Source organism: Phocoena sinus, chromosome 16 (assembly GCF_008692025.1).
Source record: "Phocoena sinus isolate mPhoSin1 chromosome 16, mPhoSin1.pri, whole genome shotgun sequence".
Taxonomy (NCBI): Eukaryota; Metazoa; Chordata; class Mammalia; order Artiodactyla; family Phocoenidae; genus Phocoena; species Phocoena sinus.
This window is the reverse complement of record NC_045778.1, coordinates 13,908,447-13,969,394: the sequence shown is the minus strand read 5'-3', so window position 1 is coordinate 13,969,394 and position 60,948 is coordinate 13,908,447. Positions and strand designations below refer to the sequence as shown.

Sequence of the window (60,948 nt, the reverse complement as noted above, 5' to 3'; positions counted from 1 at the left end):
ACTAATTTGTCCTTGGGACACAGTATGGTGCAGTGGTTGTGAGTCTTATGACAGCACGCTGTGTGAGCGCTGCAATGGTGAAATAGGCACTTTGGTACATAGCTGGTGGGGATGGTAAAGGATCCAGGTCTCTTGGAAGGTAATTTGGCACTAGCTATCAAAATTACAAATGCATATAGCCTTCAATTCAGTAATTCCATTTCTGGGAATGTATCCCACAGACAGACCTGCACACAGAGGAAATGAATGGGAGCTTCATCCTTATTGTAGCATTTACACTATTATTATGTTATTTATTATAATTATATATTATAGTACAATAGTATAATTGTATATTACAATATAATAATATAAGTATACATTATACCCTATATTCTATTGATACTATTATTGATATTATTGATATTTATTGTAGCATTCATATTATTATTATATTACTTTGTTATAATCATACATGATAATGGTATATTATATTATGGTATGTTGTATATAAGTGTATATTATTCTATTCTATATTATTATTATTACTATAGCAAAAGATTTAGAAACAACCCAAATATCCATCAGTAAAAGATGGATGGTTAAATAATTACAGTACATCAGCATAATGGAATACTATATAGATGTTTAAAAAGTGAGAAAGTGGGAGTTCCCCGGTGGTCTAGTGGTTGGGTTATGGCGCTTTCACTGCCATGACCTGGGCTCAGTCCCTGGTCGAGGAACTCAGATCTCGCAAGCTGCATGGCACAGCCAAAAAAACCAAAAACAGACAAACAGAAAAGTCTGAAAGCCCTCTATGTACTGATATAGTATATATTTAATTCTATATACAGAAGATACATGATTCATATTATATGAAAGTGAATAGATTTTTTATAATATGTGATCTATATTATATATTCATGATGTATAATACCATATATATGTGTGTACCATATATATATATATATACTGAGAAAGGCAGCTTGGAGAGAGGTTAAGAGCACAGAGTCTGGAGCCAGAATACCTAAGTCAGAAGCCTGACCCCACCTCTTCCCATCTGTGTGATCTTGGGCAACTCACTTAACCTCTCTGTGTCTTGATATAATCATCTATGAAATGGAGATAATAATAGCACTTCTCTCATAGGGTTGATGAGAGTATTAAGGGAGTTAATATGCATCAAATGCTTAGAACTGGGTGTGGCACATAGCAGAGAAGAGCCATATAAGTGTTAGTTACTTTTATATTCCATGAAGTGAAAAGAGCAAAGTTTGGAGGTGTATAATATGCTACGTTTTGTGTAAGAAATGGGAGAAAATAAGAACCCCTATTTGTATTTGCTTTTCTTTGCACAGAACAGCATTAGAAAAATACTTACAGGAGGAGGGGGTGTGGTGCCAGACATAGATAGGAGAAACTTTTTAAGTGCATTTCTTTGAATGTCCTTTCAACTTTTTGAGCCACATGGATTTAATGCCTTTTCAAAAATATATATATATTGTTAGTTTTTTTTTTTTAAAGAAGTATGAACCTCAGATTCATGAGAGTCTGAACTCTGGCTCTACCACTCACTAGCTCCAAAGCCTGGCACAAAATTACAAAATTTATGACTTCTCCGAGGCTGAGATTTCTTTCTGCATAAAAATCATATCCACCAGTAATTGAGATGCACCAGTAACATGTCTGGTGTAGGGCAGGCCCATGACACGTGCTCAGGAAGTGTTAAAGGCCCCTGACTCCACTTGCTCTTCACGTCGCTTTCTTCCAGGTGCCCCCAAAGACACTGGTTCTCCTCCTCCAGCTGCTGGCATTCCAGAACCTGAGACCAGATTACCTGGGGATGGGAGAGGAAGGCCAGACTCTGGGATGAAATCAGAGCAGGGTTCAAATCCCAGCCAAGTGGATTATTACCAACAGCATGGACTTGAGCAAGTGGGCTCAGTTCCCTCATTTGTAAAATGAAGACGGTGAAAATGTCTCCATCTCATAGGGTGATGGTAAGAACTAAACATGGTGTTTGTGACGCACAGCTTAGCACAGAGGAGGCGCTGTGTCCGTGGAAGTGACTGTGACACGGAGGGCAGGAGGGGCTGGGAGAGACGGGGAATGGCGTTTGTTCCCAGCTCCCGCTCTCCCAGTGTTGTCAGTGCCTTAACTGCTGAAGGCCGGGTGCTAAGCCTTGCCCTCTTTAGCCTCCTGGGGGAGAGAGAGCGTCTGGGTTAAGAGGACACGTAATCATTCTCAATATGCAAACAAGGCAGATGAGGCCCCAGCTCTCCAAGCATCTACACTCCTGTGGACCGTAAACAAGCGAGCACGGAGAATTAGGATCATGTTTGTGGGCTGCTGCCTGAGTGAGATAGTTATGAAGGTAAATTGGAGAGCTCCAGTGGTTGGTTTAGGGTTTGACTATGCTTTTTTCAGATTGAAGATGTCCTGGTCTCCAGTTTTTTGAAAGATTGAGGACTTCAGACATGATATTCATCTAAGGAGAAGGAGGGGAGACTTCAAAATAGGAGGCAGTTTAAATCCTGTTTCCACCATTCACCTGGGCCTGTTCTCTCAATTGATGGAGTAGCAGTTGGGCTGGAAGGTAGCTAATTCTCCAGGTCCTGACACCAGGATCCGCTGCTTGATTTGGCATCAACCATAATATCTATGTGATGTCATTGCATAATATGATTTTTATGTCTCTGCAGACTTTATTGTTTTACTTTTCCTCTTGCTGAGAGCCATGTGCAGCTGTAAGTGTCATGGAGTCAGGTTTTTACTATCCTGAATGTGAAAGGCCACATTTCTGGCAAGATGTGGATAAGCAAAACCCCATGTGTGTCTATAAAACTAAATAGTAATTCCAAAGTATCTCCTAGTATGAGCCTGGGATGTTACCCAGGTTTTAAAATATATAATTTAAAATCCATGATCCTCTTGAGAAAAAATTCAGGATAGTAAAATAAATCTGCTCTTTTATATACACATGCCTCAGGGAAAACAGAATTTTATGTAAATAGCTGCAGGTGGTGATGTAACAGTATTACAATAGCCCCTATCAATTCTTGGAGTTTTCCAAGTGTGCTCTGAACAAAGGCTCTGAGTCTTTGCAAATTCTGTTCCTTCTCCCTGGAGTACCCTCTCCCTTCCTCCCTACCTGTACCTAATTCGCCTGAAAATTTTCTAATTTTCTTTCAGTTACAACCAAGACAACCCTTTCTCTGGGAAGAGATCTTCCTGTGCTCTCCCCAAAAGTGGGTTAGTTGCCCCTCCTCTGTGCTCTTTCAGCAACCTGAGTCTTTAGCAAATGATTTAAATAATCTTTACCACACTGTTTAAATAAAGTTCTTTTTTTGCCCTTGACTTCGTAGGCACAGAATTGGTTGAAAACTAATCCTTGGTTTGTAATGCATTATCATTGCTGGCCTACGCTTGGCCCTGTTTTATAGTTAAGTGTTTTATTTTACCTCTGTATTTATTTGTAACCATATTGCCCAGTAGAAATATAATGGAAGACTCATATGTAGCTTTAAATTTTCTAGTAGACCCATTTTGAAAAGTATAAAGTAATGTATGGAATTAATTTTAACAATATATTTTATTTAACCCAATATAGCCAAAAGATTATTATGTCAATAAATAATATAAACATTATTAATGAGATATTTACATTCATTTTTTTCCATATGAAGCCTTCAAAATCTGGTAATATATTTTACATTTAGAGCATATATTGATTGGGTCTAGTCACATTTCAGATGATCAATAGTCTTATGTGGCCAGTGGCTACCATACTGGACAGCACAGATTTATAATATAGCCAAACTCCATGCACACATGACCAAAAACAAGAACTAAAATACTACCAATAACTTATGTCTACCTATAGATGCTTCCCTCATCCTGCTTCTTGACATCTGCTCTGTTGGCCCAACTAGAGGTCAAGTTCATGGAGGACAGAAGATGTATATTATATAGATGTTTATGTTTCATTATCTTCTCAAAGTGTGGTCCCTAGATGCTGCGAGTCCCTGAGACACTTTTATTTCAAAGTGTTTCTTACAATACTATGAAGCCGTCGTTTGCCTTTTTCATGGGCTGACATTTGCACAAATCACAAAAGCAATGGTGTGTAAAACCACTGGCACCTTACCACGAATCAAGGTAGTAGCCCCATACAGCACTGGTAGTCATTGTAATCGTCAATGCCATGCACTTTCGGTTTTTTTAAAAAAAGAAAGTTGCACTTAAAAAGTCCTTGATTGGGCTTCCCTGGTGGCGCAGTGGTTGAGAGTCCGCCTGCCGATGCAGGGGACGCGGGTTCGTGCCCCGGTCCGCGAAAATCCCACGTGCCACGGAGCGGCTGGGCCCGTGAGCCATGGCCGCTGAGCCTGCGTGTCCGGAGCCTGTGCTCTGCCAACGGGAGAGGCCACAACAGTGAGAGGCCCGCGTACCGCAAAAAAAAAAAAAAAAAAGTCCTTGATTAAGCATTAAGATGTATTAATTTTATTAAATCTTGACCCTTGAATGCTCATCTTTTTAATATTCTGCGTGATAAATGGGAACACACATAAAGCACTTCTGCTGCACATCGACGTGCAAGTGTTGTCCCAGAAAAGCATTTGTGCCATTGTTTGAGCTGTGAGCTGAGCCAGTGGCTTTTTTCATGTAACACTGTTTTTACTTGAAAGAACAACTGACAGACAAACCATGATTATTCAGAGTTGGGAATTTAGTGGACATTTTCTCAAAATAAACAAAGTAAACCTGTCGCTTCAAAGAAAACAACTCACAATATTTATTGACAATAATAAAAATTTGAGCTTTCAAGTGAAGACTCAAATTTTGGAAGATGTATATCTACCACTGTGAATTTCACAGCTTCTCAATATCTAAACAATTTTCCGGAGAAGTTGGTGGTGATATTAACAAATGTGAAAAGTGTTTTGGTTGTTACGTAAAGAAGTGGCAACATTTGGAAGATGTGTATAGCTCAGGGAGCCAGTATTTCCCAAATGACCAGTGTATAATGTTAACAAAATCACGCACTCAAAGTGCAGGAGGAAACAGTGGATTTTAACGTAAGAGAGAACAAAGTGTTCACTGATATGGTTTCAAATTTTATGCTGCAACTAACTTTTAGGAAGTTATACTTACTGAGTTTTTGGTATAGTATCAAAGATTATCCACAATCATTTGAAAACGCTACCAAGATATCCCTCCCTTTCCCAAATGCGTACGTGTTTTCTTTCTTTTCCTTCATATACTTTAAGCAAAAAACATATTGCAATAGATTGAATCCATATTGCAAGCAGATATGAGGATTCAGCTACTCTCTATTAAGCCAAAATTAAAGAGGTTTGCAAAAATGTAAAACAATGACATTCTATTCACTTTTGTTTGGGAAAATATAGTTATTTTTCATAAAACGTATATTATTCATGTTTCTATGTAACAAGTTCAGTATTGTTATTGTTTCTTGTTTTTTTAATAAGTTTGTTTATTTATTTATGGCTGCTTTGGGTCTTCGTTACTGTGCGCAGGCTTTCTCTAGCTGTGGAGAGCGGGGGCCACTCTTCGTTGCAGTGCGCGGGCTTCTCATTGCGGTGGCTTCTCTTTTTGCGGAGCACAGGATCTAGGCATGTGGGCTTCAGTAGTTGTGGCTCGCAGGCTCTAGAGTATAGGCTTGGTAGGTATGGCACACGGGCTTAGTTGCTCCGCGGCATGTGGGATCTTCCCAGACCAGGGCTCAAACCCGTGTCCCCTGCATTGGCAGGAGGATTCTTGAGCACTGCGCCACCAGGGAAGCCCTGTTATTTTTAAATAAATTAATAAGTTAAAAATTTTTAATTTCTGTTTTAATTTCTAATACAGTAAGTATTGATAAATATAACTAAAATAAACAAAGCTCTGAGACCCTCAATCATTTTTAAGAGTGTAAAGTATTTCTGAGATGAGACCAGAAGTTAAAGAACCACCAGTCTAGCACATTTCCTATTCTATTCTATTCTATTCTATTTTGCTTACACATTGTATTTTGCTTACATATTATATTTTATTTGTATATTATATTTTGCTTACATATTATATGTGTTAATATATAATATATTTTATAGCTTTCATAATATTTTACTATTATCTTAAAAAGCGATCAAAGTCAACATCACCGGTGATGGGACAAATCAACGTCATGTGCTTCCCATATAATGTACTGAGATAGACACAACATCTTTTCTATGGTATTCTTAACAAAAATGCACATCCTGAATCTCATCGTAAAGTAACTTCAGATAAACCCAAACACTGACATCTACCAAATATTTTACTTGTACTTTTAAAAAATGTCAATATATGAAAAAAATACAGGGCTTCCCTGGCGGCGCAGTGGTTAAGAATCCGCCTGGTGCACTGCAACGAACAGTAGCCCCCACTCGCTGCAACTAGAGAAAGCCCGCGTGCAGCAACGAAGACCCAACACAGCCAGAAATAAATAGAAGTAAATAAATTTCAAAAAAAATTAAAAATATATATACAAACAGGGACTTCCCTGGTGGCCCAGTGGTAAAGAATTTGCCTTCCAATGCAGGGGACAAGGGTTCGATCCCTGGTCAAGAAACTAAGATCCCCATGCTGCGGGGCAACTAAGCCTGCGTGCCACAACTACTGAGCTCGCACGCCTCAAAGAGAGAGCCCGTGTGCTGAAAACTACAGAACCCATGCGCTCTGGAACCTGCGCGCCACAACGAGAGAGAAGCCTGCACACCACAATGAAGAGCCAGCGCACCACAACAAAAGATCCCACTTGCCTCAGCGAAGATCCCGAGTGTTGCAACTAAGACCCGATGTGGCCAAAAAATAAAGAAAATAAAAATAAATACTAAAAAAGAAGGCAATTAGACAATATCATTTTTTTAAAAATACAAATAAAAACAAAGCAAAACCAAGAAATGGTTTCAGTTTAAACTAGCCTAAAAAGATATGACAATGGAATGCCACCTATCATCTGGGGGTTTTTTACTATAAAATAATATTGGGCTTCCCTGGTGGCACAGTGGTTAAGAATCCGCCTGCCAATGCAGGGGACATGGGTTTGAGCCTTGGACCAGGAAGATTCCCACATGCCACAGAGCGACTAAGCCCGTGCACCACAACTACTGAGCCTGCGCTCTAGAGCCCGCGAGCCACAACTACTGAGCCCACGTGCCACAGCTACTGAAGCCTGCATGCCTAGAGCCCGTGCTCTGCAACAAGAGAAGCCACCGCAATGAGAAGCCCTCACACCCCAATGAAGAGCAGCCCACGCTCGCCACAACTAGAGAAAGCCTGCACGCAGCAACAAAGACCCAATGCAGCCATAAATAAATGATAATAAATAAAATAAATATAAAAAATATTAATGGCAATTGGAAAAATCTGAATAAAGTCTGTAGATTAGAAAATAATAGTCACTGTTAATTTCTTGATCTGGATCATTGTACAGCGGTTATGTCAGAATGTTCTTGTTTTTAGGGAATACACTGTGAATAGGGGAAAGGTATCATTTCTGTTATTGACTCGGATGTTTCAGAAAACAATATGAGAGAGAGGGGGTCGGAGAGAAAAGAGCAAACATGGTAAAATAATATTTGGAATTTGGGAAAAGGAAGTTCAGAAATTCCTCGCATTATTAGTGTAATTTTTCTTATTCCGAAATTGTCAAAATAAGGAGTTAAAAGGGAGAAAGTTTACTCAACAAATACACGAGTGAATCCTTTTCTAGATACTCCACTTTTTTCAGCTTCTGGATTTAGATGTAAGAAGGATTAAATGGAGGAAAACGAAAAGTCTCTTACAGACATAGAGAACAGACTTGTGGCTGCCAAGGGGGAGGGGAGGTGGGGGAGGAATGGATTGGGAGTTTGGGATTAGCAGATGCAAACTATTATATATAGGTTGGCTAAACAATAAGGTCCTACTGTATAGCACAGGGAACTATCGATATATTCAATACCCTGTGATAAGCCATATGGAAAATAAAATGAAAATGAATATATATATATGAGTCACTTTGCTGTATAGCAGAAATTAACACAACATTGCAAATCAATTATACTTCAATAAAATTTTTTTAAAAAACAAAACCAAAAAGTCTCTTAAGGTTATTATTATATCCTTACATTGCTTTAACAATATGTGTTAAAGCGCCTCCAAAATTTACCTCCCCCTGTCATTTTTCTTAAAAGGGCCTTTAAACCCCAGAAATTGAGGTTTTCATTACATGCACTGCAAATTATTTTGTTCCTACTTTGATGTGGCAGGAAAGAGGATCCTTTGCCAGTCTCTAAGGCAACATGAAGAGGAAAGAGTAATTAGAGAATTACTGTTGGAAGAATTTAGAAAGGCGCTTGCGTCCCATCTTAGCTTTGGCCATCAGGAATTAGGACAGCCGGCAGGGAAGCTTAACCTCAGCGGCTCTCAGTTCCAGGAGGCTCTGGACCGCAGGGCCAGGGGGTGGGACGCCGGATCCGTGAATCTTCGTTCCACTCCTCTGGTCTGGAAGTGCACCGCTTGTGGCTTGACTGCTTTGAGGGTAAAAAAGGAGCTTGGGGCATCTAGGATTGGCTGAAAACGTGTGTGGTTAGGAGTCTAGCCCTGCGGATAATTAGAAGCAGATCCTGGAGTGAGGGAAGGTTTTGTGTTTGTGTTTTTTTTTTTTTTTTTTAAAACAACACGCCCTCCGTCTTTTCTTAACAATTCAATTCTGCACAGGTCGCCTCGCCCGCCTCCCTCTAGCGGCCCCGAGGAGGATCGTCACAGCCGGAGGAGCCATTGTTTTGACCGTGGCTTCCTTGTTCGGACAAGGGTCGTGAGCATTGGTTTCTTGTTTTAAGAGCCAAAGCCGGGCTTCCCTGGTGGCGCAGTGGTTGAGAGGCCGCCTGCCGATGTAGTGGACACGGGTTCGTTCCCCGATCCGGGAGGATCCCACGTGCCGCGGAGCGGCTGGGCCCGTGAGCCTATGGCCGCTGAGCCTGCGCGTCCGGAGCCTGTGCTCCGCAACGGGAGCGGCCACAACAGTGAGAGGCACGCGTACCGCAAGCTACTCCACCCTGGGCTAAGGACGTTTAAATCTAGAGAGATTAACGAAATCTCCCGAGAGCACGGCAAATTATAGGGCTAACCCAGGACAGGCACATCAGTCAACTGACCCCAGTCCTGAGGCCGTCCCAGGAAAACTTGAAGAGGGACCCACTGGCACACACGGAGAATCCCCAAAGCCATACTTAGAAGAAAATACAAAGCCCATATCCCTTTATCACTCAGGGCCTGCAAGCCCTGCACACCCCGCCCAACTTCCTTTCTAACCTGCTCCCAAGCTCTATGGGCTTCCACCACCTGCTTTATTTTTACCGTGTAGCCAGCAACACTCTCTGGCATTAGACTGTGCATCCATGTATCTGTTCATCGTCTGTCTTCCACTCTACAATATAAGCTCCATGAAGGCTGCTTTTTCTTTCTTGCTCTCTCCTCAACACCGATCGCCTGATACGTGTATTGGATTCCCATGACTGACCTAACAAATCGCCACAAACCTGGTGGCTTAAAACAACGGAAAATTATTCTTTTACATTTTTGGAGGGAGAAATCTGAAATCAGTTTCACCGAGCCAGAATCAAGGTGTTAGGAAAGGCCACACTCCCTCCAGGGCCTGTAGGGGAGAATCGGTTCTTTGCTTCTTGCAGTTTCTGGTGGCTGCTGGCAATTCTGAGCTTGTGGCTGTATCACTCCAGTCTTCAAGGCCACCTTCAAATCTCTCTCTGCCTTTCTCATAAGAATACTTGTGATGGTGTTCACGGCCCACTCAGATAATCCAAGCGAGTCTCTTTGCATATCAGGAAATTGAGGTTCCTAAAGATTAAGTGACTGCCCATGGTCAGACAGGTAGGAGTCTCGTAGACACAGGTTTGAATCCAGGCAGTCTGACTCCAGGGCCCCTCCACTACCCTGTACAGGAGTCTGATGGGCACTTGTGCATTTATGGGTTTTGCTTTATAGATGAGCCCAACTATCTATTCTTTACTAAGTCCTATTCTAGACACCACAGGGATACAAGGAGGTCAAGGATCACGCCTTATCCTCCAGGATGTAGCCATTTATGTGGAAAGAAAAGGCATAAAGTTGGATAGTGGTTACCCGTGTGTGGTAAAGTGACTAAAAGAGCGTGAACGGGCTTCTGGGAGCCTGTAATGTCATTTGTTGACCTAGTGCTGGTTACAGTAGTGCATGAAACAGTTTGGAAAAATTCATCACTATACACTTGTGATTTATGCGCTTTTCTTTGTGTATATTTTGGAAAAGGCATAAAATTAAGGCATAAAGGCAGGATTCTGGGAATTGCAGGGGCTTCGAGAGAGGCCATAAGGCAGTCTCTCCCACAGCACTGGATGTCTAGCTTTCTAACTGCCTGACTAATAAAGGGTTGTGAAGTAGGAGGTGAGGGAGTGGAATTTTCCAGGGACTTTCCTATCAAAATTCCCAAGGTCAGCCCATCTCAGACTCAAGTTTGGCTGTAAAGCAGAGTTAAACAGACATTTTAAGTAACATTTAAAATGTTGCCAATAAGGATTAACTCCCCCCCCCCCAAAGAAATCTACTGTCACATAAATTTGGAAAATCCTAGGCTAAACAAATTTTGATCCCTTTCTTTGCTGCAGGACTTGTCAGAGCCTTTAATATATTAACATGACCTCTAAGTCTCCAAAAGAGAGATATATTTTGCATTTTTTCCCCCAAACTTATTTTACTATGGAATAACTTTATTTGTTTTCTTAACATTTTCAGGATTAATGTTCTAAGGAACAAATTTTGGGAAGTGCTACTGTAGAATCCTAATTTATAGATCCAATTCACCCAAAAATAATGGAGACCAAAAGTCATCTTTCAAAGCATTCCCTGAGGCCTTTCTAGGTTACTCTCACTGTCCCTCGACAAGCCATAAGAGCTGGTTCAAATGACTAAAATATCCCATAACCTAAATGTCTGGATAAATGATGGGGCTGAGGGGGCACAGAGGACAACTGGGGAGCAGGAGAAGGTTAGGGTGCAAGTAGAAAAAATTACAATGACTTGAGTTCCAGATTATCCTGGAAAGTCGTAAGAGTGGTCTGGTTGAACAAAATGATTATTTACTATGAGGATGCAGGGCTTTCTCCCACAGCCAAAGAGTGGACTCTGGGACTCAAGGACAAGTTGGGACTGGACACCTGGATGCCACCAAGGCTCCCTCTCTGTCCTAAGTGCCCCCTTCATCCTTCAGTCTCTCAGGAGACCTATGTTTTTGCTTCTTGGCTGGCAAGATGGAAAATATGGTTACCAGCAGTTCCAGAGTTTATGTGTCACTGTCCAGTCATGAGGAGTGAGACTCAACTGACTTAATCCCAAACTCCTGAAAAAGGGATATTGGTCAGGCTGCTAGCCACTGGTGAGAACACTGGGTGAGTCACAGCGCATGCCACAGTCACACCATGACCGTGTTGGGGGAAGGGTGCAGTATGGATGCCCACATCCAGGTGGGGAGCTGGGCAGATCACCCAAAAGATGGCTGTTCCATCTTTTGGAACAAGGATCCATCCTGTGTACAGCTGCTTTGTAAAAGCACTTTCTCACCTTCTATGTACATAAAGAAATACGATTTTTTTTTTTTTTTGATGACTTGGGAACTTTCAGTTCTTCAGAATCATGATGCAGGACAGTGGCTCTCCTCCCCTGACCTGTAGATGTCTCCTGTGGAAGGGACGCTGCAGACTGTGCTAGCCATTTCTGAAAATCATTTCACCCAAGTAACATGAGAGGAGCTTGCATTTTTTAAAGAATGATTTGTTTCTTTCCCCTAAAATTTGAGTCCGTGGAGGGAAATTTGGTTAATTAAAACAATATTTGTTTTGGGAAACTGGTTGTTTAAAGCTTCACTGGGCAAGATTTCAGTTGTTTTCTGCTATTACATCCTCCATATTTAATGCCGTCGTTTTGAAAATGGATTGACTTCAGAAGTATTTTTCTCTTGCTTTGGAGACTTTGCACATTGGCCCAAATGGGGTTTTATTTTCCATTTTAATTTATACAGTATAAATATGATGTTGGACTTCTTTGGAGTTAACAGTTTCACTGTGCAGATGTTTCTTGAAAGCCTTTTCAATTCATAGTGTTGGTTAAAAAAAAAATTTTTTTTTTATTTTATTAGCCTGGCTGCCTGCCAGGGGTAGGTGGGGAAACTGTTCCATTTTGCATAAAACTGTAAGATTTTCTTTCCTTGTGCTTTCCCCACCCCCAGCCAGCTACATGATTATTAGGATTAAAGATGCCATAGTGACATCTTGTGGTCAGCTGCCAGAGACACAGCAAACAGTGGTCATGGTGGGATGACAGAAGTGATCTGTTCATTCTCCCACAAGTATTTTTTGATTTATTTTATTTGCTTTTTATTTACCAGTTGGCTCAAATCACCCTAGATTTCCAGGTTGTTTTGCTCTACGGAAAGTACTGAACTTTACCCCCATAGGAAGGATAAACATGCTGTGTTCTGGAAGGGGAAAGGAGGACATAACTCTTACTTTCGGCTTTTTGTTGGACGCCCTCATGAAAACAATGTTGCACAAGTTACTCAGTGATAACTCTGAAAAATACCCAAATCTTTTCCCTAAAAGGGGACAGGAAAGAGTGATTCTAAATAAGCTCTCATTCTTTATTCTAATTCTCAGCTTTCAGAAACTAACAGGCGGTTTGTTTACTTCACTTGTTTAGTATTTAGATGAAAACGTATAAATAATAACCCTTCAATTTTTATTTCCTCTCCCTAACTAGTGTCAATGGAGATAAAAATCTGCTTGCATAATTCTTGACTTTTAAAAGAAAAATGTAGCAAATATTATGCAGAAATTTTAAAAATTATGTTTACCAGAAATTTTGTAAAACGTAGAAGATATGATGTAATGTTAAAAGAGCAAAACACCAAGTTATATATCAGTTGAGGTCCTATATACATATCAATGTGAAGATCAGCATGGGTGTAGAAGTCTACACAAGTGTGGATGTAAATGTCAATGTCAAGGTCCATGTGGAGGAGGGCATAGATGCAGAAACAAGCCCAGAAAAAACATATATACTAACAAACATTTTCTGTTTCATAGTATTATAACTAATATTTACTTTCTTATGCTGTTCTCGATTATCTATGTTTTCTTGACTGAACACATATTAAAATCATAATCAGGAAAAATACTTGGCACTTTTTTTTTAAGGATCAATGTTCTGTTTGTTTATATGTAAAATATCTCCATTTCAGGATGACACAGAAACATGAAAAAAATTCCTGCAAAGTGAGACGCATAGCAATGCACTGAGATGAGGGAACCGGAGTGAATCATAGACCAAGATCAAAGTCACTCAGGGAGAGCTAAAATACTTGGCATTCCAGAAACCTAAAGGTCTGTCCTGTCTCTCAGGTGCCTTCCCTGTGGAGCTGAGGATACGGGGTCTCTGGTGTAGGGGGCCACTCTCTGCAGGAGAGGTTTGCCAAGGCCTCCAGAGAAACTGTGAAACAGTTCAAGTTTGTCTTTGGTGCAAAATGTGCATCTCTTTTTTCAGTACTGATGTATACCAGGTGCTTAAATAGAATCTTGACATATGTTAGTACTAAGATTGACAATTCTCCAAGGTATCTATAAAAGTGAGAAAAGTGAGAGTTGGAGAAATTAAGTGCCCCAAATCACACAACTCGTCGGACTGGGATTTGAATTCAGTCTCAGTGGGCTCTAAAGCCCCTCCTCTATACACTACACCTGGCTCTCACCGCCCTTTTCAGCAGATGAAATACTTTTACACACACCTTTAGTGTCTCAGATCTCCAGAATCATAAAAGCAAATTCCTTTAGAAGCCATTGAAATATGTCCTGAGGCCCCTGGCAGGTGCCTCAAATTCCACTGTTACGGTGAACACCTTTATCCACATGCTCCTCATGTTTCCATAGGAGAAGAGGTTTTCTTCTCCACTCCCCCCAAAAAAGAGTGGTAAATCCGTCTGGTTGCCTCTCTTCCCCATCACTCACTAGACCCCCTAGGGAGAGGAGTGTGATATTTCAGTGGTGATACTTTTGAGAGTCTAACATCCTTTGGATCACATGAACCAAGGGGCAGGACCCCTGACTGTAAAGGTAACACATATAGCCAACAGTCCCCTCTTCGTTAACCAATGTGTTATACAAAGCCAATAAAATATTAACTTTTCACATTAAATAAGTTAATTCTAAAGTTTAGTTGGAAAAATAAACAGGCAAAAGTAGTCGAGAAAATTCTGAAAAAGAATAATTACCAGATTTTTTCCAAACCAGAAATCAAAGCATAGTATAAAGCTATAGTGATTAAAAACGTATAGTGCTGATACATGAATAGACCAAGAGATCAATGAAAGAGAATAAAAAGTCCATAAATAGACCTAAGAGCATGTGGAAGTTTAGTATGTGGTAAATTTAATATAGCTTAAAGAACAGTATCTCAAATCCATGGAGAAAAGATACGTTTTTCAATTAAAGGCTTTAGGACAACTAGATGGCTATCTAAAATAAAGTTGGATCCCATACCTCACAACTTCACCAGGAAAAATTCCGAGTGGTACAAAAATTTAAATGTAAAAAAGAATAGCATATGACAAGTGACATAAGAAACCATGGGAGAATTATTTAATAATCTCAGAGGGCAGAATATCTTTGCATTTATGACACACACGAAACACAGAAGTCACAACATTCCGCAGAAAAAAATCAAAGACAAATGACAAAACTGGAAGGAAAAAATATTTGTAATAGACACCATGCTAATTTTTCTAAATATATAAAGAATTCCTAAAAATCAACAAGGAACAAACCAATGGCCCAATTAGAAACTAGGCAAATGATTTGCAGCAACATGGATGGACCTAGAGATTATCATACTAAGTGATGTAAGTCAGAAAGAGAAAGACAAATATATCACTTATATGTGAAATCTAAAATAATGATACAAATGAACTGATCTATAAAACAGAAATCGACTCACAGACATAGAAAACAAACTTAAAGTTACCAAAGGGGAAAGTGGGGAGGGATAAATTAGGACCTTGGGATTAACAGATACACACTACTATATACAAAATAGATAAACAACAAGGACCTACTACTGTATATTCAATATCTTGTAATAACATATAATGGAAAAGAATCTGAAAAAGAATGTGTATATATATATATGTATAAATATATATATATTTATACATATATATATACACACATATGTATAAGTGGATCAATTTGCTGTACACCAGAAACTAACGCAACATTATAAATCAACTATACGTCAATATAAGTAAATACATAAATAAATTTTAAAATAGGCAAATGATATGAACCAACTCTTCCCAGCACAGAAAAGACAGAAGGTTCTTAAAATATCTGAAAAGGGGTTCAACGTCACTCACAATTGGAGAGACGTACTTTACAACTATCAGGGAGCGTCGTTTTGCACCCGGCCCGTTGGCAGACCTGAGACTTTGGTAGGAGACTGTGCTGGTGAGGTTGCGAGGAAAGAGGCCTGCTCCTACACTGCTGGTAGAAGTGGAAATTAGAACAGCCCCTGTGAAGGGCAGTCTGTGAATGCCCATATCCTTTGACACAGCCATTCCACTCCCAGGAATTTATAGAACAAAAGATGCTCCCGTATGCAAAATGACTTAGGTACACGGTCATTCATTGCAGCAATGTTTAAACACCAAAAAGCTGAAAACATCAACCAAATATTGGTTAAGTAAGTTATAATACACCCACCTAAAAGGCTACCACGCAGCTATAAAAGAAGAAAAGGATGACATTCTTTATGTGTGGATATAGATCATCTCCATGAGATATTGTTAAGGTAAAATCCAGGGCTTAAAAGTGCATAGACTGTGCTATCATCTTGTGTTACAAATCAAAAAAGGAACGCACTGAATATACATATCTGCTGATGTTTACATAATCTCTCGCTTGAAGAAGTGCTAACAGTGTTTACTTAAATAGCCAGAAAGAATGACCTCTGAATGTCTCAGACTCACTCAACATGGTGAGACCTTCGTGATGGTCAGGGCTATGCTCTCCACCCGAAGGTCAGGGGAGACTAATAGCAGAGGCGTGAACAGTACCCTCGGGGAGGCCCAAGCACTCCAACTACTGTGTCCTCCCCAGAATGGGGGGATCTTTTCAAACCACGTGGACACTTTTTTCTTAATTAATTGATACAAATCTGATACATTGATACATTCTCGTCAACAACATATTTACACTCGTTTTAAGATAAAAATAATGATTTATTTTTCCCCAAGGAAGATGCACCATATGGCGCTGAGGTCTCAGATACTCACAGATATATTGTGGCCTTCACCCAGTTTTGGCAGCAAGACAGAATCGCTCGGGATCCATGCTCACACCTTTAACTACCCAACATTTTAAGCTTGATCTTTCCTCCTGAATTCCAAATAATAACAAAAATAACAGATTTGTTGCACGCCAGGCATTTTGATTAGATGCTCATGGCAATCCTAGGATGTGAAGATCATTATTATCCTCACTTTGAAAACACAGAAGCTGGACTTCCCTGGTGGTGCAGTGGTTAAGAATCCGCCTGCCAATGCAGGGGACACGGGTTCAAGCCCTGGTGCGGGAAGATCCCACATGCTGCGGAGCAACTAAGTCCATGAGCCACAACTACTGAGCCTGTGCTCTAGAGCCCACGAGCCACAACGACTGAGCGCGCGTGCCACAACTACTGAAGCCCATGCGCCTAGAGCCCGTGTTCCACAACAAGAGAAGCCACCGCAATAAGAAGCCCGCGCACCGCAACGAAGAGTAGGTCCCGCTCGCAGCAACTAGAGAAAGCCTGCGCGCAGCAGCGGAGACGCAACGCAGGCAAAAATAAAAAATTAAAGTTAATTAATAAATAAATAAAAACGCGGAAGCTGAGGCTCAGAGGGTTAAATGCTTGCACAGCATCACACAAGCTAAAAGGCAGAAAGGCTGAGGTTCCACCACAGATGGATCGGACGCCAAAGTTATTTCTCTTTATCTGTATCAAGCAACTTTCAATTCTTTCTGCACTGTTGTTTCTTGGGTTTTTTTTAAAATTTATTTTTGGCTGTGTTGGGTCTTCGTTGCAGTGCATGGGCTTCTCAGTGTGGTGGCTTCTCTTGTGGAGCATGGTCTCTAGGCGCACAAGCTTCAGTAGTTGTGGCACGTGGGCTCAGTAGTTGTGGCTCACAGGCTCTAGAGCACAGGCTCAGTAGTTGTGGCACACGGGCTTAGTTGCTCCACGGCACGTGGGATCTTCCCGGACCAGGCCTCGAACACGTGTCCCCTGCATTAGCAGGCAGATTTAACCACTGTGCCACCAGGGAAGCCCTGCACTGTTCTTTAATGCCTTCTTTATTTGGTTCTCTTTCTAGTGGTCCTCTATGACATATTAAACCTTATACATTCCTCTGGCTTCAATGTCTACAAATTCTAGTGGCTCTCAATCCGAGCTGCACATTGGACTCTCTCGGAGAGATTTTAAAACACACCCACCAGAACTCACCCACAGATACTTTGTTTTCATTGGTCTGGGATGGGATCTAGGAATCAGTGTTTTCAACCCCTTCCTCCACTCCATGTGTGTTTTATTCAACTTTGCATCCCCGGTGCCTAGTAGGCACTCACTAAATATTTGTTAAATGAATGAATGAATAGATGATGAATGAAAGAAGGAAGGAAGGAAGGAACGAACGAACAAACTTCAGGGTAAGGTAGGAGCCAAAATTTTTTTGACAATAAAGCAAGAGCAGTTTTGAAAGCCCTAGGCTAGGTCATAAATGCAGAGTCATTTTGATCTCCTTCTGGGACGCTGGAGAAGAAGGAAGCTGCATCCCTGTAACCCGCTCCATTTCCACACAATGGAAAACTATAAATAGCAGCCCTGAATCACATGAGGGTTATGTAATATAAGGTTCACAGAACAGGCTGCCTTTATCACTCAGGCTTAAGTTGCACTGAAATGGAAACTCAGCTGATGCCCTATGTATTAGTTTCTCCAAAAGATGAAAGCCTCTGGCATTTGCCCAGACCATCTATTTCCATTGCCCAGGTTTGAGGCCAGTTGCCAGGGCCTGTCTTGATAAGGAATTCCTGCTGTCTTTCCAGATAACGAGTAGGCAATTTCAGCAGAATTATTTTTATTTGCAAAGATAAGACCAGAATTTCCCCTGATCAAGTGAAAAGGCCGTGTATATCAGCTTTTCAGACACTTGGGAACACTGGATCATAGCCTCCAGTGAGAAGGTAGATATGCCACACTCGTGTGTACAGTTCCGGAGAGGTCACCCCTGCTTGTTCCCGTAGAGATTTGCTGATCACCTGAAATCCTTTGGTGAGACACTCAAATCCACTGTGTGCCGTTTAGAATGGGTTTGTCATCCTCTATAAAATGATAAGGTGGGCTTTCCTGGTGGCGCAGTGGTTGAGAGTCTGCCTGCCGATGCAGGGGACGCGGGTTCGTGCCCCGGTCCGGGAAGATCCCACATGCCGCGGAGCGGCTGGACCCGTGACCCATGGCCGCTGGGCCTGCGCGCCCGGAGCCTGTGCTCCGCAACGGGAGAGGCCACAACAGTGAGAGGCCCGCGTACCGCAAAAAAAAAAAAAAAAAAAAAAAAAAAAAAAGAGATAAGGTACCTGGCCTGCCTAGGAAAGGGATCCCTGAGCTACTTTTGAATACACAATTGATTCTCACTGGTTAATAAAGGGGGACTTTGGAATAAATGTTTCCATGAGCCAAAGCGTAAGGATGTGGTGGCAGAGATGGGCACCCACATTCTTTTCTTCTTCAATGCCCAACTAGCCCTCATTTCCCATCCTGGCTTGCAGTTAGGTATGGCCATGTGACCGTGTCTTAGATGATGGAATGTGACAAGTGAGGTGTGCCGTGTCCACACTTGGCCAGGCACATTGCTCCGTGTTTTTATCTGCCTCCTGGATGGCTGGTACGGAGACGCCTGCTAGGGCAATTCTGGAAGCCATGGGATGAAGATGCTAGAGCGTCGCCCGTCTGGGTCCCTGAATGACTGCCTATAGGAGAGTCATCCTGTCAACCTTTTCATTACCCAGTGCTCTCATCAGAGCAAGAAATACACTTCTTGGGAATTCCCTGGCGGTCCAGTGGTTAGGACTTGACGCCTCCACTGCAGGGGGCACAAGTTCAATCCCTGGTCGGGGAACTAAGATCCCACAAGCCACGCGGCATAGCCAAATAAAATAAAACTTCTCTTGTGTTTGTGCCATTTTACACTATAGGCAGTGAGCCTTCCCTATCTAATTATAGATGTCATGAACGTGTCATTACACTTTAGCATCAAGGACAGGAATCCCTCATTTGCTTTGGAAGAAAAGATCCCACAGAATGGCTTACTCAAAATGACTCTGCCAGACTGCCTTTGCCCCCATGTGGCCCTGGGAGTTGATAAGCTCAGAATTCTTGTCTGAAACCAGATGGGGCTGTTTGCAGGGATCATCTGGCTTACCTCTAACGTGGATGAGCAATTTTTCCAAATTTCATCTCAAAACACAGACACTCCATGCAAGGACTTTAGCAAAGGCCTGAACTGGAAGAAAGGGATACTTCAAGTAAAATTCACATTGCACAACAGATGGGTCTCTGGAACAGTTGATCAAAATTGAAATTTTTATCAAACTGATCATATGTCAAGAAAATAAAAAAGAATCTTTTAAGACCTTTTTGCAATTCAAATAATCACAATCCACATTCCCCACCTAAGTACTTTTTGAAATATCATAGACTAGTAATTCTTTTAGTGAAACAACCTATATTTTTCAGAAGCTGTAATGATTTCCACGATATCACTGAAGCGAGAGCGGAGGTGGAGTGGAGAAAGAAGAAAATAGAACACTTAGATGAAAGTGAAAATAATCCTCAGCCCAGAAATCCACTACGGTACAGCAGAAAGGATTCCTGGGCAAGAAAGTAGGCAAAGAGTGTTCGATGCCCAGACACTGGATAAATGAGCAGAACTCGTTGGTGAAGTTGGTAGAATGCTCTAGAATTCCATTCCAGAGATAGAATGATAATGATAGATGATGCTTGCTTGGCATCCTTTGCCAAATGTAAATGTCTGGCAATAGAAGAGAGGGGAACTCGGGCCCCAACCGATTCCCTTCCAACTCCAGATCAGGGGCAGGAGGGAAGGGGGGTGATAAAGCACGGTGCTTACTTGAGAAAATAGGTGAATACTCACTCTGCAGAAGAGCTCCAACATCAAATAAACATAAAACGAGTTCTCCAAGTATGAGGGGAAAAAGTACACTCTTAAAATTCAAGATCCTGGCAGGAAGGAAGGGATTACTGAGCTAAGAAGAAATCTATCCTTCCTCTGTGTAAGAGAGAAGATCTGGCACAGACTGTAGGACCTCACTCAAACTTTACTGCTCTAGAAACTTTGTATAAGTCTCTCCTCAGCCATCAGGCCAAATCTGAACCCAGTGACTTTGGAAAGCTCCCCAAATGAGCCTTTCAGCGGAGTTTTATATACTGCTGAGAAAGGAGAGGCAGTGTAGCTGTGGCTGTAGAGCAGGGAAACCCAAATTCTTGATTGCCCCCCCCCATCGATAAAACACTATTGAGCACATGACATATGTGTAGTTATGGATTCAGAAAGTATATATGTGCACTACTGCATGTAACACTAACATATTGTACATCATGGAAAACATATTCCCAATAAAAGAAATGTTACAAGGATACATCAAAATATTTTCTTTTTGCACCCTATGTGGGTTGTCTTGCACATGTTGGACTCTACCACCTTCAATCTTGGTCCTGGAACAGAGCCCTTATCTTCACAGGGGTGACTATGGTATGAAAAAGAGAATAATGCTGCACTCAAGTCTGTTGCCCAAGTAACTAAAAGAGTCATGTGGAAATGGAACTCCTTAAGGGTCTAACTCATGTTTCATTTCTAGGACTAGCAGGGTGCCCTAGGACACCAAGGACATCCTGGGTCCTCAGTGATGCTTGTTGAATTCAAACATGATCGAGTAAATGACTGAACAATCGAACGAATGCATGACAAACATTTTTAAGCTACAGGAGAAACACAATATTTAAGGTGTAATTCTCACTTGTCAATGAAAAATTTCCATTGCTGGAGGAGTGCACATCTTCTGCCTGGCCTACAGTCTGGAATTCCCAGGACCAGAAATCAGCTAAAGTTCTTTCCAATTTCTCATCAGGAGCTTTTCTTCGAAGGCCTTTGAGGTCTAGGTGGGTACCACAGAGGCCAGAAGAAGACCAAGTAAGGCAACAGGGAGAAGTGATGGAAACTGGCTAAATGAAGGATGATGCAAAGGGCCTGATGAGGGTGATCATATTTGCCTCTGTTAGGCCAGGTGTTTTCTTCTCTGGGTGTCTAATGGTTTTGTGACTCGTCTTATCAGCTACATTGCAAACCTAAACAGGTCTGAGAACATAGGGTGTTTCTTCTTTCTTCTGTCCCCTCCATGGTCTGGTGGAATGAGAACTAGACTTAGAATCCAAACCTACAAGTCTTCTACCCAAGTAGCTAGATGGCCTTAGACAAGACACTTAACCTCTGTGATCCTCAGCTTCCTTATCCAGCCAATAAGAATAGTACTACCTCACTCAACGGGCTGTTCAAAAGAGCAAAGAAGACTTTTGCAAACTGTGGTACTGTATACAAATGTAAGGAATTACTACTATAATTAAAGTAGAGAATAAATACGTGTTGAGACGCCTTGAACTGAGTAGAGAGGTGATGCAATTCTTTACACTAGGCAAAAAATCAATATGTGCCTCTACTTAAGACTCCTTTTAAAAATAACACGTATAGAGAATATATATACACATAGAAAAAAATTTCAATATACATATATAGAGAGCAAGCTAATGCATACATCAACACATCACATTACTGTCACCAATGAATTGGAAATATCAAACGTTTGTGATTTTATGGTAAATAAACAAGCATTGATTAATGTTTTTCCATTTTACAGTTTAAAATATATGTTAGGGCTTCCCTGGTGGCGCAGTGGTTGAGGGTCTGCCTGCCAATGCAGGGGACACGGGTTCGTGCCCCGGTCTGGGAAGATCCCACATGCCGTGGAGCGGCTGGGCCTGTGAGCCATGGCCACTGAGGCTGTGCACCCGGAGCGTGTGCTCCACAACGGGAGAGGTCACAGTAGTGAGAGGCCCGCACACCGCAAAAAAAAAAAAAAAAAAAAAAAAAAATATATATATATATATATTAATTGTATATGTGTTTTATTGGGACATGTAATATACCCATTATAAAGTATTGTATCCTGAACACCATAATGGTGATCACTGGAATATTTCTGCTAGTAGAATTACTCTTACATTTTATTTTCTTCTTTGTGCTTTTCTCTATTTTCTAAATTTTCTTTAATAAACACATCACACAACTTTTTTTTCTGATTCTGAAGTATTTAAAAAGAAAAAAAAAAATCACCCTTTTATACCTGACTTACATCTGTCTTGGACTGGTGGGTGACCACAGACTTCTGTAAGAAAATTTGCAAACGATATGATAAGGAGGGAATTCCCTGGCGGTCCAGTGGTCAGGACACCACGCCTAATCTGTCTGTATATGCTATTTTGGGGTAAAAACAGAGAGGTATAACAATATACATTCATATTTACTTGCATAAAGAAAATATCAGGGGGGAAGGAGAGGTGGGAACCCAGATGACAAGGGCAAGAAAGAAGCAGGGCTTTTGTGTACTTTTCGTTATACTGCTGAATTTTTAAAATATCATGTGCAAGTAATAACCAGCCTAAAATGCACATGTTATAAGAGCTCCTGACCTTTGTTCTGGGGAGTCAGGCCTCACAGTGCGTCTGTGCTACAGGCTGCCGTCCCCAATGGAGAGATGGATGTGTGGGCCTGGGCAGCGTGCAGGCGCCAGGCTGGTCCTGGGCTGGCCCTCCTCAGCCTGCTGTGTAGTCGTGCTTAAGATTTATCTGCTTCCTCTGGCAGCGCGAGGCCCCGGCCGCACACTGCCTCTGTTCTCTGCTCCAACCCAGCATGGCTCTTGGTTGCCAGTTGGTCACATTGAACGTAGCTGGCTATGTTTCAGGGACTCACCCTGTTCAATACACTTTCCAAGCCAGGCTCAGTACAAATTAAAAAACAAACAAAAAGAAACATGTTCCCTTTATAGGCTTGCGTTCAGCTGAGTCTGAGATACAGTTGGGCTAGAAAAGCCTGGGAGGTGCCCCCAGTGCGGCCAAGCCCCCTCCATGCTCCCAGGTAGGAAGGATCTGCAGCAAATAGAGCCTCAGACTTCCTCTCGGGAGTCCATTTACTCTAATGGGAAATGCTGACATAGGGTTCCTGACCAGCCAACTGCAAGCTGCCTTCTGCACATGCTCTGTCGAGGGGATGTGGGTTGCAGAATTTTGCCAATACAGGTAGGCTGGTCACATCTGGTGGCCCTCATCTGATCAGCAATGTTCTGTGAAACTCAGGGAAACATGAAAACTTTGTGAAAACTACATTACAATTAGAAACGTCTGTCCACGAGAACATACTATTGAAAAAAATGGCAAGACAAGACAAGGAATGGGAGAAGGTATTTACCACACATATAGCCAACAAAGAATTAGTATGTAGAACATAAGTAACTCCTATAAATCAGTAAGAACCAAACAATCAAAAAATAGGCAAACAAGCAGTACGCTCCGTGGTCTCACGGATCTCTCTTGCTGCAACGGCGTTTGGAGGCCACAGACCCAGGGACGCCCCTCGCTCCACCCTCCGACTACCCTCCAACGTTTCTTCCAGTCGCAACCCTCAGAATCAGCAGTTCAGGATCCTTGGCCTCAGGACCCACCAACACCCTTTTTTGAGCTTAACTCCTTATTACGAACCAACTGTGAGCTCCCAAATTGGTCAGAATGATTCCACTGAGGTGGAGGCCATTGTCCACCGCCTGGTCAACCTGCATCTGCGGACCTCCTACACCTACCTCTCTCAGGGCTTCTATTTCCACCGCAAGGATGTGGCTCTGGAGGGCGTGGGCCACGTTTTCCGCAAATCAGCCAACGAGGAGCGGGAAGGCTCCCAGTGTCTCTTGAAAATGCAAAACCAGCGCAGTGGCTGCACCCTCTTCCAGACATGCAGAAGGCGCCCCAAGATGAGTGAGGTAAAACCCAGGACACTGTGGAAGCTGCCATGCTCATGGAGAAGAACCTGAGCTAGGCCATTTTGGACCTGCCTGCCCTGGCTTCTGCCCACGCAGACTCCCGCCTGTGTGACTTCCAGGAGAGCCCGCGTCCTAGATGAGCAGGTGAAACTCATCGAGAACATGGGCGACCACCTGACCAACCACCGCAGGCTGGCTGGCGCCAGGCTGGGCTGGGCGATTATCTCTTCAAAAGGCTCACCCTCAAGTACCACTAGGAGCCGACCAAAGCCCAGCGACCTTTGAGGAGCCCTCTGGTGTCAGGGCTTCTGCCTGAAGCCCTTTTCTGCAGCCAGTAGGCAGCTTTTTAACTACCCTGGAGCCCTTCCCCAAGCCTTGGACCACGTGGAAACAATAAAGCTTTTTTGCAGAAAAAAAAAAAATAGGCAAACAATTTTATACCTCTTAGGTAGTTAGAGGTGGAATGGCTCAGTCATGTTGCGGTATATTTCCCTTTTTAAGGAACCAACAAATTTTTCTGAAAAATGGTTGCTAGTGTACAGAAATACAATATATTTTTCATACTGATATATTCTGTAGTCTTGTGAAACTCATTTATTAGTTCTAGCTTTTTTTGTAGATTTCATAGGATTATCTAGGTTGATGATCATGTTGTATGCAAATAAAGACAGTTTTATTTCTAGAAGGCAAGCAAGCAATTTACCAAAGGAAAACCTGGATGGTCAATAATATATAGAAAGATCCTCAGTCTCAAGGAAAGAAAACTAAAACTTCAGTAAAATATTGTTTCGGACTAATTAGATTAGCAAGATTGTAAAAGTCTGACTATCTTATTTATTTATTTATTTATTTATGGCTGTGTTGGGTCTTCATTGCTGCACGTGGACTTTCTCTAGTTGCAGTGAGCGGGGGTTACTCTTCGTTGTGGTTGTGGTGCGCAGGCTTCTCATTGCCGGTGGCTTCTCGTTTCAGAGCACGGGCTCTAGGCGCACGGGCTTCTGTAGTTGTGGCACACGGGCTCAGTAGTTGTGGCTCACGGGCTCTAGAGCGCAGGCTTCAGTACAGTAGTTGTGGCACACAGGCTTAGTTGCTCTGTGGCATGTGGGATCTTCCCGGACCGGGGCTCAAACCCGTGTCCCCTGCATTGGCAGGCGGATTCTTAACCACTGTGTCACCAGGGAAGCCGTGACAATTCTTAATATTGGTTATTAAAACAATGGGAACACATACACTGTTGCTAGAAGCGTTAGTAGGTGTACCCACTTTGGAGAGCAATTTGGACTTGAAGATATGCACAACCTATATATTAGGATGTAACTGGAAAAGAAAATCCATTCCAGGTCTTGAAACAGAAGGAATTTAATCAAAGGAATTGGTGACCTGTGGATTGAAAGAGCTGGGAAGTCAAACAGCAAACGGTGAGGTGACCAGGGACCAGCCATTTCAGGAAATCACTCCCATCTCAGTCTATTGAGACAAAAGACTGAGGCTACAGAAGACCAGGAGTTAGTTGGGGTCTCTGGGCAGAAGCTAGAACCAAGGTGGACCTGTGGAGATGGGAGCCGGAGGTACAGAAGCGACATCATCTGAGCAAGAGGCAGATACGCACTCTGACTTCTCTCTCCCGCCAGCACCTCCCATTGGCTAAGCCCAGAAGCAAGCCAGGGGACACGGGAATCTGGGAAATGCAACCTATGGGGGTCAGGTCCCTGAGATTCACAACAGAGCAGGGGAAGGACACGGAATGGGTCTGTAACCCCTACAAAAAAAGCCCTTGCACACTAGCAGATGGAGACATATATAATAAAACTTACAGCAGCGCTGTTCATAACACCAAAACAGGAGAAACAAGTGTCTATTAATAGAAGAGATGAATAAATTATAGTAGAGTCATACAATGGAATGCTGTAGTAAAAGCAAATGAACTATAGCTACATTTATCAACATGGATGAATCTCACAAAGCCAAACAAAATAAATAAATGTCAGAATCTTTAATATTTATGTAAGGCATAAAAGCATGCAATACGCGGATGATGATGAAGATAGATATGTTGTAAAAGTATAAAGAAAAGTTGAAAAAGTGTAAGGAAATACATCTTTTTGAAAAAGAAAGGGAGATGTGGACAGAAAGAGATATGCTGTGGGTTTCACATGTAATAATAATGACACTGGGTAATGGGTACACGGGGCCGCTGTATATTGCTATTGATAGTTACCTTAACTTTACAAAGGGGCCTGGAGGAGTGTGAGTCTGAGTGGCTGTTCTAAATGGCAGGAAGAGACTCTATTAGCTTTGATTGGAGGCAGAGCTTGATGCCATTTGGAGAATGCAGACTGGCCCGAGAAACCCCTTCCAGCTCTCTCCCCATGGACCCAATCCAATTAGGCAAACAACCCTCGACCCCGTGAGCTCTGGCCATGCGGTTTGGTCCCATCCCAGCGGCACCCTCCTGACTGTCCTGCAGATATCGTGGGTAAGAGCTACGCTCCCGGTAAGTCTTCAGTGTTAGCTTCTCAGGCCCCTCCGGTGGGCACTGGTTCTGTGTCTCACCATGGCAGGAAACACGTGTCAGCTCTTCAAGGGTCCCTGTGAACCGTCCCCGCCACTAGACTTGGGTTAGTTAGACGGTAGCATTCCCAAGCATAGCCCAGCTCTCCAAAGATCACCATCCCCCAAATCTCTCTTCTCTACTCTAAGCTTTTTCACTTTGTTTTGTTTTTTTGGCTAAAGGATCTAAGCAGGGCCAGCTTCACAGGCATGTGACCTGTGCAGTCACAGGGGCCTCCACACTTGGAAGGGCCTCGGGCCTGGTTTAACGCGCTCTGCTGTTGCTGTCTGGAATTTAATACTTTCACTTTGCCCCAGGCCCTGGAAATGCTGTACCTTTATCCTGGGCCCAAGACTTGTGGGACAGGTTCTTAGAGCCATTTCCTTGTAAATCTGCATATCAGGTATGGAATTCTGATAACTACTCTGACAACTACCTTACTGGTCAAAAGAGGCAGGAACATCCCATTTATTTACTTGCTTACAATCTGTCTTCCCAACAAGGAGTTGTAAAGTCCATGAAGACAAGACGAGTTGAACACTGTCCTCACGACCTAGTTATGTGGCTCATAAAACGTTTTCAATAAATACTCATTGGAAGAACGAACATTTACAGAATCATTGAACCCGTGCTTGTCCCAGAACTGTTTCCTATGAAAATCATATACCAGATTTTAGACAGAGGATATATCCTGGAAGAATGTGCATAACTCAATACTGATTTTTCCACAGAAGTTAATGGGAGATGCTTCCTCAAAATCCACAACTATTGTACATTTTTGCTTTCATGCTGCTTTTTATTTTCTCAAGATTATCACTAACATTTTACAGGGTCCTCGCTCTAAAATGTGCCACGGGAACTGTTTGTTTGGCCTTCATGACATTAAAGCCAATCTGAAGTTCATTCCAAAATGCCAAATTTTCAGCCTGTTTTTCAGCCCTAGCATTGTCACCCCCATTTAATGAGCGCTCAGGTGAGATTGCCTCAGAAGGTAAAAATATTTCAAATTATAGAACAGTCGATGTGAAAATAAGGAGAGTCAGGACTTTCCTGGCTGTCCAGTGGTTAAGACTCTGCACTTCCAAGGCAGGGGGCACGGGTTCGATCCCTGGTCGGGGAACTGGGATCCCACGTGCCCAGTGGTGTGGCCAAAAAAAGAAGAAAAGGAAGGAAGGAGATTTATCATCACAGGCACCTGCAGGAGCTCTAATTCAGGGAAGCCACAGCCTGGCTGACACAATGCTGACAAAGGGCTGCAGGTATGTCTTCTCTGTCAAAGTGCCAGTCGGCAATGGCATACACCAGTTTTACAGTCCTCTTGGCTTGCCAACCTTCAAACGAACTTTCAAACACTGGTGGTGTTTCCATTATTTCAGATTCTATACGTGATCTGACACACACACTTATACTGACATTTGCATAATTAAATCCCCACAAATGCCACCATACTGTGTGTCACTAGGTCACCTGTGTTTCAATGTGTCCATAAACACGCTGCTTTACACTCAACAGCAGAACTCGTGGATGGTGAAGCAGCAGAGCGGCAGCGGCTCAGCAGCACCAGACGACCTGAAGTGGTTTGGGCAGCAAAATCAAACACAGGGAAACTTCTTAAATGCCATTTGCTCCACATGGCAACGGATGGAAGAAGTGAAATATCTGACTAATAACTAATATTTAATTCCTAGACAAAACATTTCAGTGCAAATAGGGAAGTGCTTTATTTACTCTGATCCAAGTCAAAGGTAGCTGGATAATTAGTTTTCTTTAAACAACATTCAGCTTTGCTGACATCTCATTTTCCAAAAGCAGCTGTTAGCCAAATATAGTATTGTTTATTCACTCCCTGGAAGGCTGTTTTTAAAAAGAGCTTCTTCTGGTAAAAATATTGCATCACATAATTGGAGATAACAGGAAAAGTAGGAGTTGATGTTTGTATTTAAGTAAACATCTGCTCAAAAGTCCAGTTTTCTGTTTGTGAATAACTGCTTTATTTTGTGCCATCAGGCACACTGAATGATTGCTGTTTATTCCTTGCTTTTTCAGCCATGCTAGGAAATATTCCAAACATGGTAACACATGAGATATTTCTCTTGAAAAGGGATAAAAGAGATAAAGCTGAGTTCTTTGCCTTTTCCTTTATTATACATACGCCAGCTATTCCAGTGCCAGAGACCATATGAATATGTAATATTAACATCACAATGTTTATTACATGATACATACTTAAATTGCAGTTGGACAGTTTCTTTTTTTGGTTTTTTTTTTTAGAATGTGACTATTTACAAATACCTGTAACATCTGAGTTAAACCCCCCATTACTAACCTCTGAAGGGAAGTAGAGAATGAAAATCGCTATTGCTCTTGCAAGGAACACGCTCAGTACCTCTCACTGACAATGTGCTTGGCTTGCACGTGCTACTTGCATTGTTGGCTATTTCACTTTTAATTTCTAGCAACTGAAAATCTACGCAACGTTCTCTGATCTGACTTCTATTTTCTCCTCACTGATTACTTGGGTTCTCTCCTGTCCGCACATTTTACCCTTAAAATACATAATTTCTTTCTTGAAGTCATTGTTGACTCCCAGCTTCACTGTCAGAGGCAATCTAAAACAGAGTAGAAGTCTCTTTAAATTGGAAGTCAGAAAACCTAGGTTCTGTTTCTCACTCTGTTGCTGAAATCTGTAGGTTCCTCCTTGGGAAAATAAGGATTGAACCGAACAATGTCCAAGATCCCATTCAATTCTAAAATTTTATTTCACTAACTTGGAAATGAGATTTGTTGCAAGTGGGTGGGTCACAGAGTGCCAAAATCTGGGGGGAGGGAGGTGAGATGTTGGCTCTTTAAGGTTATCCAAGACGCTAGAACCTTCTGTTGGCATGGGTACCTAAGAGCTCTGAACATATAAATAACATTGCATTTGTCATCCAGTCCGTGTGGCTTCAGATTGATGTTGACTGGTCTAAAATGTTTTGTGCCCACGGGGGAAATTGCAATCTTTCTATGTTCTGAACCATTTTCCATTAGTGCCTATGCATGACAAGTAATTCAAACAAGAAGCCAAAAAGCATTTCTAAAACTATGTTCAAATTCTAGCAAGAAGATTTAAGATGGAGCAAATGTTCTGCTTCCCACTTGGATCTTTGAAGAGTGAATGCAGTTCATGAAGAATAGATTTGTATTTTCTTGCACATAAATATGTCTGTCATGATACCAGAACCATTGAGACAAATGGCTATGGTCGGCTGGGAAATGTATCTTTTCTGTCCATATTATAAAGTATGTTTTATGGTATAATTATTCTTGTGGTTTTATAGTTAAGGGCATTTTTATAGTATAGGAAGCTTCTGTCTATTGAAATAGCATAGGCCACTTAATTACTACAAAGCTCTGTACAAATACAAAAAACTACTAATACTCATTAGGAAACAAATTCTCCCCAAACATTCTGCTTTTGTCATTGCATTATTTCCTTAGCAGAAAAGTATAGCATGGTTTTGAAATCCTATCTCAAGGAAAGGCATGACTGCCCATAGAAATAAAGGCTGCAGATTTTTACTCCTGACTGGTAAAGAGTAGGTACACGTATGCAAGCATTCCTCAAAAGTTTGTAGGTTCTTCGAAAGGTCAATAGGAATACATCTATATCAGTACCATTCTACACAACCAATACTAGAAGCTGCACTGAAAACAATGATTATGAGAAATAAAGTGCTTTTAAAGGAAGATATTTATGTAAGGATTTATAACTATGAGGGTGCTTAAAATTCGGGGTTCCTTTAGGATTATTCATCCAAGTGTTATCTTGGTATTGACAGCTGTGGCTCTTGGGGGTTGAAATGACAGAACCCCAACTCAAACAAGATTAAGCAAAAAAGAATAAACAACCCACAACTCTTACCCCTACAAGGGATAGTGGGTAGCTCCAAATGTTAAGGCAGCACCGCAGGAACCAGGGACATCAAACTCCTGAGAATCTTTCTCTATTCACCACTTTCTTGGCTCAGCCAGTTTGGCAGGATGGGGGAGATGCCTCAGGCTTCCAGCCATGTCATCCCAGCTTAGCACTATCAGCAGAAAGACGACTTCATTCTCTCGAGGTTTCTATAGCAAAAAGGACCCTCATGGGCCTTGCTTAGATCGTTTGCCCACCCCTGGACCAATTACTGCTGCTGGGTTATGGTTTACTTGTTGGTTTGTTTATAAAGGTCGGGTCACGGTTTACTGCACTGATCCAATCTGGGTCATCCGTATGAACAAGGAGCCGGAATTAAGCAGCACAAGAGGGCCACGTGGCACCACGTGCAACCTGATAAAAAGGAGACAGTGCTGCCTAAAATGGGACAGCAAATGAACTGGACTGAAAAGCGATCTCACCTTGGTCCTTTCAGCCTTGAGGTAGAGGTCTCAGGAGCTTCGGCGCTAATGAGGAGCTTGCAGGCCTGTGAGGGCTGGTTTGCACAACCCTGAGCTGGGTGCTCCTTGGCATCTGGGCTGCGCTGGCTTTAGCATTTGCCTGCCTTCTTCAGGTTCTTTCTTCTTAAGCTTTAGAAACTAAACACATGTTCACTTATCGGTTTATTGTGGGAAGCAACATGATGCCATGGAGAGAGGAACAGTGTGAAGCCAGAAAGCCCCCAGATCCTCGCTCCAGCGTTTACTAGCCTTGAGACCTTTGGCAAATTATTTATGCTCAACGAATCTTAGTTTCACCATCTCTGTAAGGTAAAGTTGCCCACTCCCTTACAAGGTTGCTGGGAAAGACAGGGAATGTATGTAAAGCACAGTGGCTGCTCACTATAGATGTTCAGTTGTTATTGAAGGAGAGGTGCCATAACCTTTGAGCAACCTTAAAGGGCTGGGATCATGTCTAATGCTTGAGGTTCTAGACCAAAGGCTGTGAGGATGAAAGAACAAGACACGGCCCCAGCCCTCACTGGACTTAGAATTTAGTAAGGGAGAAAGTAAAAGTGCCAGAAGAGGTAATATAAGAAAAAAGTGCTGACACTTCAAAGGAGAAAGGAATTACCGTGTGCCAGGAACTTTACCCATATTCCCCATCTAGGGCACCTTGTGTTGCCATTTAACAGATTTAAGCACCAATTACTGTGGCAGAAAAATAGCTCTAAACTGCCCAACTTTTGTAATGTATTGAAAAAGGAATATTTAGGGCATTCTGACAAGACATGTACTATATAATGCATGCACGATGCCTGGCAGCCCTATCTACATCCCTCACAACAATCCCACAGTCCTACCTATGTATTTATATAAATAAATCCCATTTATTATCTCCATTGTGCAATTGAGGAAATAGATTCAGAGATGTTGAGTGACTTATCCAAGGCTACAGACAGAATTGGCAGAACTGGGAACCAAGTTCCAATATGGCTCTAAAACTGGAATCTTTACATTACACCGTTCACTTTTCTCAATTCTCAATGACAATGGAAGATTTAGGTTCGAATTCCAGTTCAACCTCGAAATGTATGCCTGGCTCTAGGCCAGTTTCTCCTTCTGCACTTCTGTGTTTCCTCTACAAATAAGCTGACCAAATAGCTAGGTTTCTGTTCAGTTCTCTAGAGTTCTGAGAACCACCCAGGCAGTGATTCTCAAAGTGTGGTCCCTCGGCCACCAGCAACATCACCTGGGAACTTGTTAAGAAAGTATATTCGTGGCTACGCAGGATGTACTGGATCACATGCTGGGGATGGTCCAGAAATCTCTTAACAAGCTCTCCAGGAGACCCTAATTCAGCATTCTCAGGAATGCTGGTATTGTGATACCTCTTTTCCTCCTCAACAAGTCTATGACTCTCAATGCATCTCTTCTGAAGCTTTTAAGGCATCTTAGAAACTTGATATTTACATGACAGCATGGGACTAAAAACGTCTAGTCTTGCTTCCAAATACTTCGTTAAACTTCACTCCTTTCTCCAAAGGGTCTAAAGTTACAATCCTTGTCAGTACCATTAATATCCCACCTGAGACTTCTACTAGATGATATTTTAGGTCGGAAGTACCTCCCTCTTCAGGGACTTTCACCCTTGATTCCTCCATCCCTCGCTTTCCCTTTAATCATTCAATACTCTATCCATCTTGTCCCAGACGTATTTAAACAATGCCCACTACTCTCTTAACTCCATAGCCCACAAACATCTCTAATTGTCTCTACTCTGTCCGCAAAATGTAAAATGATCCTAGGGTCCTATGGAGCCTCACCGACTTCAGTTTGAATATGGCAACATTTAAAAGGCGTGGAACTGAAGTTGACCTATTATGAACTACAGTTTGCTAAAGGCACTAAAGTGGAAGTGTATTCCACCTAGTAGAACTTGCAAGTCTCCTTAAGTACTTTAAAAATTACTTTTTACTAATTAAAAATTATTTTAGTATGTTAATCCAAGTCCCCAAAAGACCTTTTATTAACTCTAAAAACACTATCATTTTTTTCAGACATTTAATTCACATACGCCATGTCCACATATAATTAGTAAGATTTTACTACAAATTACGTATTAACTTCTTTGCACCATTACTGCCTATATGTTTAACTTTAACAGCAACAACAAAAAAACCCTTCTCTAAAGCCTACGGACAATGAGAGGTAGAGCAATTGTCATAGTATATGGAAGTCTTCTATTGGTGATGCAATATACAACCCCCTCCCCTCACTAAAGAGTACAGCCTGAAACAGAAATAGAACAAGTTAAAGATAATGCAAGGTGACATGAAGTTTTGAGACAACTAAAAACTAAATGTCGGCCCAAAGTTGTTAACTCACCACCAACTGGTGATAACTGGCTACGTCAGAATCACCCTGGGGAAATTTTGAAAAGAGACAAATTTTCAATTTCAGAATTGTTCAGGGTGGGACCAGCATTAGTCTCAGGTGTTTCTAGCACACAACAAATACAAGAACTATTGGCTCAGAGAAAAGATCCACTTTAAAATTAATCAGAAGCACCATGGCACAAGCCAATGTAAAAATATGCACGAGATGAGGACGCAATTCAGTAGCTCTTCACCCAGTCACTGAAGCTGACGTAAACACTTCACATGGGACTACACAGATAGCTGGAGCAGGACGGAAGGGTGGTCACTCATTACAGCAACTGTTGGCAGTGTTCTACTGTCTCATTTCCCTGGTCCACTAAGTAGGTTCTCAATTGATGAATTACTGACTTTTCAAACAATTAGACTGCATGGAACAATAGTAGTGAGGATGCATGCTGCTTCTACCAAGTCCACAAGGCCCCAAACATTGGTGACACCAGTGCATCTATATATTATTGAAACAAAAATACCAAGAAATAATTATATAAGATACACCGGTAGTTTCAGGGTGCGGGGAGGGTATCATTGATTAATGCTGACCCTGAACCGCTAAAGGGCTGCAATGCACAATTTGAAAAGTAGACTCACTTCAGTACTTCACTTCATAGGTCAGAAAACACAATTTTGCAGATACACCATGTCACCATCTCAATTCAATCTTTGGTGTGACCTCTCATTTAACAAATTCCTGCCATGAAATCTCTCCACGGTATGACCTCAAATGACTTCCAAGCTCTGCATTCCCTTACTGCAGGCGGGCTTCCACCAAAGCACCTAAGACAAGGCCACCAAACCTCTCAACTTATAAGCCCTGTTGCCAAAGAAAGTGACCCATCCTTTCTCCTCAAGTGCAAAAATTCTAAGACAACAAGATTAGGTAGATCACCCATTACATGTTCAATCAACTGGATCAGTCACACAAGAATGCCCATTCTAGCCATAGGTAACCAGGAGGAAAAATAGAGTCTATGGGCAGACAATGGATAGATGTACACTAAAAATGATAAAACTATTTTCAGAGACATTTCTCTAGGCTATAACAAATAAATTAGCCTGCTTACAGGTAAAAATCACAACGAGCAGCATTATTAATTAAACAATTCCCAAAGCTAGTGATTTTAGCTAAATAATTTTACATTAGAACCTTCTAAGAAGGCTGCTAATAAACTAGAAGAAGGCTGCTAATAAAACTAAACTATGTCAAAATCTACAAACCGAGTTTTAAAGTCAGGCTTGAAAGCCAAGATAAGCCACTACTCCTTTGTATAATTACCTCTGACCAAGGCACAAGAATTCACTCAGACAAATAACTTTCATAACCTACCTAAAAATAGGATAGCTCATAAATTTTCTAAACTGTTCTTCCCTGCTGTGGACAGCCCTTAATCTCTGACTGTAAAACTTAGCAAACTTTGGCATACGCTAATGTTAGTTTTATAAGTTACTAAAAACCTCTCTAAATTAAGCATCAGTTCTCAAATCTGGATAGTTTTCTCATTTGAATGCCTAAACATTTAGGTCACGAATTGAAATACCAGTAGAAAAATATTCATCTTTGGGCAGGTTGTAGAGTTACCACATGGCAAGAAACTGACAAGAAAATTTAAACATTCAGAGCATAAAAATACTTCAAAGCATTATGAATTTTCAACTTAGCACACTTTCGTAAAGTTTAGTATTTCCAACTACAGGAAAAGCAGACTGCTGTAGGATTTTAGATAATTTAAGCTAACTCAAATTTTTCCCAATTCCTGACATCAGTACTAGATTTATATAGTTTTATTATAGTAACAAATAGTTGTTACGGTGGGATCTACAAACATATACAGAATTATTATATTTAAATTCATATAGAACAGTATTTACATTTTTAAGTTACACTTTTGAAATCAGAAGATGAGGCACAGCTTAAATTTTACAACAAAGAAAAGAAAAATACACAACACAAAAACAGTTAACAGTAAAAATACAGCTATCTGTTCTCGACACAACACATGGAAACTCTGTCAGAAAGCTACATCTTCTTAATTTGATTGTCCAAATCATTAAAGTATGGATGATTCAGTGCCATTTTGCCAGAAATTCGTTTGGCAGGATCATAGACTAACATTTTCTGTGGGAGGAAAAAGATTTTTTAAAAGGTTAAGAAATAAACCATTTAAAAAAATCTCCAAAAAGCCTTACTTTTCTACCAATAAGCCCTAAGCTGATAATTTTAATGAAAAACTACTAAATGAACATTTCTGTTAGTTTAATACCAAAGCACATAAATGTCTTACTTCACCCCCTAAGCTCTAAATAATCTATTCCTTAAATCATAGATATCTTGATAACCTCTTTTTGCTATAAATTATGGTTTAAGACACAAGCATTCAGATAGCTTTAAAACCAAGGCATAAATTGAAGAAAGATTATCTAGTTAATTATATTTACTTTGAGAATTAAATGGCCCTCTGAGTTATTTACAGCGTTGCTGAAGTGGTGGCAATTAACTATAAAGGTTTCTAATGTAGCTTCCAGCAAGTTCCAAATAAAAACAAAACCAGTGTGTTATAAACATAGTTTAAATGAGTCACTAAATGAATTATGGTCAAACAACCTAGTATTAAAGTTTATTTACACATTAACAGAAAAGGCTGAATAAAGTTAAAATTTATCTTAAAGAAATATTATTAATCTTAAAGAAAACTAAATAAATAAGCAGACCCAGAGATACTTTTACTATCTAGTTACCATTTGAGCTCTTATTATATAGCTAGCACTCTATTAAGTGCTTTGTACGTTTCATGTTACTTAATCCTCACAAAAAAAGGTAGGAATTAGTCCCACTTTACAAATAAGAACTTTGAGGCTCAAAGAGGTTAAGGAACCTGCCCAAGTTCATAGAGTTTAAGAGTGATAAAGCTGAAATTTGAAACCAAGACTGACTTATGATGTACAGCAGTGATTGTCAACTTGGTGAGACTTTGCCCCTCAGGGGACATTTGGCAATGTGTGGAGACATCTGGGGTTGTCACAACTGGGAGGAATGTGTTAATGGCATCTATAGGACAGAGGAATGGGATGCTGTTAAATATCTTACAATGTACAGGACAGCCTCCAGCAGCAAAGAATGAGCCAGTCCAAGATGTCAATACTGGCTAGACTAAGGAACCATGATTGACAGTATGATTTTCATTTCATTAACTAAAGTGAAATTCTTCATGTTCAAGAATCACGGAAGTTAAAAAGACAGACTGGGCCAGGAATATAGAAGGCCTTTTACATCATATCATCAATATTAATGTACAAAATATGAGTGGCGGTAAAGGATCTTGGACTGCACTTGTAAGCATTTGGGAACTCTAAGCTGAGTTTGGTGGCATGATTTATAAATTGTGAAGGGGCCCAAAGATCAATTAGAACATGTGTATGATGATATAGCAGTAGATTTTTTCCTTTGTTTAGTAACCTGTCAAAATCTTTTTTTTTTTTTTTTTTGCAATCACATTACCTGAGATTCATAAAAACTAGTCCCTTCTAAAATCCCAGTATTGGACGCCCCTGGTGGCGCAGTGGCTAAGAATCCACCTGCCAAGGCAGGGGACACAGGTTCGATCCCTGGTCCGGGAAGATCCCACATGCCGCGGAGCATCTAAGCCCGTGCCCCACAACTACTGAGCCTGTGCTCTAGAGCCAGCGAGCCACAACTACTGAGCCTGCGCACCACAGCTACTGAAGCCCGTGCGACTAGAGCCCGTGCTCTGCAACAAGAGAAGCCGCTGCAATGAGAAGCCCGCGCACCGCAATGAAGAGTAACTCCCGCTCACTGCAACTAGAGAAAGCCCGCGTGCAGCAACGAAGACCCAATGCAGCCAAATAATAAATAAAAATAAATTTAAAAATAAGTTTAAAAAGAAAAGAAAAGAAAATCTCAGTATTTAAATACTGTTCTAAAGCAAATTTCCTGAGGCAGGTCTAGGACAATTTTTTATCCTAACAAATTTTTTTTTTGCCTTGTTTTTAAAGAACACAACTGTTTAGTTGGGAACAGCAACGTAACAGAGGGGAAAGGTTTTAAGAACTACATTTGTCCTTCTGCTAACCTGTCTGATGTGGAAACAAGGCAAAGTGAGAAATGGGAATTCATGCAGTAAAGACTTTAAAAACTAAAACGACTGTGTCTAAACTAAAAAGCAGTAAATACTGAGACAAAAAACCTGGAGAGGAAGGCCACTCCAAGTCCACAACTTAAAGGTTTATTAACCTCATCCTCTCCTTCAGAGTATCTACAGCTACCTATCAGATTAAAAACAAGTGAAGAAGGGCTTCCCTGGTGGCGCAGTGGTTAAGAATCCGCCTGCCAATTTAGGGGACACAGGTTCGAGCCCTGGTCCAGGAAGATCCCACATGCTGTGGAGCAACTAAGCCTGTGTGCCACCACTACTGAGCCTGCACTCTAGAGCTCGTGAGCCACAACTACTGAAACCTGTGCGCCTAGAGCCCGAGCTCTGCAACAAAAGAATCCACCACAATGAGAAGCCCGCGCACTGCAACAAAGAGTAGCCCCCTCTCGCCGCAACTAAAGAAAGCCCACGTGAAGCAACGAAGACCCAACGCAGCCAAATAAATAAATAAATAAATAAATCTATATATAAAAAAAAGTGAACAAATGCCACATCCTCCTCTCAAAACCACTAATGTTTTTCGTATCTAAAATGGAGCTAGTAATGTGCTCGCTTTGGCAATAAACATGACAGACATAATAATTATGTGCCTGGCTCAGTATACGGTGGTTTTCTTCCTATTTCCTACGTGAAAGAAAGAATTAAGTACATTCAGAATCATGCACAGTGTTAAAGTCAATATAAAGGGCATTCCTTACCGAGAGCAGATCCAAGCCATTCTCATCCAAGTTTTTGACATGGGATGCTAAGCTTCCTGGTTTCCACTTGGGAAATGTATTCTTATAGTCCTGTAAAGATTCCACTTCTGGCCACACTTCATTATTGGGAGTACCCAAAGCTCTAAAAAGCCACAGCAAAACAAAAACTTATGGTTAAAGTATAAACAGAACTCCTGTTATATACATGTTAATTTAAAAGTTCTTAGTAGCTCAAGTATAAAACAAAAATACCTGAAAATTCTGAAGAGTTGATCGATTTCTGAATCCCCATGGAAAAGTGGTTTCTTAGTTGCTAATTCAGCAAATATGGTACCTATACTCCAAATGTCAACTGGAGTTGAGTAGCGAGCTGACCCCAGCAATACTTCTGGAGATCTATACCAGAGTGTTACTACCTATTACAAAGAAAATATCTTACTTGGAATAAATGTGGCGCGTTATATTACCTAAATGTAAATATTTCTGTTTCATTAGAACTGTCCTTTAGAATGCTGCTTGATTGCCTCTGATAATAGTGTTTAAAAGTCAATTAACTATACACAATACTAAATGTTAGATAAATAATGAAGTATTTCTAAGTTATATTCATTAGGGAGAAAAAGAAAAAAGCATACCAAGTCTTTTCAAATCATTAAAACGCGGGGAACAAAATAGTCAAGATAGCCTTCACTTACAAAAAAAAAAAAAGCCCAATGATAATGGATTTGGGGTTGACACTGTACAAGTGCATGTAGTGATTACATGCTAAAATCAAAACTAAGTCAAACAACAGTTTATTAGTAGTCTAGCACCCATCTACTATTTTAGCATATCTAATTTATCACATTGGAGGTCAGTGGCATATGTTTAAGCCAATGGAAACCAAATAATCTTTATTTATAGAGCCATGGGAAAAATGATAAAAAGGAATAATTAAAAGAAGCCAAGACATCTGACCAGATCAGCACTGTCATTAAGTTTTGGTCTGGAGGAAGTCTTTGGGCAGAAGGGTAGACAACTCCACAGAAGACAAGGTTTCCCAATAATCCTTAACTATGTGAGTCAACATTCCCTTTCCCTCCAGAAATAGCAAACAAAATGCCAAGTCATCAATATAACACAGACAAAACTTGGTTATATTTAGAAGCTTCTAAATACATCTGAAACAGTAGCACTTAAGCAACAAAACCTGTCTTTTAACCAATCTTCTTGTTTCAAGAGAGGATCCAATCAACAGACAGAAATCTCATGGTAATTTGAATGGGGAAAGTTTACTGTAAAAGATTAGTAACTATAACAGAGGATTGGAAGATTTAGATTGACTAGTAAGAATAACGACTCCTTCCTGTAATGCCTCTCCAGCACCCTCTACTGTCAAAGCGTAACATCACAGCAACTGGCAAAAGAAAAATACTCAAAAGGTTCCAGATACATTTTCACATAGCAGGCAATGAAGGATGACTTTGGAGCAGAGGCAATAAACTGATACTGGCACAGAGCGGAAATCTTTCTGATTGAGTATTTCTTTCTTGACTTAAAGAATATAGAAAACAATCCAGCAATCACACTTAACAAAAGCACCAAAAAACATACCTCATGTGTATATACTCTAATAGGTATTCCAAAAGCTCTGGCAAGGCCAAAATCTGCCAGTTTAATTGTTCCTTTATCATCAATCAATAGATTTTGAGGTTTTAAGTCTCTGTGTAGAACTCTTCTAGAGTGACAAAACACAATCCCTTGTAGGATTTGGTACAAATAACTCTGGAAGAAGGAACCACAAGTTAGAAACTTAACCATACCATTTAACAATTTTCTAAATAATCTTGGTGGCTTTCTTTCAAAGACATGAGAAATTATAATGCGGAGAAATAAACAATTTACAAAAAAAGTTCTCAGGGGCTTCCCTGGTGGCGCAGTGGTTGAGAGTCTGCCTGCTAATGCAGGGGACACGGGTTCGAGCCCTGGTCTGGGAGGATCCCACGTGCTGCGGAGCGACTAGGCCCGTGAGCCACAACTACTGAGCCTGCGCGTCTGGAGCCTGTGCTCTGCAACAACAGAGGCTGCGATAGTGAGAGGCCCGTGCACCGCGATGAAGAGTGGCCCCCGCTTGCCACAACTAGAGAAAGCCCTCACACAGAAACGAAGACCCAACACAGCAAAAATAAGTAAATAAAAATTTTTAAAAAGTTCTCAGGCAATTTGAGACTAACAGGAAGTATTTGGGGGTGGGAAGCCCATTTATATAAGGTAGTCATGTTTGTATACCTATGACAAAGATATTCACCTTATGGGCACATGTTTGTGAACTCACTTCTTCTTTTACTTATTTTGGCCCCTAATTCTTAAGTTAGTTTTCTATATAGAAATTTTCTTAAACTTTTGTTTTATATAATTATAGCAACTCTATTTCTACCTTGAATAAGGTTAGTCTTTTCCATTTCAGCCTTTTATCTTTACATATTCATTTCCTCTTTGGAGACATTGGTCACAGACTCCAAAAGAAACAACAAAGAGAATATTATGACTGTGTATTTAAAGAGACACAATTATCGCAAAATCCTGTTTGGTAAGTTCAGAGAAGTGTTTTATAAGATACTTGTTGCCAAGACAATGTAATTGACATTTGAAGCAACATGGATATTACAGAAATAGAAAATATACATAGTTATAGTATTGACTTATAAAGTTCAAAATTATAAAATACATAAAATCAATCAGTTGGAACAACTGGCTAGCCATTTGGAAAAAAATTAAGAACCCTCGTTCTTACACCAAAATAAACCTTTGATCCATCTAGAATTTAAGACAAAAGCAGGGGGTGGGGGTAATCTACTAGAACTACTAGAAAAACATTGTCATGTAGTGTTCTAATACATGTGATCTTTGAGTGAGGAAGACTTAAATAAGACATAAAAAATCTCAAAGTCCAAAAGTCATGTATAAGATTGTTAAATTATAAAAATTACTAACGGTGTACTCCATTAACAAATCAAAAGACAAAAAAAAGGAATAAAAGAACTATTATCAACATGTTACTGATAAGAGGCTCTTAGAAACCAGTGGAAAAAATATCCTAACAGGATCATCAGTGAAGAATATGTATAGGCTGTTTATAAAATGGCTAAGAAATGAAAAAATGTTAAATGACATGCAAAATGATATTAGTCTTTTTCACATAATAGATTATCAAAAAGATTGATAAAAACAAGTTTCAACAGTGAGGTATTAAAAGAAAATACACACCATGATGTTTAAGAGTAAATTGCTCTAATTTTTTAGAGGGCAAATGGCACTCTCTATCAAGATTTTAAGTGTAAATAAACATCTTCAACCCATTGATTCCACCTGTGAGAATCCATCCTATGAAGATGTATATGAAGATATAAAGATATTCACTGCAGCACTGACCATAATGGCATGAATCACCAAGCTGGAAAACAATTTCAATGTCCACCAGTGTGGAACTGGTTTACATAACTGTATCAAAAATTAGGAAGACTCTTGAACAAAATGGAATTGAAGAAAAAATCATAGTGGGGATTTCCCTACGAGGTGATATTACAAGGAATACTCATTACAGTTATGTTAAGATATAGATGGATGTCAAAAATAAATGTTTCTGAGTAAAAAAAAAAAATTAGAAAGACAGGTAGACCTATGGTCGAATAATGTTTTACACAGAAAAGGGAAAGTAATGCATATATATATATATATATATATATATATATATAAAAATATATATAATCCCATTTTTATAAAAACAGTATATGTATATACACATACAAAGTTGACATATAAGTATCTCTAAGATTACTAATAAAACAATGGCTACACAGGGAGATCAGCTCCGTGCTTTGTGACCACCTAGAGGGGTAGGATAAGAGGGAGACGCAAGAGGGAGGGGATATGGGGATATATGTATACGTATAGCTGATTCACTTTGTTATACAGCAGAAACTAACACAGCAATGTAAAGCAATTATACTCCAATAAAGATATTTAAAAAAAAAAAAGAATGCCTACCTCTAAGGAGAGGTTTGGTAGAGATGGTGTAAGGATAATTATACATTTAAAATTTAAATGAAATTTAATGTCTAAAATAAATTAACCAAAATATATTTAAAACCAGAATAAAATGAAACCGCCTGCCACCATCACCCTGCCCCAGGCTTTTGCTACTTTGTTTTACACATACCTAACTGCCAAATAAAGACCAGAATATCCTAGCTTCCAACAATGTACTTATTACTTTTGTTATCTCAGGCACTACTTTTCACTTTACAGCTAGAAGCACTATCTAGTAATAAAATGGGTAACCATTAACAACCTAACCCATAGACTAACTGTGTGGGAGAAAACAAAATATTCTTTTCTTCCTTGTTCTACTTTCTTTTTTTTTTTTTTGCGGTACGCGGGCCTCTCACTGTTGTGGCCTCTCCAGTTGCGGAGCACAGGCGCCGGACACGCAGGCTCAGTGGCCATGGCTCATGGGCCTAGCCACTCCACGCCATGTGGGATCTTCCCGAACCGGGGCATGAACCCGTGTCCCCTGCATCGGCAGGCGGACTCTCAACCACTGCACCACCAGGGAAGCCCTGTTCTACTTTCTAACACCTTTTCCAAGCACATTTTCATGAAACACAGGGACTTCTACAGAGTAAACACTTTACATTCACAGTGGAAAAATACTAATAAAATTAGGCAAGATTCTTACCTTAACAAGTGAAGGATCCATGAACTGACCAGGAGGGATAGAATCCAAGTATTTCTTGAGATCCATGGAAAGGAATTCAAAGATGAGATATAACCTGGAATCCTGCATAAGCACATCTTGAAGACTGAAGAATAAAATAATTATATGAAAATTTAAAACACTAACATTTTTGACCTCTCACAAAATAAAACTATTTCTATACATTTCACAGTTGCTGTTACAAAAAGTAGGGCCATAAGAAATTGTACTATACTGCTTTGGGAAAGAAGAGGTGGTAGCTTCCCTAGTTGTGAAAACCGTAGCACTAACCTAGAATTTGAGAAAGGAAGCTCAGGGCAGCAATTGAAAATTAAGTCATATTACATTAGGCGCTAACTGGCAAGCGGCTTCTACTCCAGAAGAACGTTTCTAGGCTGACTGCTTGTTGCTCAGAGCTTGTCTTTCCATTGAGGTAAATAATAGAAACAAACCTTAGAGTACTATCTGACCTTACTAGTTGCTCTCTATCTCTAGCCCCAGAAAAATGCAGTTAAATCCTGATTTGGAAAGATGCCAGTCCAAATACTTGGAAAGAAAAACTTTTTCTTCATCTGACCTATCTACCTGTCTCAGGTCTCTGATTAAGGAGTCTTTAAGGATCAGAGCTCTCAGAGTGGGAGCAGTGTCAAAGCTCTGTGAAAAAGATTTCCTTTTCTCCCTTGACCAGTTTACCCTGATTTTCCAGCCCCCACTACTAATCTTCATCACCAAGCTCCTTTAACTCTGTTCCTGCTTTACCAGCCTTTTTTTCTATGCCCAGCATTCTCAATGAACAAAAATAGTAGGGTTCTAGTCAGCTCAGCAAGGTTAGACCAGAAATTAAGCAAATGTAAAAGTTTCCACAATGAAATTCATATTTGAAATAGTATGCGGAAAATGATTCAAATTCAGATATTACACCATACCTGACTATATTTGGATGACGAAGTTCTTTTAATAGAGATATTTCCCGAATTGCAGTACTAGGAACTCCTTCCTCTTCACTTTCTAGTCTGATTTTCTTCATGGCTACCACTTGACCTGTAGTTTTGTGTCTACCCTTATACACAACTCCATAGGTACCTGAAATAGACAAAGTGTCTGCTATGTGACAACCTCCACAAACTAAAAAAGATTTTAAAAATGACTGAATCCCATAAGGTGTCACATGATAGAAATGTCTGCTGTGGCCAGATAGGAAGCATCTTAGTCATAATTATACCCTCATCACTTCCAAAACAACACTGAAGGTAACTAAAACCTATCATGGCTGTAGTTTAGAGAATTCATATAGTCATCACAGGTTTCCCATACATTTAAATTACCAGTAATTTTCCAGCACATTTTAGAAAAAAAGGATCGTTTGCAGATTGGAATGTATCTCCTGTCAAATATCCTACCTGGCAACAAGGTAGGCATAAAATACAGTGTAAAGATTTGGGCTCAGAAAATATTACTAACAGGAGTCACTGTGACACTTTCAAAAAACTTCATATAGAGTGCTTCATATATTTCAAATATACAGTCAACAATCCTCATCTAGAAAAGAATGAGGATAAAATATTTTATTAAATATTTGATCTATTCAAGCTCATATCATCTACTATATAGCAGAAAGCCTCACATCCATTTGGAAGTTGAGAACACTGATTCTGATATATGGGCTTCAGATAATGAGCAACAATGTCAATATTGACATTGACAGGGATCCTGGAGCAGACCCCACTCAGGAAGATCAGTCATTTGCATAATATAGTCAAATACACTGTTAATGGTAAATTCAGAGCTTTTTTTTTTTAAGTACGCTTACCTCTCCCTCAAGTGTACAACATTCACCTGGTCCTAAAATTTACTCATAACAACCACTGATAAACTTATAGCAAACACTAGATATGCATTTTAAAATATGTATTTATTTATTTGGTTGCACTGGGTCTTAGTTTTAGCTTGCTGGTTCCTTAGTTGCGGCACGCGGGCTCCTTAGTTGTGGCTTGCAAACTCTCAGTTGAGGCATGCATGTGTGATCTAGTCCCCTGACCAGGGATCGAACCCAGGCCCCCCACATTGGGAGCGCAGAGTCTTAACCACTGTGCCACCGGTTAGGTTCCTTGATATGTACTGAATTGAGTTTTAGACATCGCAAGTGCTCTATGTCTCTCTTCTGACTCTTTTTGAACCATATCACTTCTCAATGAACTACTGGAATAGAGCGCTAGTTAAACAGAGCAGTGATTCCACTGGTTAATTACCAAAAATTATTTGTGACATACAAGGTATGGGCTCTGAAATGAACTAAGCATTATAAAATTTTAAAATGTTCAATATGGACAAGTTATGGAGGCTGAACAGTAAAGAGAAAAACCTTTGATCAACAAATGTTTACAGAGTGCCTACTAAATGCCAACTAAGGTTCCACATCATGGATATAGCTATGTTCTCTACAATCTAAAAAGACATTTCCTTAAGACAGGAAGGAGTTCCAAGACTAATGTAACAACACTCAGATTTTTATTACTCAGAAGAAACCAGAGAACAACTTTGTAATAATTGAAATAAGAAAAGTCTGGATATATTTAAGAAATGAATTGGGCTGTCAAAAACTCAATGTCAAAGGGGAAAAGTCAGGGGGACAATTCTAAATCAGAAGACATTAAGGAGACATTAACCACCAAATGAAATACATGACCCTGACTAGAACTTCAAGTATATATGCAGAAGTATTTAGAAGTAAAGCACATAATTCCACTGCCCTAACACCCTTCCCAACACACCTACAAGATATCAATAGTGTTTTCAAAATACAAATATTGCTTTAAGCATTTAGTATTAGAAGGATGTAAGATTATTGGAAGGGGGCTGTTGGGGAGACATGTCACAATAATTTCAATTCTCCTGAAATGTGAACATTTTTGTGTTTTATTATGTAGAGAACATATGTATTAATGCACTAATATACTGTTAGACGTACCTGAAAGATTGGATTTTAAAAAACTAACTAATTAATTTTTTTATTTTTGGCTGCATTGGGTCTTCATTGCTGCGCACAAGCTTTCTCTCTAGTTGGGGCGAGCAGGGGCTGCTCTTCGTTGCAGTGCGCGGGCTTCTCTTGTTGCAGAGCACGGGCTCTAGGCGCACGGGCTTCAGTAGTTGTGGCTCGCGGGCTCTAGAGCGCAGGCTCAGTAGTGGCGCACGGGCTTAGTTGCTCCACGGCCTGTGGGATCATCCCAGACCAGGGCTCGAATCCGTGTCCCCTGCATTGGCAGGCGGATTCTTAACCACTGCGCCACCAGGGAAGTCCCAAAGATTAGATTTTAATGAATATTTACATGTCTTCATGTCAAGGACATTACAGCATCATTAAATCATTTTTTAAAAATCCTTTTATATTATTAAAACCACTCACCTTCTCCAATTTTCTCTATTTTGGTATAGTCTTCCATAGTTAATCAATGGGTATTGTAGATCCTAAAATGAGAGGAAAAGCTGATTTGATTACATGTCACTAACTCAAAGCGTGCTTTTACGTTATTAATGAGATACTATAAGTAAAGCATTTCCCACAGTGCCTAGTGCAGTATTAATTTTCCATGAATATTAGCTATTATATTAGAACAATAGTTAGAAGGGAAAGAACTCAAAGACTCTCCCACCCTTCTTAGTTTCTGAAACATTGGAAATATTTGTATATCCTATACCAGTGTAACATTTAGCCTCTTCCAAATTAACCCTCAAATTCACACATGGACTTACCTATTCTTCCCAAACACATCCCAGATGTTCTCTTTATGTAACCCTTCTAAGGAGCACCAGTGTGTGCCAGTTACACCCAAATATTTTAACAAGGTTATTTGACTGAATTTGTACAGCTTTATACTTTTATGAAGATAATTAAAAAAAATTTTTTGAAAGACATGAGTAGGGAGCTAAAATGTGGTCACACTGCTCACCCATTAGAGGGTTTAAAGCAGCGAAAAGTATGTGTTTCAACTTGCTCAAGTAGCATTTTTATCTTTCTCCTGTTGTCAGCAGTCACATAACACAAACATGACAAAAAGTTTCAAGGTACTTTTTGTAAGGTAGGAAAGATCACTAAGCACTCTAAAAGAAAAAGTGCAATTCCACACATAAAATCTAATTATACCCCACACAAATGTCAAGAACAAAGTAAAAAGCCATATACTTGAATCACAAAGAAAGGTAAAAAAAAAAAAAAAGTAAATAAAAGAGCTGAAATGACAACCAGTTACTCAAGACTTCCTGGTAAGTCTTGGCTGGTAAGTTTGCAATGAAACAATAGCTCCGGCAGCCCAAAGCAGCATCATTTTATAATACATCACCGATGAAACCATATATAAAGGTCACTGAGCCTGAGGTTATATTGACCCTTAAGTTATGTTTCTCACATTCTTCTTCAAAATCATTCCAGAAATAAGTAGAGATAAATCTTTTTAAATGAACAAAATTGCACTACCCTGGCCATCTTAAAAATGGTTAATTTTACAAATGACAGTGGACGATTCGGATAATTATCTTTTCTTCAATATCCAGATATAATATACCTAAAGCACAATGAAATTGCTGAGCTCACTTTAGACAAATAACTGAAAACCAACACAATTTCAAAGCTTACTCTTCCACCCTTTCCTGGTTGTAACTATTTTAAATAAAGGATGCGGCCTCAGCATAGCTTTTGAAAGCCCCTTGTACGTGGCAGTATGTAAAATACCAGCGGCTTAATCCACCCAGAGACCTCCAGGTCTTTAGAGGAAGCAAGACGTGCACATTGGTAACTTTAGTATTAAATAAAAATTGATTATTGACTCTAATCAAGGGTTTCTAACTCTCGGCATTTCTTAGATTTCCACTTTTTGCCAATTCCATAGAATATAACCACCACCAAGCATAAAATAAAAACGACGACGACAACAAAAAATCCAAGTCCTCTAGTGTTCTATGCCTTGGCTAAGTGTTCTTAAAAGCTCTAGGAGGGCTAGGGTCATGGGCACAGAGGCAAGCCTGAGAAGGCCCACAAGGTAGTTCATCCGATCGGTTTTCCGGGACAGCCTGTGATTGGGAACGGGCTCGGGTACCTGGCCCAGGTGCGGTCTTGCTTTCCACCCCCGGAGGCGAGGGCAGGACGCACCGCGGACGGGCGGGAGCTGCAGGGCCGAGGGCCGAGCCTGGCACTCCGCAAGCGCTCGGCGTCGTCCAACCAAGGGACGGATTTGGCTTCAATCAGGACCCGGGAGCCTCCTCAGCCACCCGCGTGACCCCAGACTGCAACTCCAAGGCCAGGGCAACCCCAGCCCTGCCGGAGTAACCCCGCCGGGGCTGGGCTCCCACAAGCCTCCCGCTAGAGCCGGCCGGCGTCGCTCCCACGCCCAGGCCCCGGACCCCAGGTGAAGGCCCGGCCTGGCCGCACGCAGACCCCAGCCGCCTAATTATCACCCGGCTCCATAATACACCCCCTCCGAGGCCCGCGAGTCGACCCCGGCCTGCCGAGTCGACGCCCCATAGGCATGACCCTGACCCCGGCAACTCTACCCGGCTTATTATCCCCCGGCGAAAGCGGCGGCGGCTATCACGTCAGCCTCGCTCTCCCCTAACTTCGAAGCGCCAGCTTTGAAGAGAAGTGCGAGCAGTTTCAAACTCACCGCGCTAAAGGGTCCTGGATCCACCAATCAGGTATCCCGTAGACTTTCAAAGAAGCCAATCAGGGCCCAGCTTCCCTTAGGCTGGGCTTTCCGGGTGGCTAGAGCGCGAAAGGCGGAGGAAACGGCGGCTGCAGAAAAAGCAGGAGGGCGGGCGCTCACTGAGCCTGAGCGCAAGCGCCGTCTTTCATTCCAAGAAAGTGTCGTCTTACTGTTTCTAGTCATCAGAAACCTGCTGTTCGCTGTGGGTTGGTTTTTTCCCCCCTCCCAATATTGGCACAATTAAAATTTATTGTAATCAAATAGCTCATCACAAAAGCGATACTACACGCAATCCAAATCCCATTACTTTCACTTCTAATACTTAAAGCTAGTGTATATTTATTTTTTTCTAAATTAATGATTATCAGGCTGGGCCAAAGGAGCACATTTCGGTTACCTGAAGGAGGAGATAACAGAAAGCTAGGAAAGATGTCCTCAATAATGTAAAGAAAAATTTCCTATATATATAGATAGAGGACTTAGATACCTTTTTTCTACATTACACACACATATATATGGCTGTGCTATGTTTTTACCTCACTTTTTTATTTAAAAATTTTAATCTATTTAACATTTTATTTAAAAATTAAAAACAAAATTTTTCTTTTTTAAAATTTTAAAATATTCTCACATCAGAATTTTAAATGTTCTTTAAAACACAAAAATTTGCACTTCTGCGGGGGAAGAAAAAGAGATCTAAATTACACTTTAAATAATCCAGTATCCCCAAATTCTTTCGTTGCCCTCCACTGTATCCTAAAGAGAGATTACTGCACTTGGTCATCATTGTGAAGTCTTTAAGAAAATTAAAAAGTAGGGCTTCCCTGGTGGTGCAGTGGTTGAGAGTCCGCCTGCCGATGCAGGGGACGTGGGTTCGTGCCCCTGTCCGGAGGATCCCACATGCTGCGGAGCGGCTGGACCCGTGAGCCATGGCCACTGAGCCTGCGCGTCCGCAACCTGTGCTCTGCAACGGGAGAGGCCACAACAGTGAGAGGCCCGCGTACCGCAAAAAAGAAAAGAAAAGAAAAAAGTAAAATAGAACTGGAGATAATAAGAGTCTTTGCACTGACTCTAAGGGACCTAGAACAAAGATTGATTACCATGACCGCTACAATTACATATTAGATGACCCAGATTAGGACAAGCAATGGAACTAGCATATCACATGCATTTAAGTGTTTAATACCTTGTTACACAAGGAGCAGCATCTGTCATCTGGCCGTATATGTGGCACAAACACTCAGCCTTGGCAATTTTGTGCTACTGGGTAACAGAAGCAGAGCATTTGGGATTCAGGGTGGAAGTAGGGGATTGGGAAATCTTGGCCTGAACCTAATAACTTTTAAAACTTATTTTTAAAATCACAAATTCACATTTTAAATAAAAACTGCCCCAGAGAAGTGCTCTACAGAAGACTCTTCTCTGCTAGTCTAGGATATTACTTTTAACTAATTTTAACAAATAAATATATATATAGCTTTCTCTCTGGGAGGCCCAAGCAAGGGATTCAATTTATATCATCTAAAAACAGCTAGTAATTCATTATATACATTTTACATTCAACATAAAGAAGACCACAAGCTTCCATAGCTCTGACGCTAGATTTTTATTTAAATTTAACTCAGGAGGAATTTCTTGGCAATCCAGTGGTTAGGACTCTGCACTTTCACTACGGTGGACCTGGGTTCAATCCCTGGTCGGGGAACTGAGGTCCTACAAGTCCAGTGACAAAGCCAAAAAAAAAATTTAGCTCCGTTATCTCTCTTTTTTGCGTGTGTGACTTGTCTTTTTTTGTTTGTTTTTTGTTTTGGCTGTCTTTCTTTTTAAAGTTTCGGGGTTATTGTAAGTTCAGGCTATCATCTTAGCAAATACAGTTTATTGTACATTGGGCCAACTTCTATTCAGTGTCACAAAAAAATAAGTCAGATACTTCTGCTCTAGGTGTTGGGGGTGGGAGAACACAACCATTACTTATAATTTGCTTCTAGCACTGAGGTTGTACGTTCTACTATAAGCCGATATGAAAACACCAACCAGGAAATTACTAATTCAAGCAGAGGATGTGACATTTGAAGGAACACTGGAGAAGGAATTGTGGAGTGAGCCTTCCACACAGAGGAAGTTGCATGAGTAAAGCACTGAAGTCTGCCCGAGTTATTCAGGGTGCCTGCATCAGAGGGTGTAGGGCTCTTTAGGTGATAAACAGGGAAGGGAAATCGGAGTCAGAATCTTGAAGAGCCCTGAATATTGTTCTAAGGGGCTGCTCAGGAGACCTACAGCCTTGGCACAATATCTTAGACCAATTCTGGAAGTGGCGTGCAAAAAAACTAAAAAGGAGAGGATGGAAAGGCATATGCTCCCCAAAGTTCCATATTTATATTTTGGCAACCTCCATTTAGAAGGGGAAAAATAAAAGATCCATTGGTACTGCACCTAAGTTTTGTTTTCTTTTGAGATATGTGTTACTGTGAACTGAATTATGTTTCTCTCCACTACCCCTTCCCTCCCATCCATATCTTGCAGCCTCTGGCTCAGTGTGATGTTATTTAGAGATGGCGCCTTGGGGAAGAAATTAAATAAGACAGTGAGTGTGGAGCCCTCACTGTGGGATTAGTGTTCTTCTAAGAAGAGACACCAAAGAGCTTGGTCGCTCTATTTCCTCCACGGGAGAACACTGCTAGAACGAGGCACCATCTGCAAGCCAGGAAGAGAGCTCTCACCAGATTCTGACCATGCCAACACCTCGATCCAGCCTCCAGAGCTGTGTGAAATAAATATCTGTTTACCCCACCTGACCTATGGTCTTTTGTTATGGCAGCCTGAGCTAAGACAAGTATTTTTTCAGATAAAAAATTTGAGAAACATACTTTTAAATACCTAAAATACCCTGGAAGGAGATGCAACAAACTAATAACAATGCGCTTGTGTGGAGTGGAATAGTGCCTGGGGCACAGAGGTGGGAGGGAGGCTTTGGTAGCTTTTGAATTTTGAACCATGTGAGTGTATGGTTCAAAACTCAAAAGCTAGTCTCCTTAGTCCAAAAATGATTGAAAGAGTAAATGGATGAATGTATGAAGGGACGCATGCATGAATGAATCTTGCCAAGGCTTCTTTTGCTCCTGGATAAAATTCATAGAAGTTGCTAAAATAAACATATCCAAAAGGAAAAGACTGTTCTTTTACATTAATTCAGAAAGTAAAACAGTGGAAAAAAGCAAGACACATAGTTTCAAGACCTTTTAATCACAACTGAAAACACTGAACTCTCATGGCTGTTCCTCAGACATTTCTCTGATAACAAAATAATGGGTGTTTTTAATAAATGTTTCAAACAATTCCATAATAAAAGTGTGTCACATATCATACAGAGTGAAGTAAGTCAGAAAGAGAAAAACAAATATCGTATATTAACGCATACATGTGGAACCTAGAAAAATGGTACAGATGAACCAGTTTGTAGGGCAGCAATTGAGACACAGATTCAGAGAACAAACGTACGGACACCAAGGGGGGAATGTGGTGGGGGACGGGTGGTGGTGGGATGAATTGGGAGATTGGGATTGACATGTATACACTGATGTGGATAAAATGGAAAACTAATAAGAACCTGCTGTATAAAAAAATAAATTAAATTAAAAAAAAAAAGAAAAGTGTGTCACATACAATCTCCGTGCCTCCACCCTCACTTCCTCAACAAAAGACAGACAGAGGGATCACTGCTAACATTTTGGTACTTTCTTTTTTTTAATTTTTAATTTTTTTAAATTTCCCTCACCTATTTCACTCATCCTCCCACCTCCCTCCCCTCTGGCAATCACCTGCTTGTTCTCTGTATTTATGACTCTTTCTGCTTTGTTATATCTGTTCATTTGTTTTTAAGATTTTTCATACAACTGAAATTGTACAGTGTTTTTCTTCCTCTGTCTGACTTATTTCACTTAGCATAATACCCTGTAGGTCCATCCATGTTGTCGCAAATGGCAAGATTTTATTTTTTATGGCTAATATTCCATTGTACACATATACCACATCTTCTTTATCCACTTATTTCAAGATGGGCACTTAGGTTACTTCCATATCTTGCCTATTTTGAATAATGCCACATGAACATAGGGGTGCATATATTTTTTCGAATTAGTGTTTTTGTTTTCTTTGGAAACTTACCCAGAGGTGGAATTGCTGGATCATATGGCAGTTCTACTTTTAATTTTTTGAGGACCCTCCATAAAAGTTTTCCTTAGTAACTGCCCCAATTTACATTGCTACCAACCGTGCAGGAGGGTTCACTTTTCTCCACGTCCTCACCAAGACGTGTTATTTGTTGTCATTTTGATAATATTCATTCTGATATCTCACTGTGGTTTTGATTTGCATTTCCCTGATGGTTAGTAATGTTGAGCATCTTTTCATGTGCCTGCTGGCCATCTGTAGGTCTTCTTTGGAAAGATGTCTATTCAGGTTCTCTGCCCATTTTTCAATGGCATTGTTTTTTGTTTTGGGGGGTTCTTTTTTTTTTTTTTTTTTTTTTAAAACAATGTTTTTTTTTTTTTTTTTTTATAAATTTATTTATTCATTTATTTATTTTTGGCTGTGTTGGGTCTTCGTTTCTGTGCGAGGGCTTTCTCTAGTTGTGGCAAGCGGGGGTCACTCTTCATCGCGGTGCGCGGGCCTCTCACTGTCGCGGCCTCTCTTGCTGCGGAGCACAGGCTCCAGACGCGCAGAGCTCAGTATTTGTAGCTCACGGGCCCAGCTGCTCTGTGGCACGTGGGATCTTCCCAGACCAGGGCTTGAACCCGTGTCCCCTGCATTGGCAGGCAGACTCTCAACCACTGCGCCACCAGGGAAGCCCTTGGGGGGTTCTTTAAATCAAGTTTCTTTCACATATGAGCTGTTTGTACTAATACTCTGAGTTTATGCCCTACAAACACAGCAATTGTGGAAGATTCTAATTTACGGGATTCTAAATATTCCAGATCCCAAAAACTGTCTGATGCATTTATAATTGTTCATGCTGTGTTAACGAGCGTGTTCCTAATACAAGAAAAGTTCATTTTAGAGGAGGTAACGATATACTACAGCATCGAAAACTCTCTCTTTCATTGCTTCCACTATATCCTTAAGAGAGATTTCTGCTCTTGAACATCATTCTTAAGTATTTAAGAAAATAAAAGAGTGAAACAGAGCTGAGGATAATAAGAGTCGTCTGGTAAGGTTTTCTCTGTGCACTGATGGGATATGTAGATATAACTTTACACATCTGATAATTGGAAGAATTTTCCACAGATTAGCTTTTCCCCTATTACCCATTATCCACTTATTTCCAGTTCAGATAACATGTCTTGCCCTATATCTTCATTTCGAGATGCCTGGAGGGTGAGCAGAATGGATGCAAGGAGTTGTCCCAGAAGCTTTTCTTATATTAGGACTGCTGGGAGTAACTTGGAAGTGTGAGATACCACTCATCCTAAACTCAATATATCCTTTTTTTGTTTGTTTGTTTTTGTTTTTGTTTTTCTGCGGTACGCGGGCCTCTCACTGTTGTGGCCTCTCCTGTTGCGGAGCACAGGCTCCAGATGCGCGGGCTCAGCGGCCATGGCTCACGGGCCCAGCCGCTCCGCGGCATGTGGGATCTTCCCGGACCGGGGCACGAACCCGCGTCCCCTGCATCGGCAGGCGGACTCTCAACCACTGCGCCACCAGGGAAGCCCTCAAAATATCCTTAATTCAACATCTCCTGAGCTGAATCTCAACAGTGTTCGTGGTCGTGCCAGTGTCACTGGACAGGTGGAGAAGTGTGACTGACTGGAAGTTGAAGTGGAAAGAAACAGCAGCCTTAACAAACTGTGTTCAAGATATCTTACTTCATACATTTTACAAAGACATGACCATGTGAACACCTCTCTCAGAGTCCTGGAAGGGGCCTGTGCAAAGACAGGATCCTGATATGTAAGTTTCATGAGATTCATGGTGATCTGCTTCATGTGACATGCTTACTATCATCGACAGATTCCAAAGAGCGAAGTTACAGTTACCCTTTCTTACTGATAAAATGATACGGAAACATAATTTACTCTATCTTTAAAAAACAAGACAGGCACTTCAGAGCCTTGTAGCAGCCGAGGGCCTCCCCAAGGACATCAGCTGTCTGGCTCTTGCTCGTGCATCAGTTTATACCTGACGTGAGAGTGAAGTACGACAGCAAATTAAACTCTATCGGCTCCACTCACCAAATATTTGAGTTTCTGCTGTTTGTCTGGAATTATTCGGTGGCTACTAAAGATACAAAGATGGATTAGATATCTGTTCTTCTTGAGCTTGACAGGAGGGGCGGAGATAAGAAAAATGCACCAAACGATGGTACTTCTTGTATGCTAATTAATTAAATACTTTCCTTCTGGCTGAGTACTGAGGGAATACAAGTACAAGGGAATACAAGATAAAGTGATTTACATTCGAACAAGGCAAAAAGAGAAAGATATCCACTGTTTCAATAACATTTGACAACTTTATGGAGGCCTTATTGTGTCCCAAGCACTAGCTTAAGTAATGGGCATACAAACAAGAATCAAATGCAAGCCCCCGAACTTCAGATTCCAGATGGGGAAACATATAAAATGAAAAAATTTCAAAGAGGAAAAGTAGAGCCTTCTATTCAACAAGACAAAACAAAACCTTTTTCCTACCCCAGGAATCAGTTTCGATTTCTTCCACAGCCAATCCCAAACCAAACATCCAAAATGAAAAGTAGGAGGAAAGCCATTCAAGAGACACTGTCCTGACCAAGAGCCCTTCTGGAATGGCTGTGCCATCACAGTTAAAAAGCTCAGGGTCCCAATGTCCGTAGCAGCACTATTCACAATAGGCAAGACACGGAAGCAACCTAAATGTCCACCGATAGATGAATGGCTGGAGAAGATGTGGAATATATATACAATGGAACATTACTCAGTCATAAAAGGAGAATAAAATACTGCCATTTGCAGCAACATGGATGCACCTAGAGATTATCATACTAAGTAAAGTAAGTCAGACAGAGAAAGACAACTATCATATGATATCACTCATAGGTGTAATCTAAAAAAAGATACAAATGAACTTATTTACAAGACAGAAATAGACTCACAGACCTAGAAAACAAACTTATGGTTACCGACGGGGATAGCAGGGGTGGTGGTGGGGAAATAAATGAGAAGCTGGAGCTTTACATACACTCACTACTATATACAAAATAGGTAAGCAACAAGGACCTACAGTATAGCATAGGGAACTATACTCAATATCATGTAATAATCTATAATGGAAAAGAATCTAAAAAATAAAAGATATGTATATGTATAACTGAATCACTTTGCTGTACATCTGAAACTAACACAACTTTGTAAATTAACTATACTTCTATTAAAAAATAAAGCTCAGGGTCCAAAGGTCACCTGGGCTCAAATCCTTTTAAATCCTGACTGCTTCCCTTAACGTCTCTGTGGCTTTGGGCAAGTCACTTCAATTCTCTGTGCCTCATTTACTCAAATGATGAGAGTAATAGTACCCAGTTGTGTCGTTCTGAGCGTGAAATGAGGTAATCCATGAAATGTCTAGTTAGATCAACGCCTCGCCCACAGTAAGGATTTCACACATAGGATTTTCCTTGATTGTATTGATCACTGTCTCTCACAAAATTAGCTCTGGTGGTAGACACTGGAACAGAGACTTGAGTAAATTGCTATGGGGTCACAGGAGAGACGGGAGAAAACAAAACTGGGGGAGGCAGATCAGGCTTCATTAAATGACATGACCCTTGCATTGGGTTGGGGAGGAAAGCTGATGTCAGTTTACATGGAAACTGAAGGGGAGGAGCCTGCGGAGAACATCTAGGCAAAGGGAACAGCATATGCAATAGACGGCATAGTGTCAGAGGTACCCGGCTTACGTGAAATTGGTGAAGGGAGCTTGATGATGCTGAATAAAAGCACATTTGAAAGAAGTCGTGAAATATGAGCACAATTCTGGCAAATAGAAACGAAAGAAGGAAGGTTGGTGGGGTGGAGATGACTACACAGGTGGCAAGGTAGGCAGAAAGGAAAATCATAGGGCAGGCGTGGAGAACACGCAGCAGTGAGATTTGGCTGGAAGGTGGGGTGTGACAGGAGGTAAAGGGATAGGAGAGGGGAAAGGAGAGTTGGATTCATATTGTGAAGACTTTTGGAAGTCACTGTTGGGGAAGTTTACCAGCAGCACTTCAAATAGCTCAAAGGGAAGGAAGGACTGAAGGTTTTTTCATTCATTTGAGCAGGGGAGTGATAGGATTTCCCCTTTAAACAGACTAATCTGGCAGTATTTTTCACAAAGGATTAGTGTGGGAAGAGAGAGGAGCAAGAATGTCAGTTAAAACTGACATTAGGGCTTTCCTGGTGGCGCAGTGGTTGAGAGTCCGCCTGCCGATGCGGGGGACGCGGGTTCGTGCCCCGGTCCGGGAAGATCCCACATGCCGCGGAGCGGCTGGGCCCGTGAGCCATGGCCGCTGAGCCTGAGCGTCCAGAGCCTGTGCTCCGCGACGGGAGAGGCCACAACAGTGAGAGGCCCGCGTACCGCAAAAAGAACCCAAAAAAACCCAAAAAACTAAACTAAACTAAACTGACGTTAAAACTTATAACTCGTTCCAGGAGTTCATCATATCTAAGGCTGGGACCAACTGTGTAAAGCTGAAATTTATAAATCTGTGTGTGTGTGTGTGTGTGTGTGTGTGTGTGTGTGTGTGTAATCTGGAAGCAATGCTGTAAGGATATTATGACTGTGGTTCCACTAGAGGGTAGTAGAGACAAACTGGTAAAGTAGATGAAGCTGTTTCCATCTCTACCTGTTACCAGCCAAGTGTTTTTCTTCTTGTCTATATTTTGTAATGGTTGTAAGCTTAATTCAGTCATTCGGTGGCTAAGAAATATATGACAAGTACATTTAGTAGGTTGTAGCTCTAGATAAGTTAGTAAATTCAAGGTACCCAATTTTTAGAAGGTGATATAGCTGGGTTAGGAAGACCAGAAAACCAGTTGGTATTTAGTTAGCCTCTTCACAACAGCCAATATCTCATTATGACCTTGAAAAGAAACTTTTTAAAAAAAAAAACTGAACCAAAAATATTTCATCCAAGTCTTTTATTGATTATAGTAAAGGAAAAAGAAGGAAAAGGAGAAGAAGAGGAAGAAGAAAGAGGAAGAGGAGAAAAGAAGAAGAAAAGAAAACTTGGTACAAGTTAATTCTGGTGTGTTCTCTTAGATAATTGAAGTTGGAAGAAGCATATTTTTAATATACTCATTTATAGATAATGTCTTAAAATATATATTGTTATGTTGTATATATTGCTATATTTTATACACATACCCACACCCTTTTGGAAACTAATATAGCACTGAAGAACTATAATACCCATACTCTTTTTTTTTTTTTGGTAAACTTAGTATTTCCTCCAACATTATTTTATCATAAGTAAAACTTTTTAAATGAATAAAAGTCATATATTTGAAAAAGCTTATTACAATATTTTCTATAATAACAAAAATTTAGAGCCAACCTAGAAGTCTAATAGGCAAATAGTTAAATAAGCGAATTATTATATTCCCCCCTTAAGCAAATACCACACACCCAAACACATACATTATGATTGCAAGTTTATAAAAGCATGAATTTATTGTAGAATAAAAAAGACACAGAATTGTTCTCTTAGTGTGATGGAATGTGTGGTCATTTAAACACATTTCCATCCAACTAGTTTTATGGTGTTTTTACAATGACCACACACTAAAAGGGAATGTACTGCCACTAACATTTTACTTACAATTTCAAGATTTTGTCATTTAACTTACATTTTTCAAGGCTGCACCGTGCAAATATCACTATATATTAAACTTCTCATCACAATAACTCTCTTCAATGACCTTACCTTGTTTAAAAAAAAAAAAAAAAAAGGAAGGAAGGTACGGAGGAAAGGAAGAAACTAAATTGAGACACCTAGAATGAATATGTCTACAATCAATATATCTCTGGAGTAAAATATACTATTTGAGAAGATTTATAAATACCTTCCCCAGCAACTTAAGAAAAGGAAGGCAAAGAAGCCAGCAGAGCAAACAGTAACTTCAAATGAAATGAGTTGGTATTGCAGCAGTACTGTGTGTTACTAAATATCAAATAGGCACGTCCTAGTGTAGGAGTAGATGCTTCCGTAAACTTGTTCAGTCATGAAAATGTCTGTGTTGACCACCCTCTTCCATCGGTAAAAACATGATAAAACTCCAAACCTACAAATAAACTCACCTTCATTTCAATGCCTTCTAAACACTTGCAAAGGCAATAATCATAGAGTTTATAAGATAATAAAATGTTAAAGCTGTGGAGCCTTAGAGATCATCTTACGAGGAACGAAGAGAGTGTTAAGGAGATAAGTTTTTACATTTCCCCTATTTTCAGAGCTCCATGGACTTATTTGTATTGTTATTTAAGTTCCAGATAATAAACAGTGTAACTTTGTTAGTAAGCAGGAAATAATGCAAACATGTATTAATATATGTATATGTGTGCATAGTAAAATAGATAAAATAAATCAGTTTAAATGTTTTGGTACGCTAATAATAGCTACCTTTTATAACATTTAGACTTATGCTATGAATTGTGCTAAGAAGTTAACATGGTCTATCTTTAAAAATGCAACAGTCCTATTGGTGCAGATTCAGCTTCAAAGGAGGAAACTAAGATCTAGAGAGGGTAAATAATTTGTCCAGTGTCAGCTGACAAGAGGTAGAATGGAGCCTTGAACCCAGGATTTTCTGACTCCAAAGCCCAGCTTCTCCACTACCATGCAATCTTCCACTTACGTGTGATAAAATAAATATGACCCTCTAAGATGATAAATTATTGGAAATGTTTTAACACTAATTTTGGTAAGTAGGAATTATACGTTTATCCCTTATACTGCATATCTTAAGGACAATTTCATTCTCACTAGTGTCTCCTTAAAGAACAGTAGAAGTGTATCATTTTCTTTAAATAAGAATATGATTAAACAAGGTTGAATCATAGGTTAATAGTAGAGTATTTAAAATAGTTGTTCATTATTCTTGGAACACCACATGATTAGCTTCAGATGAAAGGGATGAAAAAATTCAGAACTCATTCTCAAATAGCTGTTGGTCCAGCTTTTCTCTCATTACTAGAATTTTCCACTCAGGATATCTGGTTATTTTCACTGTTTTTGTGGGTGTAGGCTGGTGGTGCCTTAAGAACACAGAAGTGAATTAATGGTTTGTGACACACTTTCATCATTGGTGCATTTTTGACCACTTTTATTCATACAATTATTAGTTTATAGAACTAATATAATAAGCACCCACGAAACCATAACCCAACATCAAAACTGGGACCTTAACAATAGCTTACATGTGTGTGATCCTTTTTGTACCATATCATTCCACAATCACCCCCAACCTCGGGTAACTGCTATCCTGAATCATCATTCCTTTGTTTGTATTTTTGTGTAATTTTACCTTACCTGTACAGTCTTAAAGAGTGTGTGTGTATATGTTTCCCCTCAACTTTTTATTAAAAAAAATTTTAACCTACCAAAAAGTTGACAGTAATAACAATAAAACCACTATGCCTTCACCTAGATTCACTGATGATCACCATTTTGCCAAACTTGTTTTATCTTGTCTTCTCCCTCCCTTCACCCCTACCTCCCTCCATCCTTAGACTATGTAACTGAGCCCAGGAAATGTCAAGGGGAGGAGTGGGGAAGCACCAGTCAAGACTTGCTGGTCTGGGGACTTCCCTGGTGGTCCAGTGGTTAAGACTCTGAGCTTCCACTGCAGGGGCACAGGTTCAATCCCTGGTCGGGGAACTAGGATCCCGCATGCCAAAAAAAGAAGACTTGTTGGTCTGTGGTTGTTTTCCCTGCCCTTCACCTGCACAGCTTTCCCGTGTCGTCCTCTGGTCCAGCAATTTCTGTCAGTCTCCTAGTGACTTCCTGTTGTTTAGTTTAAG

General features: G+C 40.5%; 1 protein-coding gene and 1 pseudogene across 4 annotated transcripts; one reads left to right on the top strand and one right to left on the bottom strand.

Annotated features, from left to right (window-relative positions):
• The first annotated feature begins 1,992 nt into the window (after positions 1 to 1,992).
• Positions 1,993 to 24,524, top strand: LOC116741917 (annotated as a pseudogene).
• A 4,130-nt stretch (positions 24,525 to 28,654) lies between these two features.
• Positions 28,655 to 48,901, bottom strand: CDK1 (cyclin dependent kinase 1). 4 transcript variants are annotated; one of them, XM_032609072.1, is made up of 8 exons: positions 48,883 to 48,901; positions 46,632 to 46,693; positions 44,155 to 44,311; positions 43,211 to 43,334; positions 40,087 to 40,257; positions 38,746 to 38,909; positions 38,494 to 38,635; positions 28,655 to 35,742 (listed from the first exon to the last, which is right to left on the bottom strand). In XM_032609072.1, exons 2-8 carry the CDS (start codon positions 46,666 to 46,668, stop codon positions 35,644 to 35,646), a joined length of 894 nt encoding a protein of 297 aa, XP_032464963.1. In that variant the 5' UTR covers positions 46,669 to 46,693; positions 48,883 to 48,901; the 3' UTR covers positions 28,655 to 35,643. The 4 variants fall into 4 exon arrangements, with proteins under 4 accessions (XP_032464963.1, XP_032464961.1, XP_032464962.1 ...); XM_032609070.1 differs by lacking the exon at positions 48,883 to 48,901 and adding an exon at positions 48,759 to 48,796; XM_032609071.1 differs by lacking the exon at positions 48,883 to 48,901 and adding an exon at positions 48,319 to 48,347.
• Between the last annotated feature and the right edge of the window lie 12,047 nt (positions 48,902 to 60,948).

Bases quoted from the DNA above. Each gene is read 5' to 3' on its own strand.
- CDK1 (XM_032609072.1), bottom strand. From the start codon at position 46,668: ATGGAAGACTATACCAAAATAGAGAAAATTGGAGAAG. The intron at 38,910-40,086 runs GTATGTTTTTTG...TCTTTGTAATAG, and splicing joins TTAGAGTATATACACATGAG to GTAGTAACACTCTGGTATAG. The intron at 38,636-38,745 runs GTATTTTTGTTT...GTGGCTTTTTAG, and splicing joins CAACTCTTCAGAATTTTCAG to AGCTTTGGGTACTCCCAATA.